This window comes from Eucyclogobius newberryi, unplaced genomic scaffold (genome assembly GCF_026437365.1).
Source record: "Eucyclogobius newberryi isolate DKJ021-1_F unplaced genomic scaffold, fEucNew1.0.hap1 SCAF_17, whole genome shotgun sequence".
In the NCBI taxonomy this organism is placed as follows: domain Eukaryota; kingdom Metazoa; phylum Chordata; class Actinopteri; order Gobiiformes; family Gobiidae; genus Eucyclogobius; species Eucyclogobius newberryi.
This window is the reverse complement of record NW_027315801.1, coordinates 4,422,565-4,483,512: the sequence shown is the minus strand read 5'-3', so window position 1 is coordinate 4,483,512 and position 60,948 is coordinate 4,422,565. Positions and strand designations below refer to the sequence as shown.

General features: G+C 41.7%; 2 protein-coding genes and 1 non-coding gene across 3 annotated transcripts; 2 read left to right on the top strand and 1 right to left on the bottom strand.

The window, feature by feature from the left end:
* The first annotated feature begins 1,666 nt into the window (after positions 1 to 1,666).
* Positions 1,667 to 10,941, top strand: ndufa4l2a (NDUFA4 mitochondrial complex associated like 2a). Its single transcript, XM_072448807.1, has 4 exons — positions 1,667 to 1,867; positions 5,247 to 5,332; positions 6,819 to 6,879; positions 10,837 to 10,941. Exons 1-4 carry the CDS (start codon positions 1,823 to 1,825, stop codon positions 10,891 to 10,893), a joined length of 249 nt encoding a protein of 82 aa, XP_072304908.1. The 5' UTR covers positions 1,667 to 1,822; the 3' UTR covers positions 10,894 to 10,941.
* A 29,226-nt stretch (positions 10,942 to 40,167) lies between these two features.
* LOC140362653 (neurexophilin-4-like) lies at positions 40,168 to 51,092 on the bottom strand. Its single transcript, XM_072448799.1, has 2 exons — positions 50,886 to 51,092; positions 40,168 to 40,969 (listed from the first exon to the last, which is right to left on the bottom strand). The coding sequence occupies exons 1-2, from the start codon at positions 50,934 to 50,936 to the stop codon at positions 40,169 to 40,171; spliced, it is 852 nt and encodes a 283-aa protein (XP_072304900.1). The 5' UTR covers positions 50,937 to 51,092; the 3' UTR covers position 40,168.
* A 7,743-nt stretch (positions 51,093 to 58,835) lies between these two features.
* LOC140363639 (U5 spliceosomal RNA) lies at positions 58,836 to 58,949 on the top strand. Its single transcript, XR_011927155.1, has one exon. It is a non-coding gene; the product is annotated as a U5 spliceosomal RNA (small nuclear RNA).
* The last annotated feature ends 1,999 nt before the right edge of the window (positions 58,950 to 60,948 follow it).

Genomic DNA, 60,948 nt, shown 5'->3' with positions numbered 1-60,948 from the left:
GACAGGCTCGCCTCTCCACAGAGCTGACCCATGAGATGTACGTGTGTCACCTGCTTGTGTGTCACCTGCATGTTATCGTCATACTGCGGAACATTTCAGGCAAAGTAATAATGTCAAGCATGAAAAGCTGGTGCATCTTTAACCCACACAGTCTGATCTGAATAATAAATGTAATTAGTCTGTGGACAAAGAGTAAAACACGTGGCATTCTTGAACTACTGTAGCTATAATGACATACTATTAAATTATAACGTGATAATAAATAATAATAATGCATTTGATTTTTAGAGTGCTCTTTTGGACACATAAAGATTCTTCACATTGAATTTTGGCAGGACATGATTTTCATTTTGTTCATTGTAAACATCAATATTGATTTAAAATGGCTTAGTAATAGAAACAAGTGACTTCCTGATAAGCCACAAGGGGAGCGTCTCCATGGTGACACTTCTAGTAACAAGCAGCAGATTGTCATTCATATGTTTATACTTGTCTACGTGACATTTTAGAATCGACGTGTGACAGACATTTTCTGAGCACTAAAGCCTCAAATGCAAGAATTTCTCAAACATTTATGAATGGATTGAAATTCAAACGTGATCATGATGATAATGCTCATAAAACTTGACTTTACGTAATATGTCCCCTTTAATGGAAACAAAGGAAATGTCCTACACGTGACGTCAACCTCAACATCAAATCTTAATGAAGTCCAAGTCAGGAATAAATTGGCACGATTGACTCTGTAAATATGTTTTTTTTCTCTATCTCTAAGCTCAGGAAAATGGTGTCTCAAAATGACCTGGAACTTATAATTCATGCATTTGTGTCTTCACGTTTAGACTATTGTAACAGCTTGTTTTCCTGTCTTAACAAGAAGGAACTCTCTCGTCTGCAGCTGGTCCAGAACTCTGCAGCGAGGATCTTGACCCGCACAAATAGAAGGGCCCACATTTCACCCTCAAAGCCCTTCACTGGAGCCGGTCTCCTACCGGATACAGTTTAAAATTCTTGTTTTAACTTTTAGAGCTTTAAATGGTCAGGTCCCATCGTACATCAGCGATCTGATTAAACCATACGCTCCCTCTCGCTCACTAAGGTCCTTGGATCAGAAACTGTTGTTGGTTCCTCGCACCCGTTTTCGGACCAGAGGAGACAGATCCTTCCAGGCTGTTGCCCCCAGACTCTGGAACGATCTTCCGTTCTCCCTACGGTCACTGGACTCAGTTACTGCTTTTAAGGGTCAGCTTAAAACCTTTTTATTTAGTCAAGCCTTTTAAATGCACTTGTTTTACGGACTGATTCTACTGTATATTGTTGTATATGTGTTGTTCACTGTAAGTTTTTTGTGTTTTTATTGTTTTATTCTGTGTTTTGTGAAGCACTTTGTGACCTCTGTCTGTGAAAGGTGCTATATAAATAAAATTTACTTACTTACTTACTTACTTACTTCCTCTAGTTTCAACACATTATTCAAAGATAAATCTGTAAGTCTTTGTCAGAGATGAGTTTAGCGTTTGTGTGATGTGGACATCGAGTTAGCTGAGATTGTGATCAGGGTAATTGTGGTACTGTTGTGGTCCCGCCGTGCCCCTCTCACGCCGGCCCTTTAGCCCCGCCCCTCTCCCTCCTCCGGACCCAGACTGTTAATCAGACTGTGATCAGGTCTGCTCTGCTCTGAGGTCTGGACTTTTCAAAGGCTTTAGTCCCTCACATCACACTAACCAGACCAGGACCAGACCCAGACCCAGACCCAGACCCAGACCCAGACCCAGAGACCCAGACCCAGGGCACCGACTGAAGACCCACTTTCAGAAGAGCCATGTTGTTCAGGACCGCTGTGGAGAAAGCCAAGAAGCACCCGGGAGTAAGTAAAACTCATTTATATCATGTGAGAAATCGAAATTATTCTTTTTTTTTTTTATGTCTTTTTTATACTAACATCAATGGTTCAATTTGATGTAAAATGAGTGTTCTGATTTGTCATATAGACTTTATGGAGTATTTAAAAATAGTTTAATCAAGAAAGTAATGTCTGATGTCAGCTCTCTATTAAAACAAAAAAAACATATGGAACACAAACTTTGTCATTGAGCTACAATCTGGACTTGGACTGGATTTGGGATTGATCTGGAGTGGACTGGATTTGAAATGGACTTGGACTGGATTTGGGATTGACGTGGACTAGACCTGGACTTGAAATGGACTTGGACTGGATTTGTATTGGGTTTGCACTGAACTTGACCTGGACTTGAACTCATCTCTGACTTGGATGGGACTCGGACTAAACTGGACTTGGACTGGACTTGGATTTCACTTTGAATCGACTTGGACTGGACCAGGACTAGAACTGGACTTGGACTGGGCTTTTCCTGGCCTTGGACCTGGCCTTGGACCTGGCCTTGGACTGTTCCTGGACATTTGAGACAGTCACTGAAGGACAAACAGAATATGAAGTAAGAAATTAAAGTAAAGTGAATCAAACTGAGGAGAACTTTTAATGAGGCAGACGGACAGACAGATGTTTTAATCATTCAAACTTTAATAAGCAACATATTGTCAAGGAACACATTTATAAAATATATTCATTTACTGAAGCGAAACGTCTGGAGTCGAGAGACGGCTTTGAAAAATATATGGACAAGAACAAAGAATATCTCCCGAGCCTTTTAATTTAAATGCATCTACTGTTTTTATGTTAGCATTTAAATTGTATTTCAAGGTTTTTCTGTTCTGTTCATGTTTTTTAAAAGTTTATTTTTTGGCAAAAGCAGTTATCTACCACATTATAATTAAAATTGGGTCATTGGATTAGCATGCTCATACTTTTCCTGGTCCAAAATGTGTTCATAGAAATAGCATAAAAAATACAGACAAACATCGGCTGTGGACCAAAACAAACACAAGTTGGTTTATGCCATAAACCCCATAAACTTTATGGGGAAGTACATGGACCCGTTTGTTTGAAATGAGGTTAAATAAAGTTAGATTCTGAGCTATTAGGTTTCCTTTTTTAAATGTAATTCAGACTAATTAGTAATTGAATTACTTTGGAAATAAGTAATTGTAGAAATTAGATTACTGCAAAGGGATCAATATACAAAGTGATCTGACTAACACGGTCTATTGCACTTGTGGATCATTACTTACTATAAATATATATAATTGTTATTTGAATAAAACAAATAGCAGCGCAGCGCTGCTGAAGAATACACCAATCAAAAAAATCTGAGAACAAAGTATGCAGGGGGCGTGTCTGGGGGTTAGGGGGTGTGTCTTGGTGTAGGGGGCGTAAATGATCTTAAATAAGAAGAAAGAATTATAACATGGTTTGAATCGCTTAAAAGCTAATTTAGCATAATGTCTCTTTAAAACGAACCAAAACAATACATCTCAACTACTCGGATGAGATAAATATCTTGTATGAAATTATTTAAATTCATATTTTATTTAGATTAGATTATTAGATTAGTCGTGCTGTAGTCGTGCTGGTTCAGTCCTGCTCTGACCTTCTGGTTCAGCCTTGAGCAGATCTGGACCTGTCTGACTCCTGAGGGAGGATTCCAACCAGACAAACTATATCCACAGTGTCACTTTGGACATGTTTGATTATCTTTTAAAGACTAAAGCCAAAACCAAACCAGGACTCAACCATGAAGGACTAAACCTGGACTAAACTAAGACTAAACATAATCAAGGACTAAACCAGGACTAAATAAAACTAAACTAAAGACTAAACCAAGACTAAACTAAACTAAACAAGACTAAAGCAAGACTTATAAAGACTAAACAAAGACTAAACCATAAACCAAGACTAATCCAGGACTAATTCAGGACTAAACTAAAACTAAACCAATACCAAACCAAGACTAAATCACAACAATACCCGAGCCAAAGTTAAATTATGGTTAGTTTTCTTTCCAAATAACTGAAAAGGCACGTTATAGTTTTACCTCTGCAGTCACAATGACGAAACGGCCTAATTAGCTTCAGCGTTTGTTAGCGCTGCCGTTAGCGCTGCCGTCTGCCTCTCTGTTTGGCTCATCTGCATAGACCACTCTTCATGGCTTCATACTCCGATGGATGGTGAAATATGAACTCCTTCAATTATTGTATCACCTAAAATGATGCAATTCGAGGAAAACTTTTGGTTCCAGAAAGTGCAGGTAAGTTTCTCAGTTTGGGTCTAGGCCAGGGGTTGACTTTACAGAGCAAATCATCCACAAATACTGGTGTGACACAGTTTAGACATGAACTTTGTTTTTAATTGGAACGATGCAGAAATAGCCACTAGAGGGCGTATCTATATATACGATTACAACTAAATGCCAATAATCAAAATTCTCACTTTACTATCACACAGTATGGTGGGTTGTACATTTACCACAGTCACTTTTTTACTTTTACTCATATCTGACAGTTTAACAAAACTCTTACTAAAAGGTTCGGTTACTTTTCTAGTCGACATGTGATTAGATTTTGTGCATTATTGAATGTTTTGTTTGGTTTTGTCCTTCCAACTGACTCAACTTCAAATCATAAACCAGATGATACTCTCACTGGAGCTTCCCAAAATACTTTTTTACTCATACTTACAGAAGTGTGGACTTGCAAGTTGTGACTCGAGTCAGACTTGAGTCACTATTTTGATGACTTGAGACTTGACTTAATCAAATGGACTACAATTTCAGGACTGGACCTGGACCTGAAGGCCAGTGACTCGAGACTCGACCCAAACGACTTGAGACCTACTTGTGCCCACCTCTGTTTACTTGAGTCAGTTCTTAAAGAAAAAATATAACACTAGTAAAAGTAAGTCAACTTTATTTGTATAGCACTTTCCCCACATATATAGTAACATATAGTTACAAAGAGCTTCACTTTGAACTGATAAAATGTAGATGAATTCTACCAAACTTACTGTGTTAAAGTGTGAGAACTACACAGACAAAGATCATTTGCACCATTTCAGAGCAAATTAATAATTCATGTTATAAGTAATAACATTAAAGGTAAAAATCAAAGGTGTAAAAACGTATTTACACTTTTGATTCATACCTTTTAGACGTGTTAACACCTTTGTTCTTTTGAAATAATTTAAGGTGAATGAACTGAAATAGAACAACCTCAAACTCTAAATTTACACATTTGCTTTATGTTACTGTTGGTTTGTCTGATTGTTTGATAAATAACACAAATAGATTTATACTGTACTAATCTCAAACTGACTGTGTGTCCATGTCCAGCTCGTGCCGCAGGTCTTCTTCATCTGTTTGGGCTTGAGCGGAGCGTTTGTGTACCTGCTCCGATTGGCCAAAGGACCCCATGTGACGTAAGGACACGCCCACCAACACAACTAGCTTACACCATGACAGTGTGTGGAAGTTCAGATGGAAGTGAAAGGTAGATCGAGATGCTGATGAGGCTGATGGTTGTGCTGCTGCGGTGGAGCGCTAAATGAGGGGAGAGAGAGTGTATTTATATGGTTTGACATGTGATTGGTTGAGAGGCAGAGATAACGTTCGTGATCAGAGCAAAAAAGTCTGCATCGTAAAGGCTGGCACAGGTCCATACATTAGCACTAATGCATTTTCAATGGGAGAGTTAGCGTTAGCCTCCAAACATCACGACCTATGAAAAACCAGAGCTGTTTTGGCGACTGACGACCACTCGACTGCCAGAGAGTTGCAAAACATTCTACCAACGTTCTGTCTAAACCAGGACTAAACCTGAACTAAACCAGAACTGAACCTGAACTAAACCAGGACTAAACCAAGACTAGGCCCAGACGGCACGGTAGCATATTGATTAGCTCAAGAAGGTCCTGGATTAGCTCAAGAAGGTCCTGGGATTGAGTTGCATGGAGTTTGCATGTTCTCCCTGTGTCTGCAGAGGTTTCCTCCGGGTGCTCCAGTTTCCCCGCCCACTAAAAACATGTACAACAGGCTCCTCCCCTCAGTGGGACTTCATAATAACCCAGTGGGACTGCAGGTGGAAACCAGCACTTGAGCTACATCCTGGAACAATGCATTTCTCCTGATATTATTCTAAACCAGGACTAAACCGGAACTAAAGGCAAAACCAGTAACCAGAATAGTACTAGTAATGCTGAGCTTTGACTCCTTAGAAAGTTAGCTGTTAGCTTTGAAATTAGAACACGTATAAACATTTCTTTGTTCTGGACATTAATGCACCCAAAATATAGCAGGTCACAACTTCAAACATTAGAGAACTGGACCATTAGATAGTGCCTTTTATTACGCTTATGATTAACTCAAAGTTAAATCTCCAACAAATAAGGCTACAAATGTCAGAAAGTGAGGGTCCCCGTCAGATGATATAATTTAAGATAACGAACAGCCGTTAATGAAAATATTTGAAATGAAAAACCAGTAAAGAGCCATATCGATAGAAAAATAACAACTCATAATCAACTTTCATTTGATAGTAATTCATTATGGGAATGCCATGGAATGGAATGTCTGCTGATAAAAATAATCTTTCCTTTATGCTTTCCTATTAAAATATTGGATTGAATGGTAATGCATGTTGCCTGTGTGTCACTAAAGGCGTCGGTCCACCACAGGCTCTTTTTAAATGAGCTCCTGGTGGTTGGACATCTGTGTTCTTTTGGTTTTGATTAAATGAAGCATTTGACAGAGCACAGGTTGAACCCCTATGTACGAGCTACTTCAGTTTAATTAAAAATGATGCATTTTAATGAGAAGTTCAAAGGCAAACTGGAAGACAGCCCAATACAGGAGAAATGTGTGTCGCCAATGAATGAAATGGTCAAATCAGTTTGTTTTGTGTTGTAGATGGAACAAGACCAAGAACCCTGAGCCCTGGAACCAGAAGGACCCCACGTATCAGTACAAGGTCTTCTTTTATCTATTCATTTACAGTTTAAAAAAATAACAAGAATATGTGCAATGGTGAAAAAGCAACTGGAACAAACAAAGCTCTGGTTTAAAACGTACATTTACACTGGTTATGTTTACATTATACCAAACTGTGCAAACAACTGGGCAAATATAAGAATGAATCAGAAAATGTGAAATATTTATTTAAAGAGGTTTTTTTAGTAATTGTATGTTGCTTCCAAATACAACAGCTATTTTTCATCGGTAGTCAGAAAACAACATATGACACATACGCAGAGCACACGTTCGATACAAATTACAACATTAGAGTCTTAAATGTTGTTGTTGTTGTTGTTGTTGTTGTTGTTTTATGGCGGTTGGCATCCAAGTGTTGCATTACCGCCAGACTTTATTGTTGTTGTTGTTGTTGTTGTTGTTTTATGGCGGTTGGCATCCAAGTGTTGCATTACCGCCAGACTTTATTCCTCAGACTTTGTCGTAGTCCTCAGACTCTGTCGTAGTCCGTAAAAGTACTCCTTCCATTGCTTTGGTGTTACAAAGCCCATGAGGTCATGATATGTCTTTGTGACTAGAATAGTTGTTGTTGTTTCAGACAACAACCGGCTTTATTCCAGGGAGACTCTTCTTCATCTTCCTCTCCTTCTTTGACGTTCGGTGCTTCCACCGTACAGCTTTATTCTTTAGGCTTCATTCTACAGGCTTTAATATTTCCACTGATGGTGCTGCTTGGTAGCCGTGCGTCTACGAGACTGGACGAGGACAGGAGACCACCCCCACCCCCATCTCGTCACTCTGATCACTCTGACTCCCCAAAAGCAGACCCCCATCACTCCGACTCCCATTTAGCGCCTTTAGCCTGTTTTCTATATCTGCCCAATCAAGCTCCTTTGTTCCAAGGAATCTCCCTGCAGCTTTAGCAATGATCCTGATCCTTTCAGTTCTGCTTTGAGTCTGAGCAGCACAGTTTACAACATCCACCATAAAGAGTACAAAATCCTCTCTATCCACAACCAGGGTATTCTCATTAATTCTGGAACCTGCACACTTGGGACCTCCACTCTTGAAACCTTCACACTTCTTGGGAGCCACGCTGGCCTTTCTCATTTCGCCCTGGCTGGGAGCAGCGCTGGCTCCTCTCTCTGTATTTACTCTAAACTCGTTACTTGAAACTTTCTTGACTGCATCTGCATAGGATATATCTTGAGAGACCTTTATTTTCTGCACCTCAGCAGCTCTTTTGCTAAACCTGCATCCCCCGTAGGCAGAGCTATGTTCTTCCCCACAGTTACAGCACTTCAGTTTTGCACCCACGTCACACTTCCCATACTCATGATCTCCTGCACATTTACCACATCTTTGCTTCCCTCTACAGACCGCTGCAATATGCCCAAAGCGCTGGCACTTAAAGCAACGCAGGGGCGGCGGAACATATGGCCTGACGCTATAGCACATGTACCCAATGAACACCTTACTAGGCAGGCACCTCCCTTCAAGTGTTACCATTACCGACAAGCTGTCACATCTTACCCCAAACCGGGTCACCTTCAAACGCCTAGCGTCCACCACCGTAACTCCAGTCAAATTCTCCTTAACTTCATCCACAGACGTCGCCGTAGGGACACCTACGATAACTCCTCTGACCGTGTTTCTTTCAGCATCAGACACAAGAATGTCCTTTCCACCCAGACGTTTAGTTCCAATCGCCTTCCGTTGCTGAGCCGCGTCCTTGCACACGACCAGCAGCGAGCCATCTCTAAGGACACTCGCACTCTTGATCACTCCCACAGCTACAGTTAGGCTCTTTGACAATGCCACTGAATTCCACTCCTTAAAGGATGCACTATCCTGTGCAAGCTTTATGATCACCTTACAGTCTCTGCTCTCACCCCGGATATCAATAGCTTCAGCCTCATCCTGCTGCTCATTCCCAGAACCCTCGGACGAGCTAAGGGACTTTTTACGTTTCCGGGCACGTGCAGGCAGAAAAGGCTGCTCCTCCACGCCGTCCAGAATGTCTTCCATCCCCGATCCACTCTCCTCCGCCATCTCCCGTCTCTCCAGACCGGGTGTTCTTTTATTCCTCAGACTTTGTCGTAGTCCTCAGACTCTGTCGTAGTCCGTAAAAGTACTCCTTCCATTGCTTTGGTGTTACAAAGCCCATGAGGTCATGATATGTCTTTGTGACTAGAATAGTTGTTGTTGTTTCAGAGACCAACCGGCTTTATTCCAGGGAGACTCTTCTTCATCTTCCTCTCCTTCTTTGACGTTCGGTCTTAAATGTGTTGTTGTTGTTGTTGTTGTTGTTGTTGTTTTATGGCGGTTGGCATCCGAGTGTTGCATTACCGCCAGACTTTATTCCTCAGACGTTACGTAGTTGTTGTTGTTGTTGTTTTATGGCGGTTGGCATCCGAGTGTTGCATTACCGCCAGACTTTATTCCTCAGACGTTTCGTAGTCCTCAGACTCTGTCGTAGTCCGTAAAAGTACTCCTCCCATTGCTTTGGTGTTACAAAGCCCATGTCGTGTTGTTGTTGTTGTTGTTGTTGTTGTTTTATGGCGGTTGGCATCCAAGTGTTGCATTACCGCCAGACTTTATTCCTCAGACTTTGTCGTAGTCCTCAGACTCTCTTAAATGTGTTGTTGTTGTTGTTGTTTTATGGCGGTTGGCATCCAATTGTTGCATTACCGCCAGACTTTAGTCCTTCACTACCGGTGTTTAAATGTGCTTGATGTCAGACTGGGATGCTGTTTCTGTGCCTTTGACTGACACGCTGTGACTGAACGGCGCGCATCTCAAAGGAACTGCGTCACCTCTAGTAGAAGCTCTGGTTACTCTGGTTACTCTGGTTACTCTGGTTACCGTCACCTGTTCTACATCTGAATTTAATAAACTCATTCAGTGGCGGCGGAGACAGATGTAAAAGATGTCAGCTTTTATAAATTGACCAAGCTAATTAGAATTGTTTTTAAATGGTTGATGGTTGAAGTATTAGGCAAAGATGATATGAGTATGTTTTTTTTTAATCTAATATTTTTAAGGCTCTTTTGTATGACGATGCGATTGGTTTTAAGGCAGCATGGTTTGGCATTGACCAATATGTAATGCAATATTCAATGTGCGAAAAAAAAACATACAGTGGAGAAAAAATTTGCAGCGTTTTCTGACAATAATGATCAAATTTGTTTAAAATTACAAATGTTAAAATGTAGTGTTTTTACATGCTCTCCACTGGCTCCCCATCAAGCAGCGCTTAAACTTTAAAATACTCCTCCTCACCTTCAAAGCTCTTCACCACCTTGCCCCCCCCTACCTGTCTGACCTCCTCATCCCCCACCGCCCCTCCCGAGCTCTCCGATCCTCCTCCTCTCTCACCCTGACTGCACCAACATCCCGACTCAAAACTTTTGGCGACAGAGCATTCTCCCGAACAGCACCCCGACTCTGGAACTCCCTCCCCCAACCTGTCCGCCACTCTCCCTCACTCACAACATTCAAATCCCGCCTAAAAACATACCTCTTCACCCAAGCCTATGACCTCCCCTACCCCTAGCCTCCTCTACCCCATTGCCTACTCTTCTACCCCCTGTTACATCCCCATCTTTTTCTCTCTACTTCTTCTGTCTTGTTCATTTTATCTGTATATTAATGTGTTCTGTACGTGTTGTCCCCCCTGTCTGTAAATACCCCCCCTTTTTTATTATGTTCAGCGTCTTTGGGTCACTGAAAAGCGCTATATAAATAAAAGTTATTATTATTATTATTATTATGTTTTTTAAAAGAAGAAGTACACAGCAACATATTTAAATTCCTCTACAATTTGAATCTCTCAATTAACTGACACAAGCCTCTTGGTGCTTTTGGGCACGTAAATCAAAATCAGAATAATTATTGACTTGCCTGATTATTTGTCTTTTTACTGGCCGTGTAAAAGTACCGTGTGTTCTGTTCACAGTTTATGGCCATCACCACGGACTATAAGAAACTGAAGAAAGAGGGGCCTGACTTCTGAACATGTCCAGCACTGTGGGACGTCTTCAGCCCTGAGACCTTGATCCGGGCTCAGATCTGGACTCTGTGGTTGTCTCCTACTCGGACATTTAAGTTTCCGTCCCTCGTTCCACTCAGTCAGAGAATGTCAAGAGAAAGTGCAATTTATTTACCAAACACAATTAAATAAATATTCCTCACGTAAAAATCATCACTTCTTTTCTTTTTTTAGCCGTTGTGGCTTTTTGAGTTGTAAATTATTATGTATGTTATTGTTGATAAAACATTGTATGCTCTATTAGCATTTATAATCTACAAATTTAAGATTGTTATGTCCATCCCACTGTGGCCCACAACACTGCACAACTGTCCCGCCTTTACTATAATTAGAGGTGGCCACACCATTTCAGTAGGTCAAATATCAAGCCTGAAGTTAGTCTAATGCAATCCAATTTGTCTAGATCATTTATTTTAAAAGATCTGTTTTTCAGACCAGCGTTTATTAGGTTTTTATACAACATTACCATCTACAGTGCACAGGGCAATGAAAAGACACAAAATAAACACACCAGTGGAACCATATCAAAAACTCAGACAACTGCTTGACCACCTAAAAGGTACAACAGAACCGGAGCACAAATTTCATGTCATGTGCAAAATATACTGCATGTCTTACAATAAAACATACATTTCTAAAGGTTCAGCACACAATAAAGGAACACAGAACAGAATATAGCAAAAATAAAACACCTCAAATCGTCCATTTCTAATTGTTGTAAAGGAGAGAAGCACAATATGGACTGGGATGGAGAGACAAACATCAGCGCTAGATAAAGGAGACAATTGCAAGGCGATAAACCGGGACAAGAGGGCCTTTCTATTGTCGCACACCCGAGACGTCGTCCTGAAGAAGTCGCGCTGCAGAAAACAGTGCCAAAACCTGCGCAAATCAGCTGACAAAATACGTGACCACTATCATGAACTATCCAGTATGAAAAACAAACATACAAACACTGGTCTGAAACGCAAAGCTTTTAAAAAGGAGTCTCACGTAACATTCATCGACAATAACCACACATTCTTGCATGAAACCGACGTGTGTAATGGCTGCGCTCACATACTTTTGTGAATGAGTTGTGCGTGGTTGCGTTATTGTATCGTATTGAAAGAAATGCGTCATGTTTACGTGGTAGAAGCGTGCCTTAGAATAACTGAACCTTGAATAAATTCTACAGTAAATGTGTGGCTGTGTCTTGTGTTTTCTTTTGTATTTTCCTACGTTTTGGCAGATTGCACGGTCACACATAACTTATTAGTACCACCAGCACATTGTACACATCCGTCTCGTTTCTGGGTTGACAGACAGACAGGTGCCATTGTTTTGGAACGGCTCCATCTGTCCACACTGCACCTGTCACTTTTCTGTGCGCAAAGAACAAGAGCGAGACAGAAAGCGGAATTCCATTTAAAAAGTGTTGTTGTTGTTGCATTAAATCGCATGTATAGTGATCAGGATGAGACGTTATAATAATTCACTTCTTCTCCCTGCAAACTTGACACCTATATATGCACTCCCTTTCCCCTCCCGCCGTCATCTTTCGATCTCAGCTACAACCTAATGTCTAACGGAGCAGCAGAAACGTCGGCCGCCTCAGCTTCTTCGTCTTGTCATCTTTGCCACCAACGACGGAGACAATTTCCCTAAACAAATCCATCGCACTAATAAAATAAAGTCATTATAAGCCAGTGATTTTTGGTCTCAGTCTGATAAGTAATACTACAGTAAGTTTTGAGCCATGGATCCAATATGAATGAGTTTAAAATACAAATGCATTGAAACTCTTTTGCTGTAAAGAATTCTACCTTTGTGTTAATAACTACGCTCTATCTCAAACTGAGCGGTAAAAGTTAAATATATGTGTATAAATGGAAATGTATGTATCATATATTTGTGCAGAGTTTGCGTGTTTCTGTGTGCGTCTGGGTGGGTTTTCTCCGGTTTCCCCTCATCAACATAAAACATGCACCACAGTTCAAATCCTCAAGGTCCTGACCAAGACTCGATCCAGATGTGGAGATGTGTCCCCGGGCCCCGTACTGTAACTGCTCATGACAGGTTCCCTGGGGCCCTGAAGGTCGGGTCAAATGCAGAGAATATAAACTTTTTTTGTATAATATTGAAAGGTCAGTGGTTTGATCCTAGCTCTGACCTGTGTTGTTTTGTCTTTGAGCCATAAGACATTTTACCCACCTCTCGCCTATAGTAGTGTGCTTGTGGGTGGGGCCAATGGTGCAGATAAGCAGCCTCACTTCTGTCAGTCTGCCCCAGGACAGCTGTGGCCGTAGAAGTAACTTACCATCACTGACTCATGACTGATGATGAAAACCACTTAGAGTATCCAGAAAAGTGACACACAAACAAGCGCAAAAAAATATTATTATGGTAGTGTTTTGCTCAAAGACAAATGCAGTGTGGGTAACAAACAACCTCACAATTGTGTTTTTCCTCGGTTGCAACAAGTTCTTATCAAAACAGATACATATTAACAAGCAAAACATGTGCCCACTAACCAGCAACTGTGTGGTTCTAAACCCCTTTGCATTACATACTGCAGTTATATCCTTCAGCCAAGAATTTTGTAAAAAAAAAAGACAAAAAATAATCAACAAAACTACAAACAAGCTGTGGCCTTTAGCAGAGGATGAAGGACTCGTCCCTGAGGGTTTGAAAACGGCGCCGTGGTCGTGAGAAAGAGCAAAGGGGAGCGTGGAGATGGTTTAGGGACAGCCTGTTCCTATGTCTCCACTGATGACTGGAGAAAGAGTACGTGACTGCGACATTTGACCTCTGCTGTGACCTCTGACCCTGCACTCTGCTTCTGTGTCTCTGAGGAAGTGAAGTTGTACTCTGCTCTGCTCATAATCAGTGCTGACATCTGCCAGAAAAACTCATTTTAAAATACCCAGTCCAAAAGGCTAAAATAACATTCATGAAACAAATATTTAGTCAAACGGAGTCTAGGTGTAGTTTTCCATGAAGAATAAGATATAGATTTATATAAATAATAAAAATATCATACAAAAAATGGGGAAAAAAAGGTAATTTTGTTCTGGCTGATGAAGAATGGGAAAGTATATGTATATCTCAGTGGAAAACCACAAAATCACATGTTTGGAAAGAATGCTGACAAAATGTATTAATACTGAGACAGGAAGTGTTGATGTAAACATAAATCTCTGCTCTGATGTGGACAGTGAAGGCGTCCATGACAGTTATGTAAGTGTCATCAGATCAGAGCATTAGTGTAGGATCAGGTTTTCTCTGCTGTGAGGACAGAAGGACCAAGGATGAAAATACTTTCAACACAAAATCCATGTCAAGGCGGGGCTAAGTACCACAAATACTCTGTCCTTAGGAGGGTCTAAGGACAGAGGACTCTGGGACATCGTCCCTCACCACCACAGATATTGTTTGATTAATTTATCACTGTCGCCCTCAGAGGCAACTGTTGTTGTGATTTTGGGCGTTACAAAAATAAATTGAATTGAATTGAAATAGATGATTGAATAAGACAGCACACAGACTCACCAAATGCTGACTTGCTCTTGTAATAAACCACCATATTAGCAATTAACAATTAAAAAATAAACATGATATCTTTTGAATGCGAAAAAGTCCTCAAGATATTGCTTTTAACAGGAAGCTGAAGCCCATCATAAGACCTCATCTCTAAATCTGATGTAGCTTGAATTCTTTCCAAATCCATTACTATTATTTTCTTGTTTAAAAAATAATGACTAAATCATTCATTGCAAATGACTCTTGTGTCCAAATCAGCGCATGCTTAGTGTGTCTGAGTGGCCCTGGAGCCGGCTTTCATTGGGCAGCTGCAGTTCCCAGACCTTGAACCAAAGCTGAGCGCTCTACAGAGGGATTAGCCTCAGGACTGCAGCACACTTATGCTCAGAGACTCTCCATTTAACACAACAAACGGCATTCAAAACAACCAGAACAGGTGCTTTTTATAACCAATGGATGCACAAAACATGACGTAGCACTGTGCTTTGAGTGAAGGCTGGACAGTAGAGTTTAGTCCTTTACCAGTGTTGCAAACTCGGGCTGTACAGGAGTTGGGCCCGACTTGGCTCCATTCTTTCAAGCTGCATTGATTGGGCTACTCGAACGGCAGGTTGTCGCTCAGGATGAATAGCATGATTGGCTCTAGGTGGGGGAGCAGGTAGTGGAGCAGTCCGAACCATCGGAATAACTCTCGGGTGCGGAGCAAGCTGGACAATAAAGCTTGTATTTACTGCAGCAGGTTGCACTGGCCTAAGCAACAGGTTCACATGTGTTTCGGTGTCCTGCCTTGAGGTTGATGCTGGTTCAGCTGTAGGCGGAAGAGAAGAAACTCTGACTGGTGCAGGCACATCACTGCGCTGAGGAAAAGGGCTACTTGACGTGCAGTCACGCTCTAGGTTTTCCACGCGCTTGGTTAATGCACTGCTGGTTTCCGTCATGGTGACTTGCATCTCTTTCATGGTTGTCAGCACTTTGTCCCAAGCATTCTCCATCTTCTCCCATCTAGACCTCTCCTCCTTGTCTGATTCTACTGAAATGCTGTCAGATAAGTCCTCTGGATCAGATAAGGCATGTTTGTAGTCTGCCAGATGTCCTGGAAGCTTCCTGCTTCTGCGTGGACGGTGACCACGCTCTGGACTCTTCTCCTGAGGCACCTCATCTGGATTCTGTGGAGTTGTCATCTCGTTGACTCAGCCAAAGATTATCCGGCTCGAAGGACCACTTGTGCGATACTATGTGCGTCCGGTATGCACTGATTATTGATAAATCTTCAGCTGAGTCTTCCTCGGTCAGAAGGAACAGACAACTCCAGTTCACACTTTGAACATTTATTGAGGGGATCAAACATTGGGAGGAGGAGGTCTATATACAGATGGGTTGAGAGGAAAGGTGCGAGGGTGTGTGTGTGTGTGTGTGTGTGTGTGGTTATCTGAAAAGAAACACAATAAAAACTGTGTCAGGAACAGTCACAAACAGGTTGCATTGAATATGGATAAAGGCATGTAGTTACACTCGGCGACCACCAGAGGGAGCCCTGATGTAGTTACACTCGGCGACCACCAGAGGGAGCCATAGTGTAATAGCATCAGGGCTCCCTCTGGTGGTCGCCGAGTGTAACTACATGCCTTTATCCACATTCAATGCAACCTGTTTGAGACTGTTCCTGACACCGTTTTTATTGTGTTTCTTAGGTTTAGGGATGCCATATGATGAAGCTACTATCATTTCCATCAGGTTTGGCGGGGTTACATCTGCGGTAGGAGGATGATAGGCATTGGCTATATCAGTGGGCGGAGCAACATATTGTTGGTTAAGGGCAATAGGCTGCTGTACTCCTGCCACCCGTGACGGCTGATACAAGGGTGTAGAGTAGTGCCTACTGACATCTGCCTCCTCTGCACAACTCTAACCAGGTTAACTCTGCACAGCCTCATGCGCCTGCAGATGTCAGTAGGCACTACTCTACACCCTTGTATCAGCCGTCACGGGTGGCAGGAGTACAGCAGCCTATTGCCCTTAACCAACAATATGTTGCTCCGCCCACTGATATAGCCGATGCCTATCATCCTCCTACCGCAGATGTAACCCCGCCAAACCTGATGGAAATGATAGTAGCTTCATCATATGGCATCCCTAAACCTAAGCTGGCGACGTTCAGGTCAGGCAGAGAGAGTGACTTTGCGTTGCTGAAGAAGGGGCTAGACAGTCTACTTGGCCCACATACTCATCTCACAGAGGAGTATAAATTCCACATCCTGCTAGACCATTTAGAGCATCCGTGTGCTGCACAGGTGGCCCGGCGCTACATTCAAGACCGCACTCCCTACACTAGTGCTATGAGGGCGCTGGAACAGAGGTACGGACAACCTAGGCAGTTAGTCCAGAGTGAGTTGAGTGCCATACTTAATTGCCCTCCTATTAGGGCCGGTGACACTCAGGCCTTCGAAGATTTCTCACTAGCAGTATCCAGCTTGGTCGGTCTCCTCAGCTCTATAGATGATGTGGCAGCCAGTGAGCTTCAGTGCGGTTCACATGTCGACAGACTACTCACCAAGCTCCCTCCAAGCTACAGGGACAGTTTCATCGAGTACTGCATCACACGTGGTATCATCCGCACTGGTAGCAGCCGCACATACAACATGTATGACATCTTGGAATGGCTGGAGCGGAAATCACAGGTTTTGCAGCTGTCAAGACACACCTCTCAACCTCAGCTGGCAGACAAGCCACGCCAAGAGAGAAGCAACCTAAGAGGCACTACAGGGCCCAAGTCGCAGAGTAAGTCTACCTCCATTTATTATGGCTCAGACCCTGCTCAAACACAACCAAAGCCAGAGCCCAGGGCACAAGCTTCTCCTTCCGTCCCTTCTAAGCAGAGGCAGACGTTTAAGCCATATTGCCCTTACTGTGAAGGCACAGAGCACTACCTTAATGGCTGTGAAGACTTCAGGAAGCTAGACCTTAAAGCTGTAGCCTCCTGGGTAAAAGAGAAATCCAAATGTTGGCGCTGTGGCCGTAAACATTCTCCTGATCAGTGTACCCTGAAGAAACCGTGCAGCAGTTGCGGAGATCAGCACTTGTCAGTGCTACATGACCTAGTTGAAGCTAAGAAACGCGACCCTAACATTCTAACTGTGAGCACCAGCAGGATCTTCATGGGTCCTCTCGGACACTCAGGGCGTGTTATGCTCAAGGTCGTTCCCGTTCAGTTACACCATGACAGCAAGTCCCTGGACACATTTGCTCTTCTGGACGACGGCTCAGAGAAAACTATCATACTTCAGCGGCAGTCAAATCCCTAGGTTTAGAACAGGCAGAGGAGACCCTTTCATTGAGGACTATCCGTCATGATGTGATCCAGGTACAGGGAGCCTATGTCTCATTTCAGCTCTCACCAAAGTCCAAGCCGAAAACCCGCTACAAGATAACGCAGGCCTTCACCGCTACACAATTGAGTCTAGCTGAACAGTCATGCCAAGTAGAGCTCTTAAAGGAGAAGTACCACCACCTACAGCGGGTACAGCTTGAGGGTTTCACACAGGTGCAGCCTTTGGTGTTAATTGGCTCTGACAATGCTCATCTCATCACTCCTGTCCGTCCAGTCCTGCGTGGGCCAGCCCATGGGCCCGTGGCCATCTGCACCAAGCTCGGGTGGACCATCCAGGGTCCAAGCAGCAGTCTGCCTACACAGCAGGGGGAGGTGCACTGCCTGAACATATCGTGCCTTTCTCCTGCAGAAGCCCTACAGCAGAATGTACAGCGTCTGTGGCAACTAGACGCTCCCCTCTACAGACCAGAGAAGGAGGTTACACGCTCTAAAGAGGATGTAGAAGCCATAGATATGTTAGAGGCCAAGACCATCAGAGTTCCTGAAGAAGGGATAGAGAGATATGCCACTCCCCTGCTTAGGAGGAAAGATTTCCCACAGCTCAAAGTCTCTCCGGAGGTAGTCAAAGGCCTCCTGAGATCCACAGAACGTAAGCTAGCTAGGAACCCTGATCTAGCGCTCACTTACAACAAGGAGATCAAAAGGTTAGTAGACACAGGCTATGTTGTTAAACTGACTCCAGACCAGATATATAACTGAATCTTGGTATGTACCACACCACATAGTACATCACAACAACAAGTCTAGGGTTGTCTTTAACTGCTCTTTTGAGTTCCAGGGGACCGTCCTCAACCACTACCTCCTGCCAGGACCTCCACTGGGCCCCACGCTGCTCGGTGTGCTCCTCCGCTTCCGACAGTTTCCTGTGGCTGTTAGCGGAGACATAAAAGCCATGTTTCACCAGGTCCGGCTTCTGCCAGAGGACCGCCCCCTCCTGCGGTTCTTGTGGCGAGATGGTGAAACAGAGCGGCCCCCAGACGTTTATGAGTGGAGAGTCCTGCCATTCGGGACTACGTGTAGCCCCTGCTGTGCTATCTTTGCACTACAGCGCCATGTGAGGGCGCACAAAGACACCCACCAGGACATCTATGACGCAGTGCACAAAGCCTTTTATGTGGACAACTGTTTGCAGTCCCTTTCCAATCCACAAGAAGCTAAGGCTCTCATAGACAAAATGAGAGATCTTCTCCTCCAAGGTGGATTTGAAATACGCCAATGGGCCAGTAACATCCCCGAAGTGGTTGCTCATCTACCCAGCACAGCCAGGTCAGACAGCTGTGAGTTGTGGCTAAACTTCAAATGTCTTGATCCTCAGGAATCAACATTGGGCCTCAGCTGGCATTGCCCAACCGACGTCCTCGGATACAAGTACCGCCCAGTGACCTACAAAACCCCCACACTGCGTAATGTGTACAAAGTCCTGGCCAGTCAGTATGACCCACTGGGTTATATCTGCCCATACACCACAAGGGCAAAGCTTATTGTGCAGGCCCTTTGGAGCACAGAGATAGGATGGGATGAGCCCATAGAAGGCACGCTGCTCCAGTCCTGGCTGGAATGGGAGGGAGAGCTTTCACATCTTCAGCACATTGCCATTCCTCGCTGTTATGCTCCTCCTCAACAAAGCAACGGTGTGACATATGAGGCCCACATCTTCTGTGATGCCTCGGAGAGGGCTTATGGGCCTGTAGCCTATCTCAGAGTGAAGAACGAGCAAGTGCACATCTCCACTTCATTTGTCATGGCCCGGTCCAGAGTCGCACCCCGCAAGCAAGTGTCAATGCCCCGACTGGAGCTGTGTGCTGCGCTCACCGGAGCCCAACTCGCAAAGGTGCTCCAAACCGAAATCACAATCCCACTGCTGTCTGTCTACCTGTGGACAGATTCCACCACAGTGCTGCAATGGATCCAGTCCAGCTCCTGCCGCTACAAGGTATTCGTCGGGGCTCGAATCTGCGAGATCCACGAGCTGACCTCCCCAAAGCAGTGGCATTATGTGAACTCTGGAAATAACCCTGCTGATGACCTCACAAGAGGCAAACACCTGGCAGAGTTGACTGTCTCCAGCCGCTGGTCGGACGGGCCACACTTTCTGACTCGAACACCGGACCTGTGGCCACAGACCCCGACAGAGCTCACAGGGTGTGGCAGTGAGGAGCTCAAGAAAGCAGCATTTTGTGGCCATACCGCTGCACTTCCAAGCCCCCCAAATCCAGCACAGTATGCAACGCTGGACAACCTAGTCCTGGCCACTCACCAGTCCCTGCATGGGGCGGCCACTCCCTGCACTGCAGCCGAGCGTCTCGAGGCACAGACACAGTTGCTTCGCTCTGCACAAACAGACAGTTTTCCTGAAGAGGTTCAAGCCCTCCGAACAGGCCACACAGTACCAACCAGCAGCCGTCTCCTGAATACGACAAGCTCAGCGGACTAATCAGAGTTGGAGGACGTCTGCGTCAGGCCACAGATGTAGACCCAGACAGCATTCATCCTATAGTGCTGGCAGCAGATCATCCTCTGACTACGCTTGTCATCAAACACTACAACGCTCAACTCCTCCACCCTGGCGCAGAGAGACTCTATGCAGAGATACGGCGCACCTACTGGATCATCAGAGGACGCCAGGCCATTAAGAAACATCAGTACCAGTGTGTTGACTGCAGAAGATGGCGCGCTTCTCCTTCTACTCCAAAAATGGCGGATCTTCCCTCATCTCCCCAGAGGACTGTTGCCAGTTAGCACCATCACCAAAGTTTTCCCTGGATCAGACGGCGTTGTTAGAGCCGCAGAGGTTCAGGTTAATGACAGTACCTACGTTCGCCCTGTAACCAAACTGGTAGAGCTTCCTGCAGTGCCTGAAGACACTGTTAGCATTTCTCTAGACTAGTGGACTTTAGTATGTGTGTATTTGCCCTGCAAATACAGGGGCGGCTGTTAAAAGTCCCCCGGGAAAGTACTACACATCCCACAATGCAACAGGGTTCATTGTAGTTCCCTAAGGCCCGTATGCCGTGTGTTTTTCCATTACTGTTTTTGCCATCACTGTGTGAGGAGCAGAGCCCAGGTTCGCTGTCTTTTATCCTGCCCTTTTTCCTGCCTTTTTATCTTGCCCTTTTATCCAACCTTATCCTGTGTGTATAGGTACCGTGTGCGTCCATATGATGTGAGTATTGTTTGTAACCATGCATGCATATTAAAGTTCTATAAGTTAGAGCGCAGATGCTTGTTTGCGTGCCTGTTGAAGTGATAGCGCGGCTCTGCTCCACCTGTTACTACCTACAAATAGTTCTTAAATTCTACACATGCATGTCCATAATCCAATCCTCTGTCCTGTATGTTTCCTGGTAAATAGTCCCTTATGTATATTTGTGCAGTTTATTTTGTATAAAGTTAAGCTTCACCTGTAACCACTTATAAGCTATGGCTCTCTCTGGTGGTCATTTAGTGCTATTACACTATGGCTCCCTCTGGTGGTCGCCGAGTGTAACTGCATCAGGGCTTCCTCTGGTGGTCGCCGAGTGTAACTACATGCCTTTATCCATATTCAATGCAACCTGTTTGTGACTGTTCCTGACACAGTTTTTATTGTGTTTCTTTTCAGATAACCACACACACACACACACACACACACCCTCGCACCTTTCCTCTCAACCCATCTGTATATAGACCTCCTCCTCCCAATGTTTGATCCCCTCAATAAATGTTCAAAGTGTGAACTGGAGTTGTCTGTTCCTTCTGACCGAGGAAGACTCAGCTGAAGATTTATCAATAATCAGTGCATACCGGACGCACATAGTATCGCACAACCAGTATTTACTTTTTAATTAAAAGTACAGTTTTAAATATGTACTTCAATACTTCAAAATTGAGTACTTCCTCAACCACAGCTTAATAGAACAAGTGTTATTATCTGCTAATTTTAAGTGCAATTTCAACCAGGAAGACTGTATTGTTCTCATTGTCTCTCACTGTCAACCAACTTAGTACTTTTACCTCTAAACCAATCATATTGCAAATATTTAATTAGGGTTGATGTTTTTTTTAAATTATTATTCATTGTTTTATGTTGCACCGAATTACCAAAGCAAGTTCCTATGTTTGTGAATTTTGTTTGTTGGCAATGGCAATAAACCTTTTATGATTCTGAGGAAGACTGTCCTCTTCAAAGATTAAAAGGCAAAGATTAAACTTCATTATGATAAAGTAAGTCTGCAAATAAAACAAGCCATGAAAATCCATGACAATCTTTATGAGACTTCTGGAGACAAAGCAGTATTGCTCTAGTTTCAGTTATTACCTACAATAATTCAATAAAAAGATTACTTTTAAAAGTCATGCTGTGATTCTGGGACATATATTGGATCAAAAGTTTGAAGAGACTGGAGAGAGAAGAGCAGCTTCTTCAGCACCACCACACTGGACTGTAAGTAATTCAAATGCTCATGATGATACATGTACTGCAATGTTTAAAGGCTTCATTTTATGCATTATTTTGCTTTATATATACTTTTTTTGACACATCTGCATTGGATCTTAATGCTTCAATATAACATTTATAGTGTATTGTTATAATACGATAAGCAGCTGATGCCATTCAAAGGTGGATATACAAGAGTATATAGTGTTCTTCAAATTACAACAGTTGAAATTACAATACACTACTGTCTATATCCCTGTTTACTCATGGGGTACTTGGACGGGTTGACTTGAAGTTTTTAGGGAAAAATATACTTTAAATGAATAAATCATGTTTATGAATGATTACCTTAACATCTAATTCAAATAATTTAAATAACTATAGAGTTGGGAGGTATATAAAATTGCTGATTATGTATATATATATATATATATATATATATATATACACACACATTAAATATGATGAATATATTAAAGGCTCTAACGTGATTTGAAGCAGACCTCAGCGAGTCCTGAGACCTGATTGGTCAGTTATTAGTTTCATATTTTGATTTATAATGGTAATAGTACCATTATCATATTGAGCCTCACAGTAGCAATTACAATAAAAGTGTGAGGGAGCCAGACCTGAAGGAGATGATTCTCTACCATGCACGCTTCCTGTTTGGAACGTTGGGCTAGCCACGTCCACTCAGTCATACAGTAAAATAATGGATAGAAGGATTGATGGATGATACTATTAATCTCGTAAAATATAAAATATATCCTTGGCAAAGATTTTTACACATTTACCGCCCTGTTTCACTATAAACCTTTCAGAGTAGCTACATTTTCAGTAGTGCCGTGTTCTCATTTAGGTGCTCAAACATTTATTTCATCTAGTCTAGTTTTTGGCCCAGAAAAAGGAGTAGTCTATGCAAGAGCAATGACATGGTTAGAAGGAGGAGCAGCTTAAGTGTGGAACACACCATTCTAAAGGAGGCCGCTTTGGCATGCAGGAACACTCATATGGATGAATAAAACAGAGAACAATTCTGCAACCAAAAATGATGCCAAATATTCCATTAAGACCATTAATCCAATGAATAAAAAGATCATTGTGTCAAGATGAGCTTCTCTCTTGCGCTCTGGAAATGTCCACACGTTAGTTCATGTTGATATGTGCAGATGGATTCAGCGGGCTTTGGCACAATAGAGACACCAGCACTCGGGCAACCGTTCCACCTGGCGATGCTGTATGACAGGCGAGCGGACAGGTTGATTCCAGGTAACATACCCTTTGAAATGATTGTATTGTGCATGCACATAATATAGAACAGTGTTTGTCTTTTCTTATCTGTGTAAGTAGTAGTTGCACTTTCGAAATAATAGTTTACAACAACATACAGTTAAATTGTAACTAATATATCTTTATTGCTGATAACATTATCAGGTGGAGGAGGCAAAGTTCATGTGTAAATGGAATGTGATGTGTAACTTCATGATTAAGTAAAACTGGCAGACAGGTGAATGTGATGGCATACTGTATTGCACAGGTGCGTTTAGTGTCAATGTAAAACCTTCCTTTTGAAGGGTGTTGTCTTGTGTCTTTCAGGTCTGACACTCTGGGATGGAAAGGAGTTGGAGAGTAACATGAGAATGACACTCAAACTCAACAGTGAGTTTGATATTGTGGCTTCTGAATCTATCTCAGACAAGTTCTTAACACTGGGAGTGGAGGCCTCACTCAAAGCCAGTGTTCTTGGTGGACTTGTCGCTGTTGATGGATCACCTAATACCTGAAAGACAAAAAGACTTTTAAAAAATCTGGCCAGAGTAACTCTGCGATACAAAACTACTACACACTTCAAAGAGCTAACCATGAACCATCTGGGAACAGACAATATGAAGCATTGTTATATATTTGAGAAGGGAATAGCAACACATGTAGTGACAGCCATCCTCTATGGCGCTCAAGCCTTCTTTGTGTTTGATCGGGAGGTGTCTGATTCAGAAAATCTCCTGGACGTTCAAGGGAATCTGCATGTGATGGTTGAGAAAATACCTTTATATCCAGTTGGAGGAGGTTCTGTGACGATAAACACCACAGAGAGCAAAAATGTGAACAAGTTTTCTTGTAAATTTCATGGAGACTTCAGGCTTGAGCAAAGTCTGACGACGTTTGAAGATGCAGTCAAAGTTTACCAAGATCTACCCAAACTGCTGGGCCCTAACAGTGAGAATGCTGTTCCAATCAAGGTGTGGCTGCTGCCTCTCACCACTTTACACTCCAAAGCTGCTAAAGTAGTGAGACAGATAAGTCTAAGGATAGTTATTGAGGCTCAGTCACTTATAGAGCACTTAAATGACCTGGAAATGAGGTGCAGTGATGTAATAAAAAGTACTACTGGCCAGCAATTCTCACATCTTTCTAAAAAATGTGAAGGCTTTACGGCATTATGCTCGGAGTTCAGGCAAACACTCCAAGGAACATTGGCAGAGAAACTTCCTGCGATCCGCGGAGGAGGGGAGGATGAGACTGAACTCGCAGAATTCCTGAACAACAGCGCTGCCAGTGTTTTCAAATGTGAAAGTCTAGACATGTGGATGAACTGTAAAGAGAGAGAGTTCAACACATTAGTGAATGTCACCAGCATCATGACAAACACCAAGGTAGTTGCTTCTGAAAACCATCTCACTAAAGAAGCGTCCAGTGTGAAGACGGCTGTATGCTTTGTTTTCACCTCACTGCAGAGTGCTGAGCCCTTCCTCTCTACTCTAGAAAACTACTTAAAGGACAAAAAATCTGATGAACCAGATTGTTACACTCCCAACAATGACCAGTGGTACAATTCCAAAGATGTGTGTGATGCACTGAAACGCAAAGCAAAGTTTTTTAGTGATTTTGCAGAGGCCAACAAAGACAACAATGATATTTGATTCCTAACAGTGGGTTTAAGAGATGATAAATATAAAGGGTCGACAATATACACTTATGAAGATGGATTTCAAGTCAGTGATAACTTTGAGCCCCCTTCTAAACCTGACTGTGTGACTGTGGATGATATTGAACAGGAGCAAGTAACCCTCAAGTTATCTGCTCCATCTTTTGGACTTGAGGCCATCACAGGTTACAGAGTAGAGTATTGTGTGTGTGGAGAGGAGGAGTGGCACCTCCAGCTTGAGCCTGGTGCTGGTAGAGTCATCATCAGTAGTCTGAACCCTGACACACAGTACAGTTTCAGAGTGAGAGCAGTGACCAGTGTGGGTGTGGGGCCGGCTGCTCATGTGAAGGACTGCATCCAAACCTTACCTGAACCACAGAGCCCCAGGCGCCTGGCAGAGGAGCTCCAAAAGATCTGTGACCCTATTGAATCCAACCAGTCTCCACGCATACTGAAGGTTCCACTTTTCAAAGATGAGCTGAATATTCCAGGGTGCAGACGATACATCTATGGCCAAGAGTCTGAGATGAAAAACTGCACTATAGTAGTCTTAGGTTCAAAAGGGGTTGGGAAGACCACTCTTATCAATAGCATGATCAACTATGTCTTTGGTGTCCAATGGGCTGATTCATATCGGTTTAAACTTGTCCAAGAAGATCAGGATAAATCACCAACACAAAATCAGACTCCCGAGGCAACAGTGTACAAAATAAACCACCAGGATGGCTTCAAGATCAACTTCTCTCTGACAATTATAGATACACTAGCCACTGGAGACCCAAGAAACTCGAGGAAAAACACGAAGATAATGGGGCCGATCCGTGGCCTCTTCTCTGATAACTCAGGGCTCAAACATATCAATGCAGTGTGCCTTGTGCTGCGGTCTGAGTCGCCTTGTATCTCTAATTCACAGCGTAATGTGTTGGACTCTGTGGCCTCAATCTTTGGACGAGATGTGTCTGAGAACATTCGGATTGTGGTGACATTTGCAGATGGTCAGCAGCCTCCTGTCATAAAGGCCATCATAGACGCATCGCTACCATGTCCCAAAAGTGAGGAGGGTCAGCCAAAGTATTACAAAGTCAACAATTCTGCACTGTTCACCCAAAACCAAACTGCAACTAATGATTTCGACGAAATGTTCTGGAACATGGGGAATGCAAGTTTGAAAAAACTGTTTGATGATTTAGATCAAACTGAGCCCAAACGTTTGACCTGCCCTGAAATGCTGAACCAAGGATTTGCTGACCTTTTGGGTTTTGGGATATTTTGGAATTGAGAACATTAGAAACCTTGAAAATGAAATGCAACAACTATAGAGCAAAGTAAAATGTGTCATTAAAATGGTCTCCTTCAAGTTCAGGAGACTCGGACTAAATCTGGAATTGTTGTTGCCCTGCACAGTGTCAGAATCAGAAAAAGTTTATTGCCATTGTCAATGAACAGAATTCACAAACATAGGAACTTGCTTTGGTGATTCGGTGCAACATAAAACAATGAACAATGATGAAACAGCATATATGAAATCAAAAGGACATGTGTAAACAAAAAATATTAAATCTACTATAGGATAAAAATTAAAATAGGTTTACTATGTTCACACATTTTACAGTAAAAATTACAGTTGTCCTTGGGTGTTTTGACAAATAAAATGTATTATTATGATTATTACTATTATTAATTCCAGTATGTCCGACGTGGAGCTTCAGACACTCATGCAAGGATGTTTTTTTCAGATTATTTTACACTTTTGTCGTATTAATGCATATATTTCACAGTTTGGCTGATAAGATCATCTTAGAATCAACATTAACTATAACACAATAAGACCAATTGTATCTAGAGTCTTCATCTGTTATTGACTCATTTGCATATTCATATTTTATGTTTAATTGTTTGGTCAAAAAATCTTCATAAACCCCATTTGGTAAAGCGTCCATTCATTTCCATAAAAGGGTCAATGACATGGTTACATTCTCATAACCTTCAGATTGAATATTATTTTTCTATAAACTAATTAATTTAGATATTTGATTATAGAATTGTTAAATGCCTAATAAAGGCTGGTGCCCCCCATAACTCTTAAAATAATAAATGAACATACTCACACTCATGCTGTGTGGGCGTGGCATGTCTTTAATCAATATCACCTTTGAACGTCACCCTCTTTCATGTGGAAGGACATGAAAAACACTACAATACTTGTACTAGTAGAACCACCGCACACCACCAAACTCGCATTTGCAATAAAACTAATGGCATCGGCCACAATAAACAAACTCTATTTGAGTTTCAGATTGTGGATCATTTTTGCACTTGTGAATGTACAAATGGTCGAGGGCAGAAGAAAACGAGTGCATTTTGCTGGATTTGCCTCATATTTATTAAGCTACAAATATACATCTGCAATAATTTGTGTTTTCATTTGGGGAATGTTAAACTCCAAAAGCTAAATTTCAGGCTCATTGCCATTCATTACCGCTATTTCATCCCTGCTGTAATGGCATCCTTAACAGATTTAGTCTCTACAGGATGTTATATTGAATAGATGTGCACATATTTATATAAAATCAATCTTGAGAGTAATTGAAAAGTGAAATTCTTAAAGGCAAGTGGTCCATCACCTGCTTGTCTCCATGGAAAGGTAATTGCTTTACATGGAATGTTCCCCACAATAACATTCTTCTATCATGCATTTATTCGATTACAGGTGTTGTTATGGTAACTTATCTTAGTGGCATCTCCTGCTCATCTTCCCTGGAGATTAGTATGGAAATATAACATAAGTAGATCATCAATTTGTCATTTAATTTTGTTCATTGTAAACAATATATATCTAAAACGACTTATTAATAAAACAGGTCCATTGACTTCCTGTTCTAATCTGCAGAACTGATAAGCACTTACAAGCATCAGATTGTCATTTTATTATAGATTTTTTGCAGTTTTTGCAGAGTTCAGAGTTCAGGACCCTCAAGACTTAGAAAGTGCTTAAAACCAAGTTGTCCTGTTACATTGGTCTCGGAGCACTGCGGTTGGGGGCCGATGAGTCGAGCGGGTCTGAGGAAAGAATCTGAAAGAAGTCTAATTATGCTGTACAACGCAACGGTCTGGTTCAGTTTGCAGGTCACTAGAAGAGTTTTCTTGAAACCATATGAATCTGCACAACGGACAACAATGGACTGCAATCTGCAAGTAGCCTGCGCTTGTTCCGAACCACATCAGCTCTGGAATCAGTGTGTGCGAGGCATTACTGTCTTCATTTTTCAAATTCTGAAAACTAGTAAAAACGGAAAATTTACTCTTAACTACATGCACTTTTCCGACAGTTTGAACAGTCAACAAAATAAAGGTGTTTTATGGTAATATTGTTTGTCAAATCATAACTATTGTGTAATGTATATGGATTTGGCTCTTGTTTTCAGTATGGTTGCTAGCAGGGCCGGCCCAGCCTATAAGTGAACTAAGCAGCCGCGTAGGGCCCCGAGGCGTTAAAAGGGCCCCCAATCTGGCAACCCGTCTTATGCGAAGTGCAAGCGCAGCGTGCGCCACTAGTGTGGTAGCGCTGCTGGCGCGGCAGCGCACACAGCGGTAACATATAACGCACAAACCGCATTTATTTGTAATGACAATCTGGCAACCGAGACACCAAACCTGCGCTGATTGGTCAACTTCATTGTGCGCGAGCAGAACGAGAGCAAAACATAAACACAACAGAACATGGTCCTCATGTCCAGAGGAATATATCCCCCCGATGCCGAAAAACGAAAGAAGAAACTTCTTGACGATGTAAAGAAACTGCAAACTCAACAACACTCTCCAGGTATTGAACTTATCTTACAAAGAGACGGTTAATGCTGCTGTTTGAAACAACACGATTCTGTCACGTTAGTTCGCTCAGGCTGGAGGCGACGAGAGCTCTGCCCCGCGCATAATAATATGTCTGAATGAAAGATAAGTTAAACATTTACACCAGCCCGTGTCAGCTGCAGGTGAGGCCAGTGAGGGGCGTCTATGCCCCGGGTCACTAAGAGGCGGAGATCCGGTCCGGACGAGCGCCGTCTCGTCCAGAACCTCTGACGTGAGACTTTGGAGTGAACAGTGTGCGGCCCCTGTCCCGGGCCCCTGTCCCGGGCCCCTGTCCCGGGCCCCTGTCCCGGGCCCCTGTCCCGGGCCCCTGTCCCGGGCCCCTGTCCCGGGCCCCTGTGCAGCCTCAGTCAGAGATGAGCTGGTTTGAGTTTGTGTCCCTCTCTCTCACATCACCATGTGTGAGATCAATCGTGACTCGTGATGTCTGTTTACTTTGACTTCTTAAAGTGCAATAAGAGGAATGTAAAGGTTTATGCACGTAAGGTCCATCAGCCAATCACATCGCAGCATTGTTTCATGCAGGAGTCCAGTGTTTGATGTTCAGATCAGAACAAACATTTATATTGTAATTCACTTTTAATAGAGCAATAAAACATTTCAATTTATTTAAAAAGCATCATTAGACTATTTGTTATAAATTATAATAAACTGATAGTGAAAAATAACCAGACATTATGATTACGGCTGTTATAGAATAATACTATATATTTTTATATAAAAGTGGCAAAGCTGCAGAAACGCAGTCGCTTCACAATAGCGAGGTTTGGACCTTCACTTCTAGTTCTGTTAATTCTCTGGGAATAACATGTTTGCACTGTTTTATCAGTGTTAATTGTTAATCAAGCAATGCTTATGCCATTTGTTTAATTTAATATAACTTGTTTTGTCACTTTAGCAAGAAGGAACAGTTGGGGGCTGTAAAAGATAAATTAGTAAGGATAACTATTACTTCATTTTCATACTACATTTTCAGTTAAAATGAATCAATTTGATCATAATTATTTTTCATAGCCAATATTGTATACAGATATATATCTATATATAATAGAGTAATTAAGTACACTATTGTATTAATAACTGGCTTTAGTCATTTTCTCCTGGCACAGTTTCATCACATCATCATTTTATAGCATTACAACCTCAACATTTTACTCTTACTTTAGCCGGCTGGACCACATTAAAATGCAGCAGAAGACCCAAAAAAGGTCTGAAAATCTCTGGGGGAGGGCCCCCAGACCCCCCCCCTGTTCATTAATTTAAACTAATGTGCTAATGTGGCTGTCGACCCTTAACGCCCACAAATACGCCCAAAAACATATCTGGGATGTGTGTTATCTGTACAGGGAGTAGAGGTGATGTCAGCGGAATACCAAGTTGCATTGTGGGATTTAAGTTAGCAATATTTGAGCTTGTGAGGTGTTGAGAATAAACTAACTGGCAAACATATGCCCTGGAGTTTTGGTGCTTTGTTTGCGTTGAAGAAAGTTCCCATATGTGAATTGTTCACTGACAATGGCAATAAAACTGATTCTGATGACGTGGTGAGGGGCCCCCAAAAATGTTTTCGCTTAGGGCCCCCTGAAGGCTGGTTGCTAGGTAACAGTTTTGGAATGAATTCTCCCTGTGTCATATTTGCTGCCTATGTCCAACCAGCGAGTAAACATGGTTCGAGTAAAATATCTGGATAGGGTATTGCTAGCCTAAACATGTCGCTAGCGGCCCCAGTGGCCAGTCCATTGGTACTGCAGTGAAAAAATGTGTGCGACCCAGAAAGCTTTTTTTCTGTAGAGCGCAACGTATAACAAACTGCTCTTGTTTGGCTGGCAAGGACACAAATGTCGGCTATAGCGGCAATTCTTACCTATTTTCTGGTCATTCACTTTTTGTCAATTTAAAATTCTTCTGTTGTCTTTACGCATTTTTAGCAGTTAGCACCGGCTACACTCTAGCTCTACCCTCTAACCCAGCTCGTGCGCTGATTGGTCAGAATGGTAACTGTCCAGACCAATCAGCGCGTGTGTGATGTGAACGAGCCGCAGGCATAAAACTATGGATTCATAGGTTTAATAACAGAACAGATCATGGAACTAATGGTCACCACAGATCTGAGGGCCGCGGCTCTGAGGGCTGTGGATCTACTACTCAGAAGCGATGTCTTGAAATGTTTATACCTGAAAAGCTAAAGAACCAAAGCAATGCTACGGAAGGAAAGCAAGGAAATAGAATATATTGCCATCCATGTATAAAATAATCTGATAACATGCACTAATGAGCAGCTATTGACTTAAATGGACAACCATCTTGTTATGTGTAGATTGACCTGTCACATACATATCTTATTCACTACTTTTGACTCTTTTTTACCAAACATCACTTCCATTGTAATGGCACCTCCGGTCAAGCGGTCCACTTAAAGGTTGAATGGATGATTTTTTTGGCCCAAATCTGAGTCTTATTTCCTCGTGGTGTGGACTGCCCATTAGTCCTACCACGTATCAATCATAAAACGCACCTAAGGCTCACCTGCAGACACGTGCAGCTCGTCCCCATGAGCAGCACGTTTCCGCGTGTCTAAGCGCATGGATCTATCATAATATAGTTCCCTCAGTGTACGGGACAAAATGAAGACGGAGAAAGACAGTTTGAGCTGACTCTGAAGAAGACAGAAATCTACGGGAGACGAGAGATGTGATGGATCCGTCGCGCTAATAAACAAATGCACGTGTGTGTTGTATCAGTCCGCACGGGGGAGTGGCATGCGCACTTCCACCTGAGTTCTCAAATCGCCGAAAAATCATCCATTGCGCCTTTAAGTGAAGAACGAGGGAAATGTCTTGCCACTAAAACATGATCTAAAGTAGATTGATTTGTGTAAAATGACCAATGTTCATGTGACCAACAAGTCAACAATGCACTGATTCCCTGGACCTGAAAACCACTGTTTAGTCTGTGTGGACGGCAATGCTCAGACGGGCTTCTGGAATAAGGTGAATAGACTTTAAGATAAAAGCCCCAAAATGTTTATATTTTACAGCAGCAGATAATTCCATTCTTACTTTGTCTTCATTATTGATCATAACATTCATAACAGATTTTTTTTTCTCAACATCTAAAAATTCACTAATTACACACTTTCCCCCCCAACAAAATATGCAAGACCAAATGGGCCATGGAGTACCTTTGCAAACAAAAGGCTTGTTACAAAACCTTCTTTAGGACTGACTCTTGTGAGGTCAGTGGTCAGCGGGGACAGGTGATGAGCTCCCCCCTCTGACGGAGCACAGTAATGCACTGTGTATGGGCGCTCCAACAAGAGAACTTTGGACAGAGTTGTTTCTGATATATTTTTTTATCATGGTCCACGAACCCTCGCAAGTGTTCTTCTTGATGTCTAGTGCAATCAATGCTCTCATCAATGAAGTCCAATCAAGGTCTTGAAGTTCTGCTGCTGCATATAAAGCATTTAGTACTGTAGTTTTTAGTTTTACCTCTTTATGATTACTTCCACGTGTGAAACCCAGTTAAAGGTGCTGCAGCTGATTTTTACTGTCTTAAAAATGTGGAGGAAAGAAAAAACTGAATTAAAAAGAAACGCTCTATAATTAGACGCAGACAGCACACATCGAGCTCATTTTCACCTAAAGAGCTAAGTAAAGCAAATGGAAGCAAATATATTCAGAACAAGAGCTCATAAAAATACAGACAAACTCCACACAGTCCTGTGGTTGACGAGTGGATCTGAAGTTCAGGAGACAGACAGACAGGTGGACAGGTGAGTGAGTGACAGGTGACATGGAGAAAACATAAAGAAAGAAAAATATAAGAAAAAATAATACATAAAAAAGCATAGATTGAACAGAGAGAAGAGGCAGTGTAAGAACAGAACTGACAGCGCAGACACAGGTTTAAGAGTCGCACTGAGGAGGACCTTTCTGGAAATGTGGACTTGTGTGAACTGTGACAATGAAATATTTATTATTTTTTAAATGTTTTAAATATATATATAATACAAATTATGAATGCCCTAAGGTTGTGAATGGAGTAAAAATATGGAATAAACACAAAGTGTTTTAAAGGTGCATTATGAAACTTTGCTGGTAGAGGATACGCCCCCTGCTGTCTCTGTGTTATTGCTTTGCCTGGAATGTTCCATAGTATGACATTAAACTAATCTTTTATCAATAGGCTCTGTGCACAACTGGACTTCCTGTCCAATTCCATCTCTATGAGGTTTTTGACGAGCTGCAGAGTGAACACTCACCAAATGCTGTGAGCGTGCACGGAGAAGATGTGAATTACCAATCCTGGACATGATGGGAAAGTTACAGCTGTGTAATGATGATTGGCCCTCATAAATCCTCCAAAATTGGGGATATGCTTTGTATCGGGACATGTATCATATCATGAACTACTACTAAAAAGCCAGGATCACACCAAAATGCTTGAATGATAAAAACACTCCATGTTTTTTGTAAGTCTGCCTATTTCTAGTATTTTCTAATTTAGCCATGTAGGTAACACATAAGTCAGGAGAGTCAGGATAAGTTCAGAAACAAAAGTCTATACAGTAGCTCTTCTCACCTCGACTGTCACATCAAGTAGAATAGAGCTATGCGGACGAGTTCCATCAGCTGACACCAGAGAAGAGAGAGGTTACGTCACCTCTCTTCGCTCTAGAATTAACTCGAACTTTATTATGAATTGGCCTGAGAGTTACAAGCTCAAATTTCTCAAAAATACTACAATAGACTTCTTTCTTTTTTGATGTTGTTTGGTGACCAAAGTCCTGTCATCTGTTTGTCAATGTCAGCAAATCACAGCCTCTCAACCAACCCCCTCTCAAGCCCTTCACATAATAAATACACTCTTGCCTTCATTGTGTCACCGTTTTAACTGCAACCCGTGTCCACTCCTTTGTCACCGAAACAGCAGAAACTGGGCCTCTTAAACTCCTCCTCTTCACAGTTTCTAAGATCAGGGGTGTCCAAACTTGAGGAAATTGATTTGAAGTGGAGTTGGTTAAAGCACTAACTACTATGCCACTTGATTGCCTGTCAGTGGTCATAATGTTATGGCTGAATAGTGAATGATGAAGGTTAAGCTGATTATAGATAGAGGTTGTTGTTTTTTAAATTGAAAAAACTTTAAAAAGTTGACATAATACATAATGGATCTTTAATTTGACTTTAAAAACAAAAAAAAACTCTTTTCAAGGGGTGGCATGCATGCTGTAGCACATGTTACTAAAACTTCAACTTAAACAAAGGTATTGTGTGCTTTTAACCAATCTCACGGTTGTGTTTTGAATAATCCTGTACTGTACTGCTGTGCTCATAAATGTCTACCCCTGTCCTTGCCCATTGTGCTGAAAAAAAAGATAATGACACTATTACTGCGAAAACACTGCATTTTAAGCAATATTTTTTACTATTATGCTGTTTTAGGGCTTAAAACAAAAGGTTGTAAAACAGATAGGTCCGACTGACCAAACTCAACAACACGGACTGATCCACATAGGATGGAGCCTTGCCGCCTTGTTATCGTATCGTTTTAGTTCAGTATTGTGGTTAACAATGAATAAAAGGTAAAATAATGACTCATCATAATCATTTCTAAGACCAGAAAAAAGTAAAATATGTGTTGGTTGATTTTAGTCCATAACCTCAGTCGTAGTCACTTTTGTGCAGTGCACTGTCTGTTTGGATCTCTGGCCCAAAGCTGCCTCAAAGCCAAAGAGCGAACTGCAGCAAAATATGTCAGTGACAATACATCATCAGGAAGGACAGAGGAGGTAGGAAAGAGAACATGCCATGCAATTAAGGAAGCAGAGAAAAAGTGATTTGATTTAGGAACTGTCAGGCCATCTACAAACAAGTTAAATATTGGGCTTTATGAGCAGAAACTGATCAAAGCAGAGGATCTCAAACTTATGGAAAGTTTTGTGAGCTTAACGAGAGGGAGCTTTCACACAAGACCTGTGTGTGTAAGTGTGAACACACTTTCTCTTTCGCCTGGAAGCAAGCTAGGTGTAATTTCTTTCCCCATAGTATTTCTCTCTGCAGCCAGTAGATGGGGGTCTAATTCTTGATGAGGAAACGCCTGACTAAGCAAAATCAAGTTTTTAGTAGATATGTTATTTTAAGTTGTAAAACATGAGATCACAAAGTAAAGGAACAAGCGCAATTTTTAAGGATAATAAAAAAATACACACAGCACATTTATAATTAGACATGGTGGGTAAAGTGTCTTGCCCAAGGACACAAAGACAGTACTATTTGGAGCTGGGATCAAACCATGAACCAATATAGTTCAACACATTATTTTTCTTATGTCATTGCTACCGTCAGTCAGATAGCCCGATAATCATAAAAAGACATTAAAATAACTCGTATATCTATTTCCTGCCTCGAGCAACATGGTCCAATAAAATGCTTGTAAAATTAATGTAAACAAATTCCCTTTATGCGTTATTAGCGCTAACTTTTGCCCCATAAACCACATGAAAATTTGTTTATTATTTTATTTCTTGTTGTTTATAGTCCATAATGGCTCCTCTGGCGTCTTTTTAGCTGCAAATATTTGTCTTTCATCACATAAAATTACAATAAGGGGGAGGGAGACGGGGGACTGAATAATATGCCTTTTGAAGTCCTAAGCAACAACATTAAATAAAAGGTTTGGAGAATCCTTGGATCATGGCTGTAGCGTTGTGATAGTTACGTAAGCGGGAGTTACTTTGGCCCAACACAAATGCATTATGGGCCGAGCTTAAACATGCAGGGCTTTCATCTTGTTCGTAAAGGTTTCTAAGCCTTGAGTAAATTGGAGGTAGTCAACTTTGTTTTTGTTTTTTGTTTCTGTGCTTTTTTTTTATAATACAGGGAAATTAATGTTGCCAGTCAACATATGCAACTCATTGATTTTAGTATTATGTAAACTGACTTTTCTGAGCTTTTAAACACATTTTACAGTTGTGCTCTTGTAAAAAAAAAAAAATCGTTTTTTTTTTCATGTTTGTGTAACCTTTTTAAAGTCCATCTTCACTCAAATTATTTCAGTGCTGAAAATGTCTTCACAAACCACTACGCCAGCATGTGCCCTCTACAAGCAACTGGACAGAAATGAGGGCTGCACACTTCCAATTCATATACAATACAAAGAATATTAAACATGAAAGACCAAAGCTAGAAGAACATTTAAGACATTTGTCTCTGAGTAATGCATAAAAGATTGTATATCCTCCTGGTTTTTCCACCACTTATCTGTCCCAAATAATAGCTCTGATGCTATCAAGCAATAAGACAAAAAAGCAATCAGAAAAATCATGTTATTAAACAACACATAATGTATTTATGAAATTCATGTTGTCTTATTTGATAAATATTGTATTCTGTTGTTCTTCAAATAAGAACAAAAATATATATTTTATTTACCTGACATTATTTCCGTGGTTGGACTTCTGCCTTCGTCGTGTGCCGTGTCTCTTCTCAGGGAAAATAAGAGAAGAATATAAGGAATATATTTTTTTCTAATTATTAGAATGTAACAGAAAGACAAAATACATATTGTGCTTTTTCTGGAATTTATTAACATACATGTTGTTAATTGTAAACTGCAACAGGTTATGATTTCCTATTGAAAGTCATAAGACTCTTACTCATACACTGTTGCAAGCAGCACATTTTCATTTATAGTGTTTACTTTTTGAATGATGACTACGCAACATGTTTGCACCCTATTTGTGTGACCCCAAGTGTAAAGTAAATTTGCAAGTAAGTACAGAGCAGTGGGCGGGGATAGGGGGTAGGTGAATATTTCCTAAACACCCAAGCCTAAGTCGCAGGACAAAACAGCACAAGGGAATCAAAAGTGTATATCTTGGAGAATGCTAATGAGGACAGAAAAGCATTGGATAGCGATTTAGCAAAACAATACATCGCAGTTTATGTTTCCATAACTTTCATCTCTTTGTTGGCACTGTGAGTCACGTTCGGCCCTGACAGGAGAGAAAAGGAGCCTTGAATGTGCTGTTTAATGTCCAGATGGTCTTTTATTTTGTGAGAGTTCCTTGCGAAGACCACATACGCCAACTAACAGTGTGGTTCTGTGTGAGCTTCTATCTTTGTTCTAAATTAAGTTGTGTCCTTTTAGATTTAGAACAGCATGGATGGCATTTGTTTGGGAAAATATCTTCTCATATTGACACAAAGAGAAGAGAAAAAAAAGTCCAAATTATTTTACCGTTCTTTTGCAAAAAACAAAAACAAGGAGAAAAAGAGACATGTTATGCAGAATTGACTTTAATGAGCTTCAACCTTGTCACAACAGTGTTTCATCATTATTTTTCCAAAAGTTGTATTTTGACTGATTCTTGTATGTTTGAGTAATCCTATATTGTCCTGCAACTGAGGCTTGAGCTCAGAAAATTCAGTTTACACCTACCCCCTATCCCCGCCCACATCCCTGCACTTAGCTGTAATTATTTTTAAAAATTAAGACTCCGAGTGACGTATGTATTCTAAAATGTTATGTTGTCACTTTTCAAAAAACATGTAAAGGACAATCTGCTTGTTGAAATGACATGATGAAGAGGCGGGGCTTATCAGTTCTGTTGTTTTGAACAGGAAGTCAATGGACCTGTTTCTGTTACTCAGCCGTTTTAGATCAATATCAATAATCAATAATGATGATCTACTTATGTTATAGTTCAATACTAAGTACCTGAAAAATATATATGTCTCCTTTAAAATATTTTATTTGTTGCAGTGATTTTAATGTATATTAGTTCAATACAAATATGATTCCATCCCTTCTCACTGGGATAGGCTCCAGTCACCCGCGACCCCTAAAGGAAACAAGTGGTAGAAAATGAATGAATGATGCTTATAGGGTTTATTTTCTTAAAAATACTTTCCACATCCTCCCTCTGTACTGAGATGTTTGCTTAAATCCATATTGAGATCTTCAGCAAATTGTGCTGGAGTTTGTTCTGCGGGGCAGTTGTTATGGCACCCTCTGAATGTGTGTGGACTTTAACTGTGTGGGGGCCGTGACCCTTGCCCCACGCCCCAGTCTGGAATGACACTACACTATAGCAACACCTACTTCCACTGCTCCTGTTACTACTTTTAGAAACATTTATCTTCATTTTACTGTTTCTCCCACAACTATTATTCAACTAATGTCATTGCTGTTACTACCTGTTCTCGGTCTTCCAGAGGCGTCCATAAAAATGACTAGAAATAAATTAAATTAACTCCATCAGAAGAATACAGAGTAACAGAATTAATTCCTGCACCAGAGCTGGACCACCCTTGGTCTTATTAGTGCTTTTTGAAATTTCACCTCTGTCCAGTGAAAAGCTTTGCTCAAATTGGCTTCAATAACTTACTCAACCAGACAATGTAACCCTTTTTCCAGTGCATTGTCCACAACAGACTGGCCGAGCTTGGCTGTTGTACTTGTTTGACCCAAACAGACCAGTTATAAGGAAAAGGGGACATTCAAATGACTCTGTCTGCTTTAAACAATTACTCACCTCTACAGCACAGTGTCCACATGATCAGTGTGCGAGCAACTGAGGCCAAACCAGGACAAAGCGAAACAAAAAGGAAAGAAAATATTGTCACACCTACAATGGCTGATGATCAGTTTTAAACATGCTCAATGTGACTTTTCTGGTTTCTATGTACAAAGTTCCACAGTACAAAAGTCAGGATAACAAAGGAGTGAATGTCCTTGAGTGGCCCAGAGCCCAGACTTGAACCCAACTTAACATCTCTGGAGAGATCTGAAAATGGCTGTGAATTGACGCTCACCAGCCAAACTTATCGGGGTTCAGAGGTTCTGCAAAGAAGAATGGGAGAAACTGTCCATAAACAGGAGTGTGAGTGTGTAGCATTATCCTTAAAATGATTTGAAGCGGAGATTTGCAATGCTGCAAAGAAGTAAAATTAACTTCTGTTTTTCACAGTAAAATCAGGAATAGCAACTTTAAGCTAAACACAACTCCAGATATCTTTACTATATACTATATCTAACTGTATAAGAAGTTTTTAAAAATCTACATATAGTATGTGACCTTTAAAAGCAATCTGGAACACCCTGACCCACCTCAGCTGGCTGGCTCAGTGACTTCCTCTCCCTACCTCTAAGGGAGGGCCCTGCCGCTCTGCAGAGGAAACTCATTTTGACTGTTTTTACCCAGGTCTAACTACACAGCAACAACTCAGAAGAACTAAAAACTTCTATGGATTGAAATGTGTTGAACAGTTTGGGGACAGAAACAAGACAATACATATGTTAATAGTATAAATATGTGAGGGGATAATAGAAACACTTGACAATAGCTCATTATGGATTGGTTAAACAGAACCAGGGCAGTATACATTATACAGTATGATATTTGGGTCAGAAATATGCAAAAATAAAATACACAAATGTTGACGCTGATCTGGACATGGTTCATCCAACCACCACAAAGTCAGTTACCTGCCCCATCTCAAGTCAAAATAGCATCAAAAAAACACTTCGGTTTGAAATTAGATGATGATAAACGTCCAGAAAAATCTGTTAATTTGCGTAATTGTAAAGGAGAATGACCCATCTCTGGTCAGTTCTGGCAAGAGACAGTTCTGATGTCTCAATGGTGAAACAGCTCTATCTTCTGTCAAGTGACAATTAGGCTATATACATTTTAAAACAATTTACAGAAAATGTGTGGGTTTAGTCTTTGTTTGAATTTTGCCTTCTTCTTTGCTTTCTTCTTATTGTGCGGATCCAACAAAAGTTTGACAAATTGTTGTCAACAAAGCATTGTGAAAATCCTTTTATAGGAAATGATTGCGATCTTTAGCCCTGCGACGAGTTGGCCACTGTCCAGCGTGCACCCCGCCTAAGGCCCAAAATCACTGGGATGGGCTCCAGTCACCCGTGACCCCGAAAGGGAACAAGCAGTAGAAAATGGATGGATGGATTGCGATCTTTCACAACCCATTTCCCAACAACTTTCTGCACATTTCAGATCAATTTAGCTCATTCTGGAAGTTGTGGTTTTACTTCAATCAAATGGTGAAAAATCCACTAAATTCTGAAAAACCGACTCTAAAAACCAGCTTCATCCAAAGAGCTGTTGACTGGGCTCTGTTTGGTGGTTGTGGTCCGGACACACCTTTTGTACCAGTCTATAGTCCGTCCCGGTGAAAGCAATGAAGATACAAATGACCTTGAATGGTTTCGCGCAGATCCACGCCGCTTGTGATTGCGTATTTTCTGAGTAACAGGTCTGGCCGGGATCGTAGAGACAGGGTTTTGTTTTCTTGGACCTGTTTGTCCTTTGGTACTCGATTCTACAATTCAGCTCCGTGACCACGATCATATCTTTTTGTTCCGTTGGAGGCATGCTTGTCGACTGCGGCGTACTTGAAGCAACTGAAATTGCATCCGGAATCAAAACCGAATTCTTTTGTTGAGGTCCGTTCGGCACCTCCCATTCGACCGCTTTCGACGGCGGGACAATGCTGACGGAAATGTTGCCCAGGCGTGACGAATTGTGCCGGAAGTAAACGCTGAATGTTCCGTTGATGTGGTCCACAATCTTTCCGGTCACCAACAGGCTGAATTTGAGGGTTTTGACATTGAAGTAGAAGTCGCCCCATCCTAGAATCTTCTTGGCTTTCTGCGAGGTCTTTGCTGCGGGTTTGGCCTTCGGGGGAGGAGGGCGGAACAGGTACTGGTCTTGAGCCTGGGAGAAGTTCTGAGGCCAGCCATAGGGTCCCAGCGAGCCATAAGCAGGAGATTTGTGCTTGGTGGAGATGATTTGAAGGTCTTTGGAGATGTGCTTGACTTTGACAGAGGAGCCACTGTCATCCCTCCAAGGTGGACTCTGGATATTGGAGGGTTTGGAGGGCTCAGGGACCTGGAAGAAGAAAGGAAACGTTTTGACTGAAATGTCACAAGCAATAGAAAAGGCTGGAATTGAACCAGAACATTGACGATTCGATTTTGCCAACCAAAGACTTCCACCTTCCCTTCTCAACCATTCACAAATCACCCTTCAGCACTGTTTTGACTGGTCCTGGTAATTCCAAGTGTGCTTTTTCTGCATTTCTTTCACTTCACCACACCACACTTTAACCTCTCTTTATGTAATGCATTGGTTTTGTATAATATTTGCTGAAATATTTTAAATTTGAATGCAATTGCCATGCTGAGGCTAAGATGCACTAGCTTTGTTTTGCAAAGTATCTCGGCTCATAAGACTTATACGACTTATAAGTTGGCATCAATGGAAATACAGCGATTATTATTTTCTGTTTACATCAGCTTTTTGTTTTCTCTCTCGTCCAAGCATCTTCTCAGGGTCCACTTTGGACCCCTTAAATGGGTTGTTACTGTTCACTTAAGACATTGGAGACACCATATTGAGTGGCTTTGGAAACACACTCATTAGTCTTATTTTGAGTCAAGAATCCCATAAGTGACTTGACCTATTTCTCTGCCGAAATTAGGCTGAACAGCACCTCTGAAATGACCAATGTTCTTACATCTATCTCAACAAACTGTTTCAAAACATCTAAACAACATTTCATATTAAATCCATCTTCTCCTACTGTATTGATCAGTAATGTCTTCAATCAAGGTCGAGAAGCGGCCATTACTGCAGTGGACACTTTCTGAAGAGACAAATTAAAAATATGAAAGTGTGTCTGCACAGTCCTTGCCTGAAGCTGTGACCTGTTTATTGATTCCATTGTCATTCCCTGAACCAGACACATCAGATTATAATTATTTGAATCGATTAAGTCTAACCTTGTAAGAAAAGCTACAGCGGAACAGACCTTCATTCACATGTCTACTGTGAGAGGACGCAAACTTAACTTCCTGACTGAAAATAAACTTTTAACAAACTACTTCCATTATTATGAATGCATTATCATAGATGCACACATTTGGAAAGTCATTTGTGTGCCGTTAGCTGAGCTTACTGAAGGACAAAGCACAGCAGCAATGGAACTAAAGTGTTTTTGTAAATTGCAGCTTGAAACACTGTCATTTTACAGATTTGTGGTGTCAAAGGTATAACTTTTGTTTTCACGTCCAAAAATCATCACAGGACGTTTTCTGAGCATTTCTGTCTCAAATCGTAGACATTACAGCATTCTAACATTAGCATGACGGGGACAATTAGTTTTTGCCAGAAAACCTGAGATGCTCAGGAACATGTTTAAAGGTTATAATAACATGATGATACAAGGAATGTGTGACCTTAAATCCAAACAGTTATTTTAGATGTTTTAAAAAACGTTTAAGGACAACCTCTTTTCACTCATCCTAACCCTGTCTTCAAAAGAACAGCTTTGGAGCCCCCTCTTTTGATGTTATTATGGATCTATTATGGATGTCATTTAGCAGAATACAGTGCCAAAAAGTGCTCAACCTTAAGTGTGAGTTAGCTTTTTTGGGCTACATTTAAGTGAAATATTTCTCGATTATAAGTAAAAAAAAAACTGTACACCTATGAATTACCATAGCTTGAATAAAGGGACAAAACTGCATTATTATTATTTTACTGGTGGTACGAAACAAGAACAAAATAGTCACAGTATTTAGCTCATTCCCATCATGCAACCAAAAACGTAACCTTTCTCCTCTCGATAATCCACTTACTGTCCAGATCTACTTTTGTGGCGTAGGATTACTCAGTTTAAATGAATAAGTGATGTGGTGTCTGGCCCTGTCACCTGTCAGGTTATTATATCTGTGGAGGAGTTATTCACGACTGCCAGTTTCACCTAGCTCAGTCCTCCTCTGCATCCATCACCTGCACAGATAATCACGTAAGCTCCTGTCATTCACACACATCTAATGGCTTTTAAAAATATTACATTCATGTGTATGTGCAGTAAAAGTTCAGTGATGACTAACTGCAATAGGCTGTCTATAAATGATTTTTTAAATATAGTCCAGGATGCCATTCAATGTTATATTTAGCAGCTTTTTGACAAGTCGTACAGAGACCGCCGAAGGCACACAGTAAATAAATTTTCTCATCGGTTTTTAATATATGTGTGCAAAAATGCATTTATCTATTTTGTTGCTGAAGTTTGTTCATATTTTTCCTTTTGAAGCTCAAGTTGGATCAACAATACATCAAAATAAGAACATTGAGTTGAAAAATGTGAACCTTGTCCATCAAATTTACAATATCTGTGAGAGAGAAAATGTCATTATTGATTTGTTTACAAAATCCTTCAGATAAAAAAAACTGCTTAAAAAATTCTCGATTTATGAGCATGGTGCGCACGAACCGTATGTCAAGTCCGGAGGTTTAGTACCATGTACGCAAACTTCAAACAAACGCCAAACTGCACATGAAAACTCTCAACTGCACAAAACATAAAAACATACAGCCCCTTAATATATTTGTCAATAGGGTAAGTGTAAACAAAAATGCAGTTCAATTATTGTAATTTAGCAATCTTACAGCCAGAGGAAGGTATACTTCTCCTTTGTAGAGGCTGCACCTTAAAACTTATCCCGAGTAATTATCATGAACTTATCGTAGAAAAATATTCAATTGTAGTCATCTAGACTCTGTTTATAGAAAAACAAGAAGTTTCTACTCTCATCCAAGAGTCATTCTCAATCTGCTGATCGAGTCTGACAACCCAGATATTTATTCTACTCCCAGTAGACATAGTCCTGCACTATTTAGCAGACTTTATAGTGCACTATACATACGAAATGTTTGACGGTTTGGATTTAAGATTTCTTCCAGGGCGGTTCTCTTTCTTGATCGCACCTGACACCATTATATTTGCCCTCCTATCTCCACCACAGCTGCAGAACCACCAGCCTCTTCAGCCACTCCATTTCCTCCTCTTCACCACTACCACCACCAGTATCTAGACTGGTAAAAGCATATGTTCACTAAGAGTTAGTGCCGTTTATCATAAGTCCTAAAGATAGTTGATTATTCTTAACTTTACACTTGTCATTTTCACATTATAAAAGATAACAGTTCTCCTTTCACCTCTGAATGACACTTTCTGTTCACAGATAATTCTCATGACGAGCCCGAGGTGCAAATCCAGCTGTAAAATTCTTTCAAAAGCCTCAGTTTTCGCCACAGGTTTCAACCATGAAGTTTATGGAATTGTTTCTTTTATAAGTTGTTTTAGATGAATATTGTGATTTAAAATATAACATCATGATCTACTATATAGCTGACAAAAGCACAGTATTGGTCACGGGTCAGTCAAGGGACAGTTTGAGAAAATTGTCAAAATCGTGTGGTTTGGGGAGAAGATGCACTTGTCTGTTTTATTTTCATTTAAAAAATCAATTCAAAATTTGGGATTGAACACTACAAGTAAACAAAAAAATATGATGTTGTTTTACCATATCCTCCAGTCCGAGTTCATGTTCTTAGTGGAGCAGCATCTGTTATGAAGAGAGCAGTGAAAGTGAGGAGGCTTATGCAGAGCTCGGAGCGACTGCCTGCTGCTCTGTCTTTAAACGCTTAAATCCAAGCAAATCCAACCATTAGGGAGGCACTTGAGGTAACCATGATTCAGACTCTGCTTAGCACTGTGACAAGGGATGGTTTTATTCTAGTCATGAATATTCTTCTATTCAACCAGCAGGGGTATAAGGAACTTAAACTGCTTCAACCAATCACCTCACTCACAGAGAGATGGCCATAAACAAGATTTTGGTTGTGGCCCACCAAATGACAAACACTGTCGTTAAATATATGGACATAAAAATGGAACATACTGTAATAAAATAAAGACTTGAGGAGCTATCTAAATTGAGAAGTTGTGTAGGCATTGGTTGTAGGGCTCTTCTCAATCATTCTTGCTATGGTCCAACCGTAAGTCCAGAAATGTGGCTCCATCTGCCCGCTCCCCTATGCTTCAGTGGGCTCCACGGTTGCCTGCCACCCTGGGATCCACCGCACTGTCTCTCCTCCAACCATGTTTCTGCTTTGTCTCAGCCTCCTCACTCTGTGCCCGCAACAAGGCATCTCATCGTGCCCCTGCTGGATTGCTTAGCCCCCCTCTCCATTCCTCATCATTCCTGGTCACACATTTCTGTGGATTTAGTCACTGACCCACCACCCTCGGAAGGTAACACCACTATTTTGACTATTATTGATCGTTTTTCTATCTCAGTCCACTTTGTTCCTTTACCAAAGCTCCCATCTGCCTTGGAGACGGCTAATCTCCTGGTTCAGCATTTTTTCAGGCTACATGGACTTCTTCAGGACATTGTTTCCAACAGAAGCCCCCAGTTCACTTCCCAAGTGTGGAGGCCTCCTGCCATACTCTAGGTGTTACCATTAGCCTGTCCTCGGGATATCATTTTCATAACGGCCAGACAGTGCGGGCAAACCAAGATCTAGAGTCTGCCCTCCATTGTGTCTCTGCCAGTCACCCTGCATCCTTGTCCACCACTCTTCTGTGGATTGAATATTTCCACAATGCCCTGGTGTCCACTGTCACAGGTATTTACTGTTAATGGTGTCTAATGGCTACCAGCCTCCCCTTTTCCCCACTCAGAAGAGAGTTGTGGCGATGCCCTCTATTCAGGGTCACTTCAGGAGAGCTCGCATTGCTTGGCATGAGGTCCAGGCAGCTCTCTCTCGCTCTGCTCTGACCAACCAACAGCTTTTGGACTGCTATTGTTTTCTAAGAAACTGTAGAATCTTCAAGAGAACTTTCCAGTTGTTTATTATTAACTTGTGTAATTCCTACAGCAGATGCCAAACTAAAGATAGCATGTTTAAAGGCTGATAACAATACAAATAATGCAAAATATTTACTTTAAGGCTAACGCACACCGGGAAGCATCCATTATTCAGGTCAATTTGACCTGATGAAAAGAGGCTTACACTATTTTAAAACCAAATCTTATATGTGATGTATATGCCCATAAAAATGTACAAATATTGTTAATTAAATAAATAAATAGACAGACAAATAAATAAACCTTCACACATTCCATTTCTCAATAAACCAAATTCCCCGTGGCTCTCTACAGGGAGCCAGGTCAACGTTCCCCACACCTCCCACACTGAGTCACAAATTGCCAAGGGTGTGCACAGTTGTTGTTGGGTTTTGTTTTATTTTTATTTTTTCATTCGCGTTCATCACGTTGACGGCAGGTGGCACTTTTAGACGTATTCTGCCGCACATTTCCCGTAAACAGCTCGTGGGATGTCATTATTCCAGTTACAGGTAGCATCCCTCTCTCCTCTCGCCTCCCGGTGCCAGTCTGCAGCTGCGCCTATAGTTGGGAGCCTAAATTTGCAAAGATGTAGTGCTCTCACCTGCTCTAATTGGGGGCCCGTGTGTGACAGCCGCGTCGTCGGGCTCGTGTCAGGATGCCAACGCTGCCAACCCGGGAAACAACGGCAGGCGGAGGTAAGCAAAGCACCGCGGCGCTCACAACAGGAAGGGACAAGGGGTAAACGCAGAGGAGCGACGCGCAAGAATAATTACAGGACGGATTTGGATGTGATTATTGGAAATACGGGGAAGGAATTGTTGTTTGTGCACAAAAGACAAATCGCACAAAAAGACAAAAACGCATTGGAATCGGTACAAACTTTGCAAATGGTTTTCCAGGCATAGTTTGTCTGGGGTTTGAGGCAGAGGTGATTCTAGGCCTTGGCAGACGTATGCATATGCAGGGGGGGGGCCTCATAGCTGCCAAGGGGCCCCCCAAAGCTTAATGTTTCACTTCATATGAGCAAATTGTAAACTTTATAGAATAATTCCCACCAAACTTTTCCTGTATACATATCAAATTTAAAATGCGCAAGTGTTGTGTTCTATTGCGTTTTCTAGACCATAACACAGTATCACATTACATCACTTTAATTTGGCAAACAGGGGTTCTCAACTAGTTAGCACAGGGCCCCCAAGAAGCTAGAAACGGCCCTGATCACAGGCTTTTTGGCCACTATGGAAAGTTTTTAAATGCCGTTGGACACTTCTTTGGCGCACGTCTGATGCTCTGACGCCTGTGCTACCGGTGGCAAACGCTCTCCTCCTCATGTGAGGGTTAAAGTCTGTGGCACGGAGGGTGGAGGTGATCATTGTGTGTGCAGGAGATTCTCATGTCTAAACCTGCAGAAGACACATGTGCTTTTGGTTTTATACCAGCGACGCACTGCACTCGTCCAAAGGTGTAAAAGCACAGATTGCATGTCCGACATAAATGTAGAACAATCTCTGCTTTTTATGAATAAAACAGGCTTCTACATATGTAATAACCTGGAGCAGAATCTAAACTTCATGGTGCTGGACATTCAGGCGAGAGGAGGTGCTGATGTTTTCTTCACAATATTTATAGAGGCAGAGAAATTGTGGGCCAGGGCTTTCTTAAAACATTACATTTGGGCATTCAGTCCGTGATAACAGAGCAAAGAGGCCAAACAGAAAGCTTATTAAACTTTCATGGAGACATTTTCCATCATTGCACAGTGTGATATTTTACAGCTCTGGGTTTCAGTGACAAACTTGGACGTAAACGAGAGATTTGGCTTATGATTATTAAACACATTTGATTAAGTCTAGTCGCTTGTTGAACACTGTGTGTGAGTTTCCACGGCGCTAAACGCCTCGTCCGGTGTTCACACATGTTGTTCGGGCTTTGATGCCTGCACGCCTCATTTACACCGCACCGCTTTGGCCTCTCCATACAGTTAATACAGAAAAGGCTCGCACGGTCACGTTTAATGTGTCTACGGCTTTACATAGACACAATTAAATGTCTTGCCCAAAGACATAACAACAGTAGTAATGGTAGCAGATTGTTGGGATGTCAAAATTAATCTGTTTTCCTTCATCACTGTGAGAAATTAAAGTGACAGGTTTTCATGTTCTTATGTTTAGTGGGATAGTACCTTTGTTTATTCTGTATTCATCACAGTTTTACATCAGTCAAGTCAGACTTGGGAAGAAAAGTTGAAAATGAAGTAGTACTGAGTTCTAAAAAGATTTTTTTTTTCTTTGTTATCAATTCCATTCAAAATGCAGGAAAATGTATATGCAATGAACACAATTTAACCGGAAAGTTTAAACATTAATTTAAAGAAAAACAAGGTGTCAAATATTTGTAGATGTCAAATTATAACTATTGTGTAAATTAAGGGAGCTTTGGCCCATAGTCACTGTATAGATGCTGTATAGAATTACCTATACATATGTCACATCTGCAGTTTAAAGATTTGGTGAATTTAGAGTAAACTTGAAATGCATCTTGTCCGAGAACTCCTGATACACGTTTTCATTGGGTGTGGCTCCGTCCAGTTGCATCTGGATTTGATCGTCCGCTATCAGACATAAAAAATTAGACAGCGGAGTCGAATTTTTGGTGGCCATTTGGAGCTGTCACCGTGACGAGGTTGATTTTTATAGCTGAAGTAAAAACAAGTTGGGAGTTGTGACATTACACTTTAAGCCAATCAGCGTCTGTGGACGTCACGTTTAGGTATTAAAAAATAACCTGGTCCGTGGAGGTAGCACCAAATGGAAATGTGCTGAAGCAGGAGTTTATATGTCAAGTCGGTACTAATGGAAAAGCAGCATTATAGACCTGGTTTGTTCCTAGTTTAGCCCTAAATTGGTGGTTCTCAGAATGCCTAATGTTGTATGTCCTGAACAGGCTGAACAGGTAAACAAGGTAAAGAGTGGACTTTGTCAGCTCAGAGCAGTATAAAGTCGAGCTTCTCAGACCAGCTCCTTAGACTGAACATTCGAAAATGTCTTGATATTTTTCAGAAAAATAATAAAACTATTATCACTCAGCAAAAGAGATGTTGATAACTCTGGGGAACAAAATCAGTTTCTTACATTTTAAATTTCTGTTTTAATTCATTAAGCTAAAAAGTGATCCTATTTTCCAAGATTGTATGATAAAGTTAGGACACCTTTTGCTTGTTATTCACATTTAGCATGTTTTAAAATGTATCTTCTTTGCATATACAGTATTTATGTAGCTTTGGATATCTTTTCTCGAAAGAAATCTCAATAATATTTGATTTTGGTATGCAGTCTTGACAACAGAAACATAGGAAATAAGCAGCGATGGGACACGGAATCCTCATTTGATCATTATTTAATTAGTTTTAAACACCAGTCTGGAGATGTTTTTGCTCATGCATTATTCATGAAGAAGTATCATAAACACAACAATTGAAGTCTACCTGCCCACTTAAGAGATTGAAATGCAAGCTGTAATTCATTTATTTATTTATTAACGACATTGATTTTTGTTCCTGAAATATCTCAGCAATTACAGGCTGTAACTAAAATAATGTATTAGCAACAACCATACAATACATTCCTAAATCTTGTGTTTTTAATTAATTCGGTTGGAAAAATGTATCACAGAATTTTGTAACACCATGTCAACGAGCACATTATTCACAGGGAAATATGTGTTGCTGTAGAAACTGTGGTTGCCTGGTAGCCCATAATTATCACGTATTTTGGTTTTGTTTTACTGTTCATACATATTTGACTTGGAGTAATAAAGCACTGCAAATTATTTTCAATATCACCACCTCACTTTATAACCTGACTTTATAACTACGCATCTGGGACTGTGCAGACAATAGATTCTACCTTTCGAATGCTAAAAACGCTATCAAAAAGAAATGGATGACACATAATGAACCAACTGTCAAGGACTTGGCCCAAATAACAATGGGCATGAGTAAAATACAAAAAATAAAAAATAAATACCTTGCAAATGCTGTTAATTTGAAAAAGGTGGGACAGATAATGCCAAGCGACATGTGCAGGGCATTAGATGATTTAGGTACAGTTTTCCCTTGCATGGCTTTTGTTTGTATTTTATATGAAAATTGAAAGAAATCATTTACAAATTATTTAAGAAAAATGCAATACAATGGTTGTTATGATGGTGTAATTAACAGTGATTTAAAGGTGTACTATTTAACCTGTCTGATGGTGGGTCCTCCAGATGTTATTACATGGCCTCGAATGTTCCACATTTGCATTGACAATACATATCTCCATGGAAACAAGCAGGTAACGCCTGAAAATGTTCCAAAAATGTAGTTTTGATTATGTAGAATAACAAAATGCATTTGAATTTCATGTTCACTGAGGCTTTAATATCCAGCAGAGCTCAGATTCAGCTCTGATGCAGAAGCAGGTTCATCGTTGTAAACCTCTTTATATCATAACCATGTCGTCTATAAGTGTCACATCTCTGCATCGATGGGCGTGTTGCTAAGAAGTAACCCACAATATATTAATATTTTGAACATATTTTGTACATCCCTAAATTGTATGCATGATGGATATGTTTAAAGCCATACTGTGGAATATTCCAAGCAAAGCAGTAGTAGAGGCAAACCCTCCACCAAAACAGTTACACAGTGCAGCTTTATGTAAAAAACAACAAGTCCTAAATAATAATTATCTTTTTATTTATTCGCAAATATAACAACACCTTAATATGTCTCAATGAAGCATGAACAAAGACTTAATACATAATGTACAGATCAATTAATAAGAATTACTCGAGATTAGTAACCACTTAATTAAGCGGTTAGGGTATTATGTAGTTACCAGCCTGAATCATAAACTATTTCATCTTGATGAATTAAATCTTTGTTCATGCTTTATTAAAGCTATTAAAAGTGTGATTATTATAAAGTGTTACCATAGAAACTTCCAAGTTACAATGTCCAGAAGAGTATAATGCATATTCTGCTTTTCTACAGTCACCAAAGTGTGTATATTATTATCATCCATAAACGAGAATTAGTTCATTATCTCATAACTCACCGCAGCAGGCAGCAGGCACAGGCAGAGGAGGGTCAAGTACAGGGCTCTCATTGTGCAGCAGGAGGAGCAGGACCAGGACCAGGATCAAGAGCAGGACCAGGACCAAGAGCAGGACCAGGAGCAGGACCAGGACTAGGAGCAGGACCAGGACCAAGAGCAGGACCAGGACCAAGACCAAGAGCAGGACCAGGAGCAGGACCAGGACCAAGAGCAGGACCAGGACTAGGACCAGGACCAAGAGCAGGACCAGGACTAGGACCAGGACCAAGAGCAGGACCAGGATCAAGAGAAGGACCAGGATCAAGAGCAGGACCAAGAGCAGGACCAGGATCAAGAGCAGGACCAAGAGCAGGACCAGGATCAAGAGCAGGATCAAGAGCAGGACCAAGAGCAGGACCAAGAGCAGGACCAGGATCAAGAGCAGGATCAAGAGCAGGACCAAGAGCAGGACCAAGAGCAGGACCAAGAGCAGGACCAGGATCAAGAGCAGGACCAAGAGCAGGACCAAGAGCAGGACCAGGATCAAGAGCAGGACCAAGAGCAGGACCAAGAGCAGGACCAAGAGCAGGACCAAGAGCAGGACCAGGATCAAGAGCAGGACCAAGAGCAGGACCAAGAGCAGGACCAAGAGCAGGACCAAGAGCAGGACCAGGATCAAGAGCAGGACCAAGAGCAGGACCAGGATCAAGAGCAGGATCAAGAGCAGGACCAAGAGCAGGACCAAGAGCAGGACCAGGAGAGGGGCTGAGAAGTGACTCCACTCCAGAGGAAAGTGACAGAGTTGAACACCTGCTTCTGTACAACTGCACTTCTCGTCTCTCTCCTCTCTCTCTCCCTCTCTTTCTCTCTCTCCCTCTCCCTCTCTCTCTCGTCTCTCCCTCTCCCTCTCTCTCTCTCGTCTCTCTCCTCTCTCTCTCCCTCTCTTTCTCTCTCTCCCTCTCCCTCTCTCTCTCGTCTCTCCCTCTCTCTCGTCTCTCTCCTCTCTCTCTCTCGTCTCTCCCTCTCCCTCTCTCTCGTCTCTCTCCTCTCTCTCTCTCTCTCTCTCTCTCCCTCTCCCTCTCTCTCTCTCGTCTCTCCCTCTCCCTCTCTCTCTCTCGTCTCTCTCCTCTCTCTCTCCCTCTCTTTCTCTCTCTCCCTCTCCCTCTCTCTCTCGTCTCTCCCTCTCCCTCTCTCTCGTCTCTCTCCTCTCTCTCTCTCTCTCTTTCTCTCTCTCCCTCTCCCTCTCTCTCTCTCGTCTCTCTCCTCTCTCTCTCTCTCTCTTTCTCTCTCTCCCTCTCCCTCTCTCTCTCTCGTCTCTCTCCTCTCTCTCTCTCTTTCTCTCTCTCTCTCTCACTCCAAACCTGCGCTGGGAGAAACGCCTTCAAACACTTGCAGGTCCAGTAAAGTGCGCTCATGACATTTGAGTTAGATCGGGATAGAGTATGAGGTCTTGTAGTCTTGTAGAGTTTGTGTGGGTGGGCTTCGCCATCAACCTGAACCTGCAGAAGGGTCCGTATATATGCACACATAGCTCTCCATGAACATGCCAGAAAAATACCGACTTTAACCTGAAATTAGTCCTTGTTTATTCCTGGTCAAGTCACAGATTCAAAAAGCTTTTTTGTCTGTTTAAAAACTGAGAATTGTCTTTGACGTGTTTCAGACTTACTTTAAATTCCATCAGTGTGGGGACAAATGAGTTTTTATAGATGTTCTGCTGGTCCTTTGGGACTTTGCACCAGTGTTGCCAGGTCTGCGGTTTTCCCACGGAACAGCGCTTTCCACAGAGCTTAAAAAATATCTGTCAAGTCACGCCCCCTTCGGACAAACAATGTGTGTTGTTTTACTACAATAAGCTCATGTTCAAACACGTTCATGACACTGTGGGGAAGAGAGCAGGTCAAAGGTGCAAACGCGCGTGAATGTGTTACAAATCACTGATAGAGTCCATATTCAACTATAGTCTCACATCATGGTTCAAGGTTGTGACAATAAAACACAAATCCAGACTCTCCTGTTTCCCAAACCAGGCCAGTGAGATGACTGGTACTGTGTCTGAACTTTACTGTCGCTCAGCGCAGAGAAAGGCGACTGCAACAGGACTCTTCTCACCGGCTTCAGAACGCCTTCACAGCGCTAGAGTCAGGCAGGCACTGCAAAGTCCCTCGAGAACTTATACAAGAAATAAGCTCAGGCCACATAGCTGTGTTTTTCAAAGGACACATACTATGCAAAGACATATCTGGAGTTGCATTCAGCTTCATTCGCGCTAGTTAAATGAATCCTGCTTAGAAAGTCCTGTCCGCCTGAGTGTCAAAAACACATGGCTCCGAGATCTTCTGTGCCGTTTGCAGGTCCATAAACCATCATCAGCCAGACATTTTTCTGCCGTCATCATCATCATGATCATTACAACTGTGTGGCTGCATTCGCTTGTCAGGGCAAGCTAGCATTCCATGTAATTCTCTCTGCAGCCTATAGATGGAGGCCAAAAGTCAGTTCCTGGCATGGAAAAAGTCTTTTTTTTTTGTTTTTTTACAAGAGCAAGTTTAAAGGTCAATAACAATACAAATAATGCCAAGTATTTTCCTTTTAATGTGCTTCTTATGTGTGACTTGATGATGACTTTATTGAGCCTTGTCAAAAGAAGAATTTCAGTCACTTGCTAGAACAGACAATAAAGTCCATCTGTAATATGTCTCCTTTAATATCAAATCTAGGGGTATTATTTTTGTTTGTTTTCCACTGAAGCTCCAAACTAACCGTCCATCTGTTCATCTTTCATCCTGCTTGCACGCTACACAGCCCCCTAGTACTTTCTTCTTCCTATCTGAAGGACAAGCATGAATTAGTTGCTATTTAAACCCGACTTGGCGAGGGCTAATTAGATCACACGTGTGCTACATGGCAGTCAGCTCTCCGCTCGCCTTCGGACTGCCGGCTGCCTCATTTGCACCACCCGGTCAGGGCCTTGTTATGAGCCATCAACCCGGGGAAGAGCGCTCTGAGGCGGGCACACTCTTGACAGGCGTCCCCAGTGTCCTCGCATTACTCTAGCCACAGGAGGCTTGACAAAATGACAAGAAGCTCTCGCCGGAAAATGTAAAAAAATCACTGACAATTCTGCTGAGGATTTCTCTGCCGGCGCCGTCTCAGCTCGACATCTAGAATTTCATGCCAAAAAAAATCAGACGGCCCGACAAGTCTCCACTTAAGGGGAATAATAAGAGAGGTAGAGACTTAGACAAAGTTTCCTCTGTTTAATTAGTGTGGTATCAATGCAGTCCGAGCAGACGATTGTTTGCGTTTTGATAAAAGAAAATATGGACTCGAGGACTAATTGTTTCCGTCTGTCGCTGCTGCTGCTGCTGCTGCTGCTGCTGCTGCTGCTGCTGTTTCTGCTGCAAAAAAACAACAACACTTGGACATTTTAATAAAACGTAAACGCCACTGCATGCAAAGCTAGCATTCACCTTCATCCACGGGAGAAGCAGAGGCGTTTCGGGGTGTACATACATTATTATACTGAAAGCCACATCCACTAGGGGGCCCCAGACTGAGTGTTTATCCTAAATGTGATGGAGCATTATCCACTGCAGCGTGTTGAGGTTTTTAAATGCTGAGAAGATTTGGGGAGTGTTCACTTTTTGGTTCACAGACAGGTGATTATAGCAGAAGGTGGCAAGTTATTCATGTTTTTCCTGCAAGACCGAAAGCACATCTAAAATGTGAAAGAACTGCCACAGCGCAGGACAAACATAAACTCGGCTGTATATTTATTTTGTACCTGAAATCTAAAAAAAAAGTGTTTACAAAAAGGTGGATAAACAATGTCACGCTGCAGCTACGCTAACATCTATCACTGATACAGACTTTGGGATTGCACACGCTTGAACTCTTTTCCCCCGCTCAAAGTCTGAATTGCGCATTGATGTTTGGCTGACCTCGTCTGGATGGTCAACGTGGAGGCGGAGCTAAAAGTCTGCAGTCAATCGTTGCAATAGCGTTTGCATGCTCATCAATGACAACAGACTCGACGAAATAGTCAACTAGAGACTTAATGAAGATAATCATGAGCATCGAGGGTCCGGTATTTGAGCCAGAGAAAAAGGAGGAAGAAAAACAAATATGAAAAACAGAGGGCAGTTTCAGAATGTTCAATGCTGAAGTGAAAAAGGATCAAACTATGGCCTAGTCAATAAATAAATAAATGTTGAATTATAATAGCAATAACATACGGGAGATATGGCGGCTGTGCAGGTCTGTCTCATCCCAAATGTGCCTTCTGACTTAGTTTAATGGTATTTACCTTATTCTGCCCCGCCTACTTTTTGAAAATGTTAAATTACAGGAAGTAGTGCGGAGTTCTAAAACTGAATCCCTTTGTGATGTCATCAATGTGCGACGTGCCATTGAAAACACAGAGACAATGTACACAGTTTAAATGGTCATTCAATAAAATAAAGGTGTTATATGGTATTATTGTTTGTCAACTCATAACTATGTGTAATTTTAGGGATTTTGGCTCTTGTTTACAGTCTGGTTGCTAGGTAACGTTTGTGGAATTGCCTCTACCTATATATCATATTATCATATATCATCATATATGTCATATTTGCTGCCCATGTCCAATCAGGAAGTACAGTTATAAACTTTACAGAAATGGTCAAACTGGGGACAAATAGGCAAAATGTTAAGTAAAATCTGAAAATTATAGTGTTGTGGAGAGAGCTGAAGTGTCCTTTAACTTCCCCCCTACCTTTAGCAAACGAGCTAGTCCCAGAATCAATAAAGAAACGACTTTCTATTTTACCTTATGAAATTACTCTGAGCAAAACAAAAACTCCACAGACTAAAATGAGGCAAAGCAAATACCAAAGAAACACAGTCTGTTCCCACCTCATTAATGTTTCCAAATGAAAATGATGTCAGTGCATTATAAGATAAGATAAGATAAGATAATCCTTTACAGAGGATTTCCGTCTGGGACCACCTCCTTCACTGTGTCTCTTTGACCAGGGTTTTTTCACTGAAACAAACGAGCTCATTAGTCAAAGTCTCTGGTTAAAGCAATCAAGATGTCTCTTAATTCTATTGGAAATCTGACCAGATGTGATTGTGCATCTGAGATGTGTTTATGCGCGAGGAGCCACTGGACACAGAACTTTTGGAGGTAATATTTATCGATCCAGCCAAAACTCTCGCAATTAAGAGATTTACAAATGACCATAAAACAACATACCTGGTTTACAAGGCTGCGACAAGTTGGCCACTGTCCAGGGTGTACCCCGCCTAAGGCCCGAAGTCAGTGGGATAGGCTCCAGTCACCCGCGACCCCGAAAGGGACCAAGCGGTAGAAAATGGATGGATGGATGGATGGTTTACAAGAGAAGAAGCAAGATGGCCATGTGTCGCTAAATATGGTAAAGTACAAAGTACAGGAGGAGATAGAGTCAGAACCCTCCACAAAAATCAATTAAACAATGGAATATCAGAGTACAATTTAAGCTTAAGCACAATATAACATTTATTAAAAAGGCAGCATGAATAAAAAGGAAATGCCAAATGAAAACGTGCACAGTAAAGTAAAGTAATATTTGGACTCCACTTGCCTATTGACCTGACAGGGTACACAGCGGCCCTGCTTCAGAGGTGGCTAAAATACACAGGACTATATTCCATCCATCCATTTTCTACCGCTTGTTCCCTTTTTTGGGGTCGCGGGTGACTGGAGCCTATCCCAGTGACTTCGGGCCTTAGGCGGGGTACACCCTGGACAGTGGCCAACTTGTCGCAGGGCCAACACAGAGACATAGACATTACAGACAGTTCACGCTCACATTCATTCACTAGGGCCAATTTAGAGTCACCAATTTTACCTAACACATGCATGTCTTTGGACGGTGGGAGGAAGCTGGAGAACCCGGAGAGAACCCACGGTAACACGGGGAGAACATGCAGACTCCACCCAGAGAGATCAAGTGATGTTGGTCTGGTCCAGGAATCAAACCTATGATCTCCTTCTTGGGAGGCAAGAGCGCTAACCGCCTTTGCCACCGTGCACCCCTATGCGCAGGGACTATATTCAATAATTACAAATAAATACTACAATTGGACTTATTCTTCTCTGCGAGTGAGCACAGAGGATTTCATGACATAAAAGTGAGGTGGGCCAGTGGACTTTGACTGATTTATTCACAGGTTTACGTTAAATTCTAAATTAGGCTACTTGGAAATGAATCAAAGTCATGCAGTTTATAATAGCCTAGAATTAAATAATATAATTAATTTATTTGCATGATTCTTTGTTTTTGTTTTTTAATCTGACTATTATGAGCAAATCTGTCTTGCTAAGAAACCCAATCCCCGGGGCCAAAGATGGTGTTCCAGTCAAGTCAATAGCTGCTCATTAGCGCACGTCGCCAGTTAGCCTTTAGCTCTTAGTACACAGTGGCCCGGAAGTTACATAGGCTTATCATATGTACCATGTGATCGCTCTGACCAATCAGAGTGAGAGTTACAAGAGCTGGACTGCGAGATAAAGCGAAATATTAAAAAAAACAGATTTTAAGAAAATTTGAGGATTTTGAACAGGGAAAAAGTAAATGACCGATAAAAGGTGTTATTCTAGTAGCTCCTTGGTGTGCACGGGGCGAGGAGTGAGCACGCTGTCACTGAGTAGTCATCAAATCAAGCCGGTTCATTCATGGATCTATGAAAATATGGGGTTCACCTTAAAGTCCAGCTCATGGTCTGGCCTAAAGCTGTTGTGCCGCTTCATTACTTTTCCAAACACAGTACATCAGAAACTTCCTATAAGTTATCTGTCCTTTTCCTCTGTATCTACCTGCGTTGCAACAATGAAATTTCCCCATGTGTGGACAATAAAGGAATATCTTATCTTATAGAACATTTGATTATTGATGCTATTTTGTATTTATGCGTCGATTTAATTATCATATTGTATACCTAGCGCTAAACTGTACATTTTCTATATGTATTTGCCTAAATCCATTTATTATCATGGCTCTATAGGTCAATATTTTACTGTTATTCAGTGTTTTGTGGTGCATCACAAATAAAATATACAACCATAAACAAATGACTTTGTTCAAACTTTGTCAGATCATGCTAAAAGTCATTAAAATCATTTAGCCTACTCACTGGTAACACGGATGAACACTAAACGTACACTCCCTTAAGATGTGAGACAGGCCTCTTCTCTAACAGTGTGCAAATCTGAGCTAAAAACAGTTTTGTTTAGCTGTGCATATGACTGAAAGGATTTTCTTTGCGCTCTTCTCTTTTATGTCTTAAACTGTTTAGTGACTATCATGTCTTTGTGATTTTAATGCATTTTATTCCTGTTGTGTGAAGCACTCCTTGTGTATGAACTGTGCTCTACAAATAAACTTGTTTTCACTGCAGTACCAACGGACTGGCCACTGGGAGCCGCTAGCGACCTATTCGGATAATATAAACATCCACGAAGAAACTCATGGCAGCAAGGCAAGGCGCATGCGCAGAGACACGGCCGCTTCATAAGTCCCCGCGCTCACCGTGGCCTTTCTAATATAACACATGTTCCTCTGTCGTGTCCTTCTAACTCTTCATAACGTGGAGAAACTGTTCACGTAACTTTAAAAGCGGGTTTTTCACTGGTGTAATTCTGCGGACCGAAGATAAACGTGTTGTCAAACGAGTAAACGGGTCTCGTGCGGGAGGAGGCGTGGTCACCGCACCATGTTCCCAAAATGCATTGCGTGCATTTTCAGTTTAAAGTTATTTTTAAGTCAAATACATGTTTTAGTTCTGTTTTAACCGCTTTAGAGGCGGTGAAAAGTCCGCGTTGTTGTAACTGTTTTCTCCTGCGTGTGTTTTATGTCACGTTTTGAGTCGTTAACGTGGCACCGTGACTGAGGCTCGTGTGGCGGGAAATGGGTTTAGACACTCAGACATGTTCATTTCAGTACACTCTTGTTTCTCTTCAGATCGTATAAATCTTTCGCCTTTTACTAAAGATTTCCGTGGAGAGGAACAATAAGAGTTTTATCCAATTTTTTGATGCCCTGCGCAAGCGGGGCTTCCTCTCATGTACAAGGACATATGAAAAAACACTCAAACATACTAATATTTTTGTGTTTTAATATGAAGGTGAGTTATATCCGCTTATAAGGTGGCGATAAAGTCGCATCCACCGTAAATTATCACCACCGAAGATTGTGACATAAATTATAACAGCAGAACCGTGGTTATTATGTACTGGACAGTTGTTGTCGGTACGTCACTTCCGCACGTAGTTTCCGCAGCTTATTAAACAGTAATAACGTGTCAGTGCGTGAATCATAAGCACATAAGTCTTGTGCTAGTTATTTTTACTTTATTTTAGTTTATTTTAATTCTATTGTCGTTATTTTATTATTTTCTGATTTTTTATCTTTATTTTGTATTTTTATTATCTATTTTATTTCCCCCCCCTCCATTCCCTATTAAGATAGGAGAGAAGTTTTGTTAATAAGAGTTTTTTTGTTTTGTTCATAAGAGTTCTATTAAGAGTGTGTTTTGAAACTTCTATAATCTGTCCTTTCCTCCTGTTTCTACTGCGTTGTAACAACGAAATTTCCCCTTGTGTGGATATTAAAGGATTATCTTATCTTATCTTATCTTACATTTCGTTTTGGAGCAAAACTGGCGCGCGGCGTCGTCCTGGATCAATTAAAGTGGCGTATGATGAATGATCGATGCCTAGACACGCCCATATTATGAACACATTTTTTAAAACTCTTTTTGTCGATGTGACAATAAATATTTAAACCCGGATCAAACCTCTAAATATGTTGTTGTTGTTGTTGTTGTTGTTGTTTTATGGCGGTTGGCATCCAAGTGTTGCATTACCGCCAGACTTTATTCCTCAGACTTTGTCGTAGTTGTTGTTGTTGTTGTTGTTGTTTTATGGCGGTTGGCATCCAAGTGTTGCATTACCGCCAGACTTTATTCCTCAGACTTTGTCGTAGTCCTCAGACTCTGTCGTAGTCCGTAAAAGTACTCCTTCCATTGCTTTGGTGTTACAAAGCCCATGAGGTCATGATATGTCTTTGTGACTAAAATAGTTGTTGTTGTTTCAGAGACCAACCGGCTTTATTCCAGGGAGACTCTTCTTCATCTTCCTCTCCTTCTTTGACGTTCGGTGCTTCCACCGTACAGCTTTATTCTTTAGGCTTCATTCTATAGGCTTTAATATGTCCACTGATGTCGCTGCTTGGTAGCCGTGCGTCTACGAGACTGGACGAGGACAGGAGACCACCCCCACCCCCATCTCGTCACTCTGATCACTCTGACTCCCCAAAAGCAGACCCCCATCACTCCGACTCCCATTTAGCGCCTTTAGCCTGTTTTCTATATCTGCCCAATCAAGCTCCTTTGTTCCAAGGAATCTCCCTGCAGCTTTAGCAATGATCCTGATCCTTTCAGTTCTGCTTTGAGTCTGAGCAGCACAGTTTACAACATCCACCATAAAGAGTACAAAATCCTCTCTATCCACAACCAGGGTATTCTCATTAATTCTGGAACCTGCACACTTGGGACCTCCACTCTTGAAACCTTCACACTTCTTGGGAGCCACGCTGGCCTTTCTCATTTCGCCCTGGCTGGGAGCAGCGCTGGCTCCTCTCTCTGTATTTACTCTAAACTCGTTACTTGAAACTTTCTTGACTGCATCTGCATAGGATATACCTTGAGAGACCTTTATTTTATGCACCTCAGCAGCTCTTTTGCTAAACCTGCATCCCCCGAAGGCAGAGCTATGTTCTTCCCCACAGTTACAGCACTTCAGTTTTGCACCCACGTCACACTTCCCATACTCGTGATCTCCTGCACATTTACCACATCTTTGCCTCCCTCTATAGACCGCTGCAATATGCCCAAAGCGCTGGCACTTAAAGCAACGCAGGGGCGGCGGAACATATGGCCTGACGCTATAGCACATGTACCCAATGAACACCTTACTAGGCAGGCACCTCCCTTCAAGTGTTACCATTACCGACAAGCTGTCACATCTTACCCCAAACCGGGTCACCTTCAAACG

Bases quoted from the DNA above. Each gene is read 5' to 3' on its own strand.
- LOC140362653 (XM_072448799.1), bottom strand. From the start codon at position 50,936: ATGAGAGCCCTGTACTTGACCCTCCTCTGCCTGTGCCTGCTGCCTGCT. The intron at 40,970-50,885 runs GTGAGTTATGAG...TTCTTCTTCCAG, and splicing joins TGTGCCTGCTGCCTGCTGCG to GTCCCTGAGCCCTCCAAACC.
- ndufa4l2a (XM_072448807.1), top strand. From the start codon at position 1,823: ATGTTGTTCAGGACCGCTGTGGAGAAAGCCAAGAAGCACCCGGGA. The intron at 1,868-5,246 runs GTAAGTAAAACT...GTCCATGTCCAG, and splicing joins AAGCCAAGAAGCACCCGGGA to CTCGTGCCGCAGGTCTTCTT. The intron at 6,880-10,836 runs GTCTTCTTTTAT...TTCTGTTCACAG, and splicing joins ACCCCACGTATCAGTACAAG to TTTATGGCCATCACCACGGA.